General features: G+C 42.6%; 1 protein-coding gene across 1 annotated transcript; it reads right to left on the reverse strand.

The window, feature by feature from the left end:
- Nucleotides 1–2,387: 2,387 nt before the first annotated feature.
- Nucleotides 2,388–30,092, reverse strand: LOC308307245 (palmdelphin-like; the record flags this gene model as incomplete). The annotated part of the gene is made up of 9 exons (XM_080752419.1): nucleotides 2,388–2,934; nucleotides 5,093–5,417; nucleotides 6,093–6,217; nucleotides 6,965–7,274; nucleotides 8,265–8,346; nucleotides 17,492–17,606; nucleotides 20,119–20,249; nucleotides 22,577–22,657; nucleotides 30,048–30,092. 9 exons carry the CDS (start codon nucleotides 30,090–30,092, stop codon nucleotides 2,388–2,390), a joined length of 1,761 nt encoding a protein of 586 aa, XP_080608545.1.
- Between the last annotated feature and the right edge of the window lie 41,997 nt (nucleotides 30,093–72,089).

A 72,089-nucleotide genomic window follows, 5' to 3' on the forward strand; every position in this document is an offset into this window, starting at 1 on the left:
CATCAATTAAGCTGGGTCTCAGAAAGGGTTATCATACGAAAATGTAAACTAGAGACATGTAGGAAGACAAAAATGTAAAAAAACATACGGTCACCTTGGGTGGTACCAATTTGTGAAGATATCAGAATTGGCCCCTGGCCTATAAGAACGAGGGGCTCCGCTCGTTGGGGAGATCTAGGGCCCTATTTTCGTCGATGCCTTACCCCTAATCCCTAAACTCTTTTGCAATTTTTTACTATTTTGAACAACGTTTTTGAATATTACAAATAGCTGATCTACAAGCTCACAATGTGTGGATCTAGATGGCTATTTTAAAATGATTTTCAAAATTGTAAAAAAAAAAAAAAAAAAAAAGCTAAGAAGTTTAGGGAAGTAAGCCACAGTCGAAAATGTTAGTGCCATGGAGTTTTTCCAGTAGTTTAAACGGCAGTACTGCTTTTCTTACATGGCCGTGAAGCCGAACAAAAAGGCAATCTCGTTCGGTCTACAATTATAAAAAAGACCTTGAAGTCCTGAGCTCAAAAGCGCTTCAATTTGGCCTTGCGTAACGTAAGAAATGACAATTATATAAGGTTGCTGTCAGGCAGAAACCTCTTATCTCCATGTTTTAACTCTGTGTTTAAATTAATTCCCTATACTTATACTACAGTCTACGGTGTCACAAAAAAAGTATAAAACATAGCAGATAGAAGCTCAAAACGTGTCACATCGCAGCCCGTTCTCACCCCCGACATTGTGATGTTGAGCTTATATTATGTTATTTTTTGCTTCTTTTTTTTAAGATTTGTTTTTGGGCTTTTTATGCCTTTATTTTATAGGATAGTAGATTGACAGGAAATGGGGAGAGAGATGGGGAATGACATGTGGCAAAGGTCGTCCAGATCGGGAATCGAACCAGCGACGCCAGCAGGCATCATAGCCTAATATGTGGTATTCGCCTTGACCACTAGGCCAGCAGGCGCCCAATTCTTTTGCTATTTTTGAATATATATTTCTTTTTTTAATCCTGAAAAGCACACACAGTTTTGAACATTTGCAGTTTCCAAGGCAATGATAAACACATCTCAAAAGCATTACATCTGTGTCACTCTTCTGCAGGCTTTTCAGCGAGGTGTGGAGAGAACAATGGAGGAGAAACACTTCAGGACGACTGAGAGCTGGAGTGCAGACGGGATAAACACCACTGAGGCTCAGAATGTACTCGGAGGTTTAACCCATTATTAAAAGCCTCTGTGTATTGACCGGCCCACCACAACCGGCGAGAACCGAACATAGAAGATCTACAAGCCCGCGGGGCAGCGACGCGTTGTGGGCTTGTATAGAGCATCGCAGTGGAAGTGGATTCCTGGTGCCACTTAATATTCCCCATTCATTTTCGCCATAGACTTTTACAAAAATATTTATAACAATTATGTTAAGCCTCGAACCAAGCCATCCAGGATGGCAGTGAATCACGACCATACAACCTTTGTTTCTATGAAAAGAACATTTTGAAAATCGCTAAACAAAGGGTAGTTATTAAATGTAGTATATCATACTTGGATACTTTTTAGCACTATGTTTAGTACCACTTTCACACCACTCTAACCAGGTCCTTGTAGTGGAAAACCTGGCACAAGTGGGCGGTGTGGAGTGGAGTGGTGTGGTGTTGGGCCATGTCAGTGGAAAAGGGGCTTTACTCAACCAAAAATGGAAATACAGCAGTTTTACGGGAGTATGTCTACATTATTGTAATGCTAGTTTTAATGAACACATCTGTGTACTTCTTCAACCACTGCTTATGCTAAACCAATAGTCACTCTTTTTACCCCCCCCCCCAAAAAAAAAAAAAAACAACAACAACAAAAAAACAACAACAACAACAACAAATAACAAACAAACAAACAAACAAAACACATCAGACATTGTCCATTGCCAACAATGCTTTTAATTAGAACATACATGCAAAGTTAGTTCACACACACACACACACACACACACACACACACACACACACACACACACACACACACACACACACACACACACACACACGCACACACACACAGGAAGGTCTCCGGCAAATGCATCTGGTTAGACAAACAAAGCCATTTCCAACACAGTCAGGGTTTAGGAAACTACAACAACAGGTGACATTAAATGAAACCAAGGCACTTGTACCAAACAACACACAGTCTGACACATAAAGCCACAGCAGCTTGTGAGTCACTGCATTATTATTATTATTATTATTATTACAAATCTGGTTAACAGCAGGTAAGACACATGCAGCATGTTTCTTGAGGCATCAATATCGGGGGAAAAAATAAGAGAGAGAGGGAAAGAAAGAAAGAAAGAAAGAAAGAAAGAAAGAAAGAAAGAAAGAAAGAAAGAAGGACAGACAGACATCAATTAGTTCCCGCAGCTGAACGGTGCATGGACATCTCCTCCAGGCTGTCGCTACCTGTGAGTGGGGGCTCGTCCGGCACCTGTCCGCGGCGGGGACAGAGGGCGTGGCCGCGTTGGCCGGGCCTGTGAGAGAACGTGGGCTTCACGGGCGGCAAGTCGTCACCGCGAGGGTACGTCTGGCCGGCGGCGGCGCCTCTGCCACCGCCCACTTTGGCCACGCCCACTCTGGGCCTGAACACCCTGCTGGTGCAGCCCTCCGGGTGGAAGGAGAGGAGCCGGTCACCTTCGTCGTCCTCCTCGCCGATGACCACCAGTTCGGCCTGGAGGTCTTCCTCCTCTTCCTCGTCCTCGGCGGTCTGGTAGCCCATGAAGATCATGGTGACGGGTTCCGACTCCAGGTCCTCCGAGTCCGGCAGGCTGTTGACGAAGTTGAGCGACGCCTCGCTCTCCGGGTAGAGCGGCGAACGTCTGTCGAAGTCGATGGTCTCGATCAGAGGAGCGGGGCTGAGCCCGTCGCCGCCGGGTGCTGTCCACGCCTCTGCGATCCTGCATGTGCGAGGCCAAAGACGATGGCGGAGGTTACCTTTTACAACATTCTATACATGCTGACAGTTATGTGTGGAGCCATGTTGTGCCATACTGGCTGCTATTGCATACATATTGTATAGACCTTTGCTTGTTTTACAGACCACGTTTTTTGTTTTCTTTATCACTGTTACTATGCTGCTATAATGTCCAAGGCAAATCCTCACCCTCAAATAATCAACATTTTGTCAATTCTAATTGTGATGCCGTGCATGGGATTTCTATAGAACTGGACTGGGGCAGCGCTAGCCTGGAGGAGCCGGGGGATGCCACGGGCAAAAATGGCTCCAAGGTCGAGGTGCCAAGATTTTGTATGTTTTTATTTACTGTTTCATGAAAAAATATTTTTTTGGGGGGGCCCACTGATCGATCACAGAAACAGACACAGTCGTTGTGATTCAGTGTTGAAAATAATTGTGTCAATCGGACAAATGATTCCAGAGATAGAGCTGAATCAATCAGCTCTGCATCCTCATCCACTAGAATGAACACGCAATTTCTCCAACAGCCACACAAGGGAGCCAACACACAAACAGAGAAAAGCATCTCTCTGATCTCAGGTCATTTTGACATCTTTTCAATATATACATATTTTTTTTCTTTGATCTAAAGACGTCAAAGACGTCATTGGCACACTGGGCCCTTTGTATGAGAAGGACTAGAGGGGCGGTTACAATTTAGCGCTGGCTCCCTATTGGTTTACCATTCTGTGTGCCCGCCCCTGCTCCCCATAGCACATAGCTCAGAGCATAGACATAAAAAGGTGGACGCCTCCTTCGGCTCTGGGGCGCCCGTTTTGGTTGATAGGCAACTTTTCCAAGACTGAATGGCTGCAGGCGTGGACGCTTCCGCGTGTGTCAACGAAGGGGACGTTCAGTTGAATTGAAGTCCCGGAAAACATGCGCTGCGATTGGGCCAGTAGTCACTTTGAGTGGCAGCGTGCTTTTGGCACTTCCGCACTTCTGCCTATCAAGTTTGATGGGTCGCTCCAATGAACTGCAGCGGCGGAAGAGGCTTTTTATATCTGTGGCTCAGAGCCCTGACGAAGAGACGCCCCCTGCACTCTGGTTGGTTGGGGAAATGGAAGGTTGACTCCCAATTCCTTGTGGAGTGAAATATTTTATATTAATACTACATGTTTGACAAACCAATGGGCTCTCCAGCCGTGCTGAAATTAGCATGAGGGCAAAACTATCGTTAATAGAAGATTTGAGAGTGGAATAATCACATTAGAAATACCATCAGTTTGAACGGGACGTTTACAAATAGTAGCAATATGACCTGGTCATTAAATTATTCACTTAGAAATGCAACAAAAACTAAAAAATCTCCATGAATTCAAGGAAGTGGCCTCCTGTGCTAACTGTTCCTAGCTGAATAGGATAGGGGCTACGCACCTGTATTTTAACATTATTTATACGTTATTATGGTGGTACTTGGAGAGAGAGAGAGATATTTTCTGAGGTGGTACTTGGTGTAAAAAGGTTGAGAACCACTGCTGTAGCACATCGGTAATGTTGTAAAGGTAGGGTGGTTAATGTGGCCATGCATATTTGATGAGTTGGGAGTGAGAATGTGTTGGGGGAGAAAAGACTAATACATTATTTTTAACTCTTACAGCAGGGGTCTTCAACGTTTTCAGCCCAAGGACCCCTTAGCTCTGAGAGAGATGAAGCAGGGACCCCCACTACATATTGTATAAAATTGCGTTGCAGATTAAGAATGTACATTATTTCTTATACAGTTTAGACTTGACAGCACCATCATCTGTGAAGGTTGAATTAATGTGTATTTACATTTTTAACAACTTTAACTGTCAATTCCTACTAGTTTGCACTTCTTTTTCCCTCTACACAAATTTTTTTTTTGCAGATTTACAAGCTCACAACGCCTCGCAGCGCGAGGCGTTGTGAGCTTGTAGATCGGCTATTTTTTTGGCTAATGTTCCACTTAGAATAGGGATGCTAGGGTTCAAGTGATGTAAAAAACACGACCACACAAAGATTTGGCGGACCCCCTGTAGTAACTCTGAGGACCCCCTAGGGGTCCCGGACCCCCTGTTGAAGGCCCCTGTCTTACAGTATATGCCTGTACACATGGACTTAACACTAAAGATCACCTTGAGCCTTGAACCTTGTAGACAGGCTGCATGGGGGCCGGCATCCCGTCAGACCTGGTGACGGAGACCAAAGCCACGGGGGCGGGACTGGTCGCGTAGCCGCTGTGTCCGTTGGTCAGGATTGGAGGGGTCTCGGCACAGGGGCGGGGCGACGGAGGCTGGGGCGGCCCATGCTTGTCGTTGTAGGCGTCAATGGGGGCGTGGCTTGGAATGTGCGACAGGATTTGTTTGGTTTCTTCTTCTCCTCTTGTTTGGGTTTTGTGGGTCAACGTGGAGGCTTGCTGGAGAGGAGCGGGGCTGTGGGTTTCATGGTCTTCAGGTAAGGCTGTAACCATCATAAACATTTTAGTTGACGATTAATTGCCACACAAATAACCGTGATTAATGATTTAATTGTGTTTTTGCCATTGAATATTCAAACAGGTGAACCCCAGGGGGGGTCCTCAAATTATTGTGGGGGGTCTCCAGATGTTTTATTTTTTTATTTTTATCCCACCATTTTGTAACCCATTTTTTCACCCAGTGCCAATTTGCCTATTGTAATCCTGGGCTCTGCTCTCCCTCTGCCGCGCCTGGGGAGACAACGGACTGACCTCATGCTTCCTTCTATGCATGAGGAGTTCAAGTTGCTTCTTTACACCTGACAGGGGGGGATTTCCCCGGTTTGGACGTAGCGCGTGGAAGGAACACGTTATTCCACCCAGTTCCTTTCCCCTCCATCAGGCGCCCCGTAGTTCCTCAACTCTTAGTGCTCGTCAGGGTGGGGGTCCCCAGTTAAAATATGATTTTTTGGGGGGGTCGCGGCCTGAGAAGGTTGAGAACCACTTCACTAGAATACTGTTCCTGAAGAAACAGGGTGGGTTCGAGTAGCACACTAAGTACCCACTAAGCACCATTATTACTGGGGTTGGTGGGGGCCAGACAGTAGCCCCCCGCGGGCTGCAAATGGTCCGCGGGCCGCCTATTGGGGAACCCTGCTTTACTCCATTGGCTACTGTACCTCCAGGATGTGGCCTGAGCTCTGGTTGGTCGGCAGAGCTTTGAGCTCCATTTCCCATCAAGCTGTTGGCCTGAGCGGGCGTCTGTTGTGGCGACTTGGCACCAGGTGTTCTTGGCGTCGCAGGCCTGATGTTTTGTAAAAAAAAGTAATAGAAATAGAAACATGATAAATGAAGAAAACCCTTGGTATCGATTTTTTATGTGGATATCGATATCGATATTGATTCTTCAAATGAAATTACACGTTGTTCTGATCTATCAGCATTTTATATACCAAATCAACTCCAATCACTGCCAAGAAAATATAGCCAACTTTTCTTACGTTTTTAAAGTTGTCACAGATTATTTATCTAAAGTACGTTCCAGTACGATCTCGAAAACGGACAAAAACTTTGCAGATTTCATGTTTACATGGCAGCTCGGAGTGTAAAACAGGACACAGAGATATGGGTATTTTCCTGCAAAACTTTACATGAGCGTTTATGGAAACCCCTTTTTTAAATTATTATTATTATTTTACGCCTAAATCCTGTTTCCGGTTGGTAACTGGGTCTGATTTTTATGTTTGGTTGCTCTCAGGTGTTGCGTGCTAAAAATAGCAGATGTACAAGCTCACAACGCGTCACAACCAAGTGTAAAATCAGTCATTACGATGCCATCAAGGCCTGCCAAAATACATTTTAGTCGACTAAATCAACTTGTAGATTTAGTCGCCTAAAATCTTATGACATTTAGTCGACTAAAATTAGACTAAAACTAATACTTTTCAGGTGACTAAATTACATTTTATTCAAAAAAATATGACTAAAACTAAATAAAAATTTGCTGTCAAAAACAACACTGCTTCAGAGTATTTCTTCCACCACTGCCTACCTGCTGTTTCCAGTGTATGGCGAGGAGTACACGGGGTGGTGGTACTGCACCTCACTGGGTACTTTGGTATCGGTGGCCTGACGTAGAAGCTCCTCCACCTCTACGGGGGTCATCATCTCCGCTAGCGCTCCGTCGCCCCGCGGCGAGCCGCCGCCGTCCTGCCTCAGTGCGTACACCGACTTCCTGCCGTCCTCGTACACCTTCACGCCGCGCTGCCTCGCCGCCTCCGGGGTGACGGTGGCCGTGGCGACCACCTGGCTCTCGCCGGTGCGCATGTCGCGCTCCACGCTTATCTCCATGGCGAACATGGCTGCCCGCCCGGACAATGGGAAATAAGAGTTATAGTTCTCTCCAAGGATGGGACTGTATTCTTTTAATGAGGTAAACAATTTAATTCCCGGAGATCTGGTGGGGATAGACTAAAACACCTCTTCTTACAAAGGAAAACCTTTTGGATTTTTAAACTTAAAGCTATGGAGTTTCCAGGCCTCAATGAGGAAATAGATTATTCACCTTTGTTATAATTGTTTGGTCTGTTCCAAAGGATTTTGAGTTATTGTAAAGTGATTCTTTCTTGAGTACCTACAAACTGTTTCTTTGTGTATTTCTTGTGTTTCTTTTTTTGTGTTTTTGGGAAGGTTTTCATGTGTATGGGTCTACATTTTGTCCTGGCATGGTTTTAGCCTCCCAGTCAACCTGTATATGAGCTAGTGATGTCATATCCTGTTTCCTAAAAAAGCCATGTTTGTTCAACTGTTTTGCTTAGTCACCCTGAAGAAGATATTGTGCCGCAACGCGTAGGTGCTTTTTTAAATATTTCTTGCCATGCATTAGCCCCAAAATAAAGGCTTTTTAACTGTCCCTCAAGAGTGCCTTGGTCTAACTTTCTTTGCATAAATGTTGTCACCTGGCTACCAAAGATCGAGCACCTTGCATGGGAGATTTTTACTCTACAGCCAATCAGATGCACTCCTTGCCCTCTGTTTTCTAATTCCTTACATGTTTTTGCTGTCAGTAAGAAACCTTGTATCTCAATATTTCATGTTTTTATTTAAATTTTTTATAATGTCCTACTTTGTCAAACTAATATAGCTATAGGCTATACTGTTACACAAAAATAGCAATCTAGATCGCCCGTTTTTGCTATTTGCATGCACTTGCTTTACATTGTTTAAACTAAAGTGAAAGTGTATGTCTATGGGTTTTGAACCGATCAAAAGTATCAACAATTTCTGAAATTATTTTGGGAATGTTAAATTTCCCCAGAAAGGTTTATAATAATAATAAATAAATAAACTACCCTTCTTTGGTTCTTCTTCATTGGTCTGCAGTTTTGGACTGGGGCTCTTCTTCGGTGGTGCTGGTTGGAATGTCAGTGGAGTCTGTGAGACTGGCGAGGGGTGTGCGGGACCTGAGGCGTAAGCGTGGTTTAGTCACACACAGTCAGTCAGCAGTGCGTACTTAATAACACAATAACAACGTAATAACTTAATAACAACAGTATACTTAATAACTCAATGTAGAAATAAAAGGGAAATTCTATTAAAGGTATATTCAGTGATTGTATTTCATTCAAATAAAAATATAATTGGTACATTTTCCATTCATTCTCCTCACTAGAATGTGTGCTGACCATATAAGGACTTCCACCATGGCCTGTGTTACGAGCATAGCTAGATTCGGGTTTCAGAGGTGGCCAGACAGTCCTCGACGACCAATCAGGGTAGAGTATGGCCATAGTTATGTTATGATGTTTAGTTATGATGGTCAAAATAAAAGTTTTGAGAACCACAGTCGCTCTGAATTAAGAACGTCTGCTAAATGCCCAGATTGTAAACTACTGAAACATAAAATGCCACAGTCTCGTAGTAAATCAGTATCATACATATCCTGAAGCTGGAGACGTAGTCCTACCGATATTCAGTGATTGGGTCTAATGATCAAAACGAGAACATTATAATGGTGTAAAAAAATCTATAAAAAACTAAACATTTCCATGCTGTAATGCCAGTAAGGAACAAGATGACCCCCGGCCACTTTCATTATCACTGAATACACCTTTAAATGTCTATTTTGCAGGAAGAAAGAAAGAAAGAAAGAAAGAAAGAAAGAAAGAAAGAAAGAAAGAAAGAAAGAAAGAAAGAAAATAATTAAAATAATTGGAATCAAACGTATAATATCTGGTTATGCAGATATAGGCTAGTGGAGTACAATGATAACGTTAAAAGTATTTCAAAAGTAAAATACATATACAAGAATATGTGCTTTGTTACTTTTCATCACTGCAATACATACACACTTAATTAGCGTATTAGTCATTGTTAGAGAGTGGCACACCCTGGAAATAGCCGATCTATACAAGGTCAGAGCTTGTAGATAGATAGGCTATGTTTTGTTCTGCGTGTGAATATAAATCAGGCATTAGCTGGCATTACCCTCAGTAGCAGTTGGTATGTATTAAGGTCAATTCATGCTTAGCGCGACAAGTGTTGAACTGCATGTCAAAACAACAGAGAACCTTGGCAGAGGGTGTCGCGTAGCTCTGGAAAACGAGCGCTCGCAGACCCCTTCATTGGTTCTCAAACAGGGCTTGCTAAATGCTCATAGTCGGGGATCCACATGCCCAAAAGCTCAAGGAATAGGGTTGAACCTGTGATGTTCTGCCGCACTTTTTATTTCTGTTTTATCTATTAGTTTGGTCATTAAGGTCCACAGAATGAGAGGCCTGCTCTGCCGGAAATATCGCGAAAAAAAGCTATGGCCATTTGTATTCCACTAGAAATATAAAAAAAATAAATGAAAAATCTGCATGTGAGGGGTCAAACTAGGGGTTCTTCATCATTCTGAATCCATTGCAAGCATTTGTTTTGCATGAAAAACATTCCTTGGGCAAAATATTGGCCCCCAAAAACTTTTTTCCACTTTTCACAGTTTTGGGTGGCCAAAATATTGCACAAGGAATGTTTTTCATGCAAAACAAATGCTTGCAATGGATTCAGAATGATGAAGAACCCCTAGTTTGACCCCTGACATACTACTTAAAGCAGATTTATTTTCTTTTTTTAAATATTTCTAGTGGGGTCAATGGGACAGTGAATACAAATGGCCATAGCTTTTTTTCGCGATGTTTCCGGCAGAGCAGGCCTCTCAGTCTGTGGACCTTAATGACCAAACTAATAGATAAAACAGAAATAAAAAGTGCGGCAGAACATCACAGGTCCTCTCCCATTTTGAGAGACTGGATCCCCGGCTAATATTACTCATAATGTTTTGAGAAACGTAGTGCAGACACTTGTTGTATAAATCATCATTTACTTTTATATGATAGTATTAAAGACATGCCAAAGACATCGAGCCATGCACAAGATGGTTTAGGACATGTAATCGTTGTGGTTAAAACAAAATGTTATTATTTTTAAATAGAGTTAAAGCTCCATATTGTGATTGCAGTCATTGTTACACAGTGTTCATCTCTCCAATTTATTTATTCGTTAATTTGTTTTCTTTAATTACTTCCAATTTCCCTTCTTAGTGTCAAATCCTGGAATAAATTCCTTTCCAAAATATTTCTTCACCAATGTGTTTGTAAAGGTGTCTAGTAACACATCTCACAAAGACTGAAATTCAGTTCCCCTAGGATAATCCGTTACAGCTGATTGAAGTTAGAGTCCCATTAAATGAACTTAATAAATATGCTTTAAGTAGCATGTGAGGGGTCAAAAAGGGGATCTTTAATGATTCTGAATCCATTGCAAGCATATGTTTTGCACAAAAAACATTCCTTGGGCTAAAAACAGCCCCGATACAATTATGGTTTAGTGATGAGTCATCACTTTTCACAGTTTTGTGGGAGCCGCCTTTACCCCAAGGAATGTTTTCCGTGCAAAACAAATGCTTGCAATGGATTCAGAATCATTAAACACCCCTAGTTTGATCCCTCACATGCTACTTAAAGCATATTTATTTTGGTGTGTTTTATCCTGTATAGTTAATTATTGGGACTCCAACTTTCATCAGCTGTTACGGATTCTCCTAGGGAAACTGAATTTCAGTCTTTGTGAGATGTGTTACTAGACATCTTTACAAACACATTGGTGAAGACATGTTTTGGTAAGGAATTTATTCCAGGACTTTTTAAGATATCCCCTATTTAGTATCCGTTTTCTCTCTTGAAAGTATGGAATTGGTATCCTGACTTGAAATATATTTTCTGTTTATTAAAGAGCTGCCAGGAGAGACAGGGAGACCCCTGTAACTGAACAAATGATCACAATACAGAGCCATATATTCAACACTTATTTTAACAAAAACATGTTTTAACAACTTTATGTCAAAAGAACATGTTGAAAATATGCATTGTTTGCTGTCGGGCAGTAACCTCATACAGAATGTTCATATTTAAACTTTATGTTTTTTTTTTTTTTTTCGTAAAAACTTTATCATACAAGTCTTGGGGGACATGTCTCCATTACGACATGTCGCCACTCCGACACTGACTTCTTATTGTCGGAGTGGCGACACTTCCATAGAGGTTATGTTTAGGGTTAGGGTTAGAGATAGGGTTAGTGTCGGAAAGGAGACTGCATGTCGGAAAGGGGACATGTCGGAATGGAGGCGTGTAACCCAAGTCTTGGACGAAAGTAGTAAAAAATAGCCGATCTACAAGCTCTCTGCACGACGCGATGCACCACGTTGTGTGAGCTTTTTTTCTACATTTACAAGGTTTCCACCATGACAGCATTGATATGTATTACATACTGTAGTTATTGTACCTTTATACCGTCCTATGTTAATGTTAATGACACACATGCTAGTACTTACCGGCCCGGTGTTCAGCGTTCAACTCCTGTGTGTGAATAAAGTTGTTCAAGTTCAAACGAACCAAGATATCACAAAGACGTCAATAACGATACTCAGTGGTAGAAGAAGTACTGCAAAATTGTTCATTTAAGTAAAAGTAGAAACACCACAATGAACAAATAATTTGTTGCAAGTAAAGCTCCTGTATTCAGTAGTTTTACTTGAGTCAAAGTTCAAAGGTATTGGCGTCAAAATATACTAAGTAAATCATTACTCATTATGCATAATGGTCCATTTCATTGGTTTATCCCTTTAATGTTTGAGCTACCGTATGTAGCTAAACATAATCACAGTATTAGTAACTAATACTATAGTCAACTAATAATGAGTTGATTGTATAAATGTAATTCATGATATAAATCTTCAAAGTCACTAGTAACGGAAGTCAAGTGAGTTGTAGTGGGGTAAAAAAAATAATATCTTCCTATGAAGTACAGTAGATGTACAGATAGTCCGGAGGATTGAGACCAGATTTTAATAGTGCAAATAAACAAAACAGACATAAATGGCTTCTCAGAATGGTTTGAACAGATGTTTTTACTTGGAAATGTTTTGAAATTTGAAAATGTTAAATAAAGCATTAAAAACACGGCATAATTAATTTGTCCCAGTATGAATACTTTGTCTAGCTTACATATCTCAATAGTTTGGCTGTCGGAATTGCTTTCAAGTAGTTAGTTTAGCTATACGGTTTTCACTTGGGCAGGGTAGGGTAGCTTGAGAAAAATTGCATTGCTACATTTTCAGTGACACATCAACAGGGAGCACAACATGAGTCATGCCATCTCCCTCCTTTTGTATTCTGAGTTTTGGTCCATTATACCAAAAAAAGTATTCTCCATCTCATCCATTAGTTTTTAACACCGTAATGTGTTTCACCCAATAACTCAATGTCATGATGCACTCACACAGTGGCTTTATTGCATCTTAGGATGAGAAACAGACATTTTGGCTATCCAGCCTTCTTCAGTGTATTCCCAATAGTCAGGGAAAGTTAGCTCTCAAACTGTCAAATCTGGGAATAAATTCCTTACCAAACAATTTCTCCACCAATGTGTTCGTAAAGGTGTCTAACATCCCTAGCAAAATGTTTGACAGCAAGGGTAATTCTGGGTCTCATTCACTGTACACTGTACTATAAGGGAAAAAAATCACTCCCAAAAATATGCTTTAAGTGGGGTGTGAGGGGTCTAACTAGGTGTTTTTAATTATTCTGAATCCATTGCAAGCATTTGTTTGGCACGAAAAACATTCTTTGGGCTAAAAACAGACCCAAAAGAACTATGGTTTAGTGATGAGTCATCACTTTTCACAAGGTGTATGGGGTCCATTTTTGGCCCAAAGAATGTTTTTCGTGCAAAACAAATGCTTGCAATGGATTCAGAATAATTAAAAACACCTAGTTAGACCCCTCACACCCGACTTAAAGCAGATTTTTGGGAGTCATTTTTCCCCTTATAGTACAGAGTATAGTAAGTGAATGAGACCCAGAATTACGTACCTAGCTGTCAAACATTTTGCTAGGGATGTTGAATTTCAATCTTTGTTAGATATGTTACTAGACACCTTTACGAACACATTGGTGAAGAAATTGTTTGGTAAGGAATTTATTCCCAGGGTTTTATTAAAATTCCCTGACTACAACTAATGGTTCATGAAACACATAAGAGCCTGTGCCCGTCATGGCACTCAAATACAAACCAAAAGCCTTTCATGCATACAAACATAGAAGCACTTCAGAACCATGTCATCCTGCCCCACTACTCTTCTCACAAAGACACTTCCGTCCCAGGCAGGAACCCGCACACAGAACACACTGAAATGCATACCTCCTATTTTCTCAATAATCAGGGGATATCTTAAAAAGTCCTGGAATAAATTCCTTACCAAAACATTTCTTCACCAATGTGTTTGTAAAGGTGTCTAGTAACACATCTCACAAAGACTGAAATTCAGTTTCCCTAGGAACATCTTTGACAGCTAGGGTAATTCTGGGTCTCATTCACTCACTATACACTATACTATAGGGGAAAAAAATCACTCCCAAAAAATATGCTTTAAGTGGGATGTGAGGGGTCTAACTAACTAGGTGTTTTTAATTATTCTGAATCCATTGCAAGCATTTGTTTTGCACAAAAAAAAACATTCATTGGGCTAAAAACAGCCCATAAAATGATGGTTTAGTGATGAGTCATCACTTTTCACAGTGGTATGGGGGTCCATTTCTAGCCCAAGGAATGTTTTTGGTGCAAAACAAATGCTTGCAATGGATTCAGAATAATTAAAAACACCTAGTTAGACCCCTCACATCCCACTTAAAGCATATTATTTGGGAGTGATTTTTTTCCCCTATAGTATAGTGTATAGTGAGTGAATGAGACCCAGAATTACCCTAGCTGTCAAAGATTTTCCTAGGGAAACTGAATTTCAGTCTTTGTGAGATGTGTTACTAGACACCTTTACAAACACATTGGTGAAGAATTTCTTTGGTAAGGAATTTATTCCAGGATTTGACACTATTTCTAAAGATATCCCCTGACTACAAAGCCTGTGCACTAATAAAGGCCTGGCACAGACATTATCCTCTCAAACATCAAAATGTATGAAGCAGTCAGTATGGTCTTCTGGTCTACCTATAGCACATATAGGCCTACTGTGCAATGGACATACTTTTGTACTATATGGGACAAACCCCTGGACAGCAGGCAACTTGCTGATGTAAAGAGTTTTGGTCAACGGTTATGGAAAGCATAAAAAGGTTTCATCCTGTACAACCAGCCATCCAAAATATAGATTTTTGGAATATGGAATGTGGCGTAAGCTGCGATTAGTTCCCTGCAACTGTAGCTTAGGCAACTGCAAGCTTGTAGATCTGCTATTTTAGGTTAATCCCCCTCCTGAATATGGATACTTGGGTTCAAGTAGTTAAAAGCACCAGAAGACAGTGAGCACCATAGGCAGAGTGATAGTGATTTTGACAGAAGAGTACCAGCAAGAGGTAGAGGATAGTTTTAAGACAGATTTCTGGAAGCCTGAGACCTTGCACACATGGAAATAGGCTTCTAGCTAAATCCGGCAATTGATTGAATTCTTGTTCTTGAGCTGAATGTTCATGTGCAATGTACCGTAAATAAACAAAATAAAGTCAAGTCAAGTAAAGTACAACACACACGCACACGCACGCATGCACGCACACACACACACGCACGCACGCACGCACACCTAGTCTTACACACGCACGCACAACCACCCACACAGGAAGGTCTCCAGCAAATGCATAAGGTTAGACAAACAAAGCCATTTCCAACACAGTCAGGGTTTAGGATACTACAACAGGTGACACGTTGTTAGCACAGGAACATTTATAATTAATACGCCATGTCCTCGGCAGCAATCTAATGAAAAACAATAATCTATTCCAGCAACCTTGCAGGTGTCTCGTTACACTCTTTCTCACGATTATTTGACATTTGCATGCCAAAACAACAAGACTGTCAACATGTCAGTCCCCAAGGGGAGCTGAATCAGATACAGTTCAGTGGTGAACAAAAGCAGTCAACGTCAGTAGGCCATCTATTCGACAAGATCACAACATGTTGTGATGCGCCACATTGTCTGCTATTTTTGAAATAGGTATAACCAGTAAGACTCCCTAATCGGGAGATAAGCGACCGTCAGGCCGCAGCGTGATTTTAGGGAAAAATGTGTAGGAGCAGTGTCCAAAAATGTATTTCAAGAAATCGGCCTGATAGTGGCGCTATATGGGACAGATCCATGTTGATGAAATGAGTGTAGACATACTGTGTACCGATTTGCGTGATTGTAGGGCAAAATTTGTAGGAGCAGTGTCCAAAAATGTGTTTGAAAAAATCGGCCTAATGGTGGCGCTATATGGGAGAGATCCATGTTGATGACATAGAACGTAGAATAAAGGTGGTTGAAATTAGTTTTTGTGCGAGCATTGAATATTTGCATTATAAATGAAGAGTTAGAGTTCCCTGCTTTAGTAGGTGATCTTTGTGTCTTCTGTTTGTGAATCTAACAATTATAAGATGGGTGGGCAGGAGTGTGCATTTTCATAGTATGTTTATTGTAACGATCAATCAATCGATTGACGATGAAAACACACATTTCTAACTAGGAAAAAGACCATGTCCTTGTGGACCACCAGTTTCTCGTGCAGTTACTTGGAAAAGATGCAAGCAGCAGATACATACAATCACAGTTTCACAGTGTACTGTGCATTAATTAATTAATTAATTAATTCATTCATTCATTCATTCATTCATTCACACACACATTAATGTGTTCACTCACTCATTCATTAATTTGTTCACTCACTGCACATTCATTTATCACTTGTGCACGGTATGCAGTGGGCGAGTTTAGAAACGCTAGGCTTGCTAAGGGAAGGAGCGCTCGTTTTCAACATCGTCGGCAGGTTAGCTACTCACCAGCGTCGGCAGGTTAGCATTTCACAAGGTTAGCATTCACCAGCATTAGTTTTACTGTGGTTAAGGTTAGGGTTAGGGTTAGGTTAGAGTTAGGGTTAGGGTTAAGGTTAAGGTTAAGGTTAAGGTTAGGGTTAGGGTTAGAGGATAGGTTTAGGTTTTGGTGCACCTCTGCCGCGGTCCAAGTGACTACAATGGAGCACTCCCTACCTCCGGTTCAGCCAATCACAAGCTTCAAAAATGAGTGCGGGGCGTGGTTTTCCCTTAGCAAGCCTAGAGTTTCTAAACTCGCATCCAGCGTATTAGCGTATTACTCGGATTATGTTATTTTTTTACTTGGGTAAAAGTGGCATTACAACAAAGAAAAAAACTCATCATGCAGAACATCCAATTTGCCTTGTTTCTTTTTCAAAATGTGTCATTTTTTGGGGGAAGAATTCAGACCTGCAAACCCAGAACGCGTCATGACGCATTGTGAGCTTGTAGATCTGCTATTTTATAGCTGAAGTAGGGCTTAAATGGTTAATGTGTGTTTTGTAGGGCTGGGATGCGATTAAAAAAAATAATCGAATTAATTACAGGCTTTGTAATTAATTCATCGCAATTAATCACATTTTAATCGCATATTAATCTTTGACCCGAGAAGCATTTTTTTCAAGTAAAACACATTTTGTAGTACGAGTGAATCAATGAGTGAGTTTTTTTAATCTAAAATTCACATCCACTGGGCCAACCAAAGCGCTCTGATCGGCTACTTCTCCCTTTGCGTTTGTTGTCTCTTCTTGGTTGGTGCATCGCTATGATCGGTATGCCCGAAACTGAAGGTTCTGTGGTGCAAAAACTAAGTGAGATTAAAATGCGTACATTTTTTGAATTGTGTTAATTTTCTGTAATTAATTAATCGCAATTAATCAGTTAAAGTCCCAGCCCTTGTGTTTTGTAATAACAATCCATCTAAATCTGCAAAGTTACAGTGGCTAGAGCTGTCAAATACTTTCAGTGGAGTTAAACAGTACAATATTTGCCTCTGAGATGTAGTGGAATAGGAGTGTAAAGTATGGAATACGGACTACTCCAGTAAAGCTAAATAGTAGCCTACATAAAAAAAAGTACTTTCCACCACAGTGTATGACATGGGGGACGGGGCGACGGTTTCCATGGTGAAACCAAAACAAAGCAGACCAGGAAGTGGCACGGCTTCACAAAGCCCGCCTACCTTGATGATGTCATCTGGCGTTCGCTCCACCTCCTTGAGGCGTCGTAGGATGTCCTTCTCGTTGTCGGAGATGTCCAGCTCCTGCGTTTCCAAGGCAACGATCTCCTTGTCTATTCTGTGGACAACATTCAACAGGGAAAGGTCTTCAATTCTCAGACCAAGGACCCTTTAGCTGAGAGAGAGAGATGAAGCAGCCTTTATTGATTGGACCGTAGACTGAGAGGAAGTGGTGAGAGAGATGGGGAGTGACACGTAGCAAAGGTAGTCAAGCTTGGGAATCGAACCAGCGACACGTTGACATGCTACACTGGGTCTATGTCAGGGGTGGGCAACTTTGTTGATGGTGAGCGCCACTATATCTCCACCTTCACTCCAGAGGGCCACATTTGTCATTCTAGTATCTCATACAATAGAAGCAAAAATAGCCGATCTACAATCTCAAAACTTGTAGCTTGTATATCTGCAATTTTTGCTATTTTCTGAGCTTGTAGATCTGCTATATTCTTCTTTTGAATTGGAATCCTGAATTATTTTTTGTTATTTCTTAATTGGAATCCTGAAATGTAACATTTTGATTTAATTTCAAACGCATTTAGTTATATACTCATGTTAACTTTATGAACCTAAATACAAATACATTGGACATAAAAACATAAATGTTAATACGACTACTAGTCATTGAGCTACTAATATAGACTGACGGAATTAAAGCAGGTCATGTTTGGAATTGTAACAGCTGAAATCAATAATATATCACTATTCCGGTATTAACCTGCATCAAGTGAAGGTGATGTGGCCCCCGGGCCGCCAGTTGCCCATGTATGGTCTATAATGTGGTATGTGCCTGGACCGGTAGGTCCAGGTTCAACCTTTGTAGATACCGGTAGTTTCATAGATGTTGACAGCACTTTTGTCAATTTTGTAAATGTATGTTACTTCTTTTGACATTTGTTTGTTTGTTGATTTTCTAGTATGTTTAGGTGAAGTAAATGGTCTAACACATTGGTAACATATCCGTCCCCTGGACTGTCTCAATCTTTTCACTGTGACCTCAGAGCACTTCTGTATGTATGTGTTTCTAGTTTCGGCCCGTCACTCACTTTATGGAAGTCAGTGTACTGTATAATGTTTCCCACCCTTATTAACAATACCGTGGAGGAGGACAACTGTGGCCTTGGTTATGGGGAATATTGTTTTGACTCTACAAAATTTATAGGAAGGAAAACACATTATGAATCAACCACTTAAGCCCTATATTTCAAATGGTGAAAATAGCAGACCTGTGGCCTTGGTTACAGGGAATAACGTTTCCAGGGACAAACATTTCTCACAAGTGTTCAATGTCAGGCCCCAACCCAGAAAATAAGGGCGAAAGAGCTTGCCATGGCTTTGGACCCAACTTGTTTCATTCAGCTCAGAGTTACAGTTTATTTTCAATTAACTTCTCCTGTGGATTGCTCTATAACTGGGCACTGTGTTTAATAACTTGACATGACTCAATCGTGACTCAGGGAAACAGGAATCTTTAGGCCTCAGAGGTATGGAAATGTGCAGTGGAGAGCGACATCTAGTGGATGAATATTGTGTTGCATTACCTCTTACAACTGACAAAAGCTGACACTGAACTTCTCCTTTATTCGGTAACTGTTTGAATTCTGTGACCCAATTCCATGTCAATATGGCTGCAAGGTGCAGTATATAGCCCATTGAACCTTCAATAAATCAATGTTATACTCTGTATGTTCTGTATGTTCTGCTTAATGATGTTACCTGTCCATACAGTATTTGGTTCTGTAGCTGCGTGTGTGCTAGCCCTAGAATGGCTGTGATCTTTCAGATCACAGCCATAGAACAGTCCCTATCTGCGGCGGTTAGCACTAAAGTGCTGCGCGTTACTTGTGTACTCACCCAATACTTTATTCCTCAGCCTGGGAGAAAGATATTGTCCTGTAGTGTCATATCCATTTGAAAGTTCTGGCTGAAAACGTGTACTTTGTAAAATATCTCCACGTATCCACGAGACAACACGGATGACTTTCCAACCTGGCGAGGGGCCCGGAATGACTGCTGGACTGAATATATCATAACATCCTTTGGGAAGCACAAACATACGGGGCACACAATCACGCAGGTGGTGTTATCTATCACCGTGCGTCAGTCACAAGCAACTGTCAATTGTGTGCCCCGTGCGTTTGTGCTTCCCAAAGGAAGTTTTGATTATATTCAGTCCAGCAGTCATTCCGGGCCCCTCGCCGGTCGTTAAGTCGTCCGTGTTGGTTTGTGGATAAGTGGAGATATTTTACAAAGTACACGTTTTCAGCCAGAACTTTCAAATGGACACTACAGAACAATATCTTTCTCCCAGGCTGAGGAATAGATTATTGGGTGAGTATACAAGTAACGCGCAGCACTTTAGTGCCGCGCAGATTAGCTGCTAACCACCGCGGATAGGGACCGTTCTATGGCTGTGATCTGAAAGATCACAGACATTCTAGGGCTAGGTGTGTGCCTCGGAATTTTTTTCTGATCGTCAAAATAAAAGCATGGGTTTCTGAGGCTACTGGGTGTGTAATAATGTTACCTGTCTATGTTGTTCTGTAGCTGGGTGTTATGCTACATAATGTTACCTGTCGATGTTGTGCTGTAGCAGGACACTCTGTTCCCTTTCATCTTGGACCTGAAGTCTCAAAGCCTCCTGCTCCTCCTCTGTCTGCTGGCTCAGTCCATCCATCAACCACTGTTCTCTCAGAGCCTTCTTCTGTTAGGAACACACAATTCAATTACATTTTTAATTCAATTCAATTCAATTCAATTCAATTCAATTCAATTCAATTCAATTCCAAGGGCTTTATTGGCATGAGAAAACATACGTTTACATTGCCAAAGCAGAAGTGTACACAATACAATACAATACAATCGGAACAAAATATGTACAGGTCAGGTGAAAAGAGTGTAACCGGTTTCATGCATCAAGGTTACGTGTAGGCAATGCAGGGATATACAATGTGTGTGTGTGTGTGTGTTTTTGAGCGGTGGTCACGCCGCTCCTATACGTGGCCGTGTGTGTAGAGGTACGTGTGTGTGTGTATGTGGGTGGGTGCGTCCGTATGTAGCCTCAAGCCTGTGGTGTAGTACCTTTTCTAACCACACATGTTAAGGGAGGGGCGCTGTTTTCAGGCCAGGCCAGGCCAGGCACACACACACACACACACACACACACACACACACACACACACACACACACACACACACACACACACACAGGGGGGAAGGGGGGAGGGAGGGGGGGGGGGGGGGGGGGGGTAAACCACCGCTCAGTTCACACGGGTGTGATTTTTTTTAAGGTGGTTGGATTCCATTTGATATCCTTCTGCTATCGCAGCAGCTCACAAATCTTGCTGCTGTGTTTGCATATTGTTTTACACACACACACACACACACACACACACACACACACACACACACACACACACACACACACACACACACACACACACACACACCAAGGTGCCAAGGTTCTTTCGTTGACAATTATAAAATGTTTAACTATCAAGATTTTAGGACAGCATTGATAATAGTCGGCAGGAAAATATCCCACAAATAGCAGATCCACAAGCTCAAATGTGTTGCAGCGTGCTTTGGTGCACGACACAGGCTAGAATAAATCAGGCATGGCTCCAATCCTAACCCTTTACCCTAACTTCTAAATGTGTAATCTCTATTATACCACAGGGGTCTTCAAAAGGGGGTCCGGGGTCCTCAGAGTTACTACAGGGGGTCCTCCAAATTTTTGTGTGCTAGAAACATTGTTCTCCTTTTTTTATATTAACCACTTGAGTGTCCCTAGTGTCCTTATTCTGAGAACTTTAGCCAAAAACAGCAGATCTGCTGCGAGGCGTTGTGAGCTTGTAGATCGGCTATTTTTGGAAAAGAGGTTTGGTATAGAGGGGAACAAGAGCAGACTAAGTATATAGTGAAAGGTCAACTGAATTGACAGTTCAGGTTAAATATCTGAAAACACAAATTGACATGAATCCAAAATACACTGATAATTGTGCTGTCAAACAATGAAACTATAAGGAATCTATGAACAGATTGTGGGGGTCCCTGCTTCATCTCTCTCTCTCAGCTAAGGGGTCCTTGGCCTGAAAACGTTGAAGACCCCTGCTCTATACAGTATTTTTTTTTATATTTTCCTAAGCCTAATTTGTTTTCATCCCTAAAACAACCATCTCTTGTGAGGATCCCCATTTCCCTCCCCTGAAGACGCCCGACAAAGCACGGCTGCACTACGATGGATTTGAACCCGCAACCGCCGTGCTGGTGGGCAGGGACTTTATCACTGCACCACCGCACCACCTATTTCTACTATACTTACAGTATAGTCGGGGGATATCTTAAAAAGTCCTGGAATAAATTCCTTACCAAAACATTTCTTCACCAATGTGTTTGTAAAGGTGTCTAGTAACACATCTCACAAAGACTGAAATTCAGTTTCCCTAGGAGAATCCGTTAGCTGATTAAAGTTGGTGTCCCATTAAATTAACTATACAGGATAAAACACACCAAAATAAATATGCTTTAAGTAGCATGTGAGTGGTCAAACTAGGGGTTTTTGAATCCATTGCAAGCATTTGTTATGCACGAAAAACATTCCTTGGGCTAAAAATGCCCCCACAAAAATATGGTTTAGTGATGAGTCATCACTTTTCAAAGTTTCGGGGGAGCCGCCTTGACCCCAAGGAATGTTTTTTGTGCAAAACAAATGGTTGCAATGGATTCAGAATAATGAAAAACCCCTAGTTTGTCCCCTCACATGCTACTTAAAGCATATTTATTTTGGTGTGTTTTATCCTGTATAGTTAATTTAATGGGATCCCAACTTTCAGCAGCTGTCACGGAATCTCCTAGGGAAACTGAATTTCAGTCTTTGTGAGATGTGTTACTAGACACCTTTACAAACACATTGGTGAAGAATTTTTTTGGTAAGGAATTTATTCCAGGGTATGACACTATTTCTGAAGATATCCCCCCAACTATTACTGTATGTGGACGTTTGGTCCTCACAAGTACAGTATGTTGTACCTTTATGTATTGAAGCTTGAGTTTCTCTTCATCGATCTCTGTCCGTTTCTTGGCGATATCCTCCTGGATCCTCCTCTTGTCCTGGGGGACCAATCACAACACACCACACGGTCAGGCACGTGCACACATTCAGTAGACATCAAAGGGGGCTTGAGCCCCTGCCCCTTTCCCCGTCCGTAAAAAGTGCCCTCTCCAGAATGCAGTTTACTATGGTGAGTCAGGGGTCCAGGGGTGCCGCGAGATCATTTGATAATATTTGGAATTTATTTGGACACTTTAAACTAGACCAGGTCACCTGGTTGTGCCAGACCCGCAATGAAAACTAGTATGGCACTGAACTAACACATGAACACACAGGATTTTATAGTCTCAGCAACAAAGCGTAGTGAGCTTGTAGATCGGCTGTTTTCACTAGTATGGCACTGAACTAACACATGAACACACAGGATTTTATAGTCTCAGCAACAAAGCGTAGTGAGCTTGTAGATCGGCTGTTTTGACTAGTATGGCACTGAACTAACACATGAACACACAGGATTTTATAGGCTGAGCAGCTGGAAATGTTTGTGAGCTTGTAGATGGGCTGTTTTCACTAGTATGGCTGTGGGGCAAATGTTTTGCAGCACTGAACTCAGGGTTCGAGTTATGCGGGGGCCAGTGGGAGCTTAGCTCCCATAGTTAAAGTCTGGGACCCCATAGTCAACAACCCCCTTTGGGGTCTCTTTTTTTCTAAGTGTGTTTTTTTTTTTTTTTTTCTCGTTTTTTTTTTTTTTTTTATGTTCCATTGGAAGAATTTATATTATTTATGTTAACTAGATATACTAAATAAACATGTTAGACAGTAAGACTGAACAATGACATCACACCGTTTAATCCTACTATTAATTTTATTATTATAAATCAGGCGCATTTAATGTGGGGTGTGAGTCTTCCTTTACCGTCCGGGTTATAACACACTCGCTGCAATGGTTCCTACCTTTCCCCCAGCTGGATGCAGACCTACCCAGCTGCGTGGTCTCGCCATGGCCTGGGCATAGGCTAAGCTAGGAACCACTGCATCGAGTCTTTGCACTTCTAGCCACGGCCCGGACGGCAAAGGAAGGCGGACACGCCGGAGAGCAACAAAACAACCAAACAAAACAACGCTGTCTTAGCAAGACCATACCCGAGGGAAGTAGGGGTGCTGGGGGTGCGGCCGCACCCCCTCCCCCACGTCCCACCGCACCCCCTAAAGGGGGGTTGGGGGGAAAATATTGCCGATCGGCAAGTAGAGGCTCTGACATCAGTGGCGTGAAGTAGGAGCTATTGGCTACTTCTATTTCCAGTACAATTTCAAAATAAACATGTGTTGAATGATCGATTGTATAGACAAAAAAAAAAAAGAAAGGCTCTTGTTTTGAAATGTGCTTCTGGGCACTGTTCAGAGAGGAAATGGCTTTCAAAGGACTTCCCTTTTAACTTGTCTGAACGTCTGTCTCTCCGTGCGTAACTGATGCGTCATGGACTCGGTGGATTATAACAATACGGCCATAAAGGAACAGAACACCAAGACAACACAACCTAGGCTATGAAGACATTAAACATCGCCCTCTGCTAGCCCTGGCGTCCTCACTGGTGAGTCGTGGGCTCGTGGCTATAGACTTGTAATGATGAATGAATGCTATGTTATGCTGCTGTGCTGCCTGGCTAGGCTAACGTTTGGGCTAGCTAGTGGCTAATGGCTATGGTGTACCAGAACCATCGCCAATGAAGCCTGGGTTTCCGAGGCTAGCTGTTTCCTAACACTGGGGTCTGGACCGATGTGGCAGACACGTTGTATGGGTCACAACGCACTGAACACAGTGCGAAGCAACTCGTTGTGAGCTTGTACATCTGCTATTTTCACTACTTGTTTGGTACAAGGTAGTAATGTCTCTTGGTTCACGGGCTAAAAAGTTTGGGAACCATCATACTTGCTGTTGTAGACAGGTTCACGGGCTAAAATGTTTGCTTGCTGTTGTAGACAGTGGTGTAAAGTAACTAAGTAGAATCTACTTAGTAGATTAACTGAAAAGCTCTGGGAACTGAATGATTTTATGAAACTGGCACTTGTTGTCTGACTGTTGGTACCAAGAAATCCAGACTATATACCGAAAAGTACCTGATTTAATATGATTTAATATAGGAAAATACTCGTTTTAGCCGACTTTATACCCGAAAAATAGGGCCCCCATAACTATGGGGGCCACCCCCATAACTATGGGGGCCCTAGAGGAAACCCCTAGCTCTCGGAGTATAACTCGAACTCTGACTGAACTAACACATGAACACACAGGAATTTATAGTCTCAGCAGCTCGTCAGCCAACTCAACTCAGCTGGTCCCGTACAGGTGACGGCACTCAAGGCAATCAGCCGAGCAAGGGAAGGGAGGGGCAGATGAGCAGTCAGAGGCAAACACAGGCACACTGAGGAAAAGAGGGACACTGAGGAAAAGAGGGACCGACCGACCGCCCGACAGACCGACAGACCGACAGACCGACAGACCGACAAAGCCTTATGTAGGCCAACCCCCTGGGTCTGGCAAAAATATTTAGTATCATTTTAAACTTGAAATGCTACGTTATTTTCAGTCAGTTCTAACCAAAAGGGCTATTATCTCAACGTTTTCCTCGCAACATAATCACTAAAATATCGTCACTGTCGGGTAGAAACCTTGTAACCAAGTTTCAAATGTGTACGTCTTTTGGTAAAGCAAAGCCCTGCTTCATCATACAAGACTGTCACACAAAACTAGTGAAAACAGCCGATCTACAAGCACACATTGTGTACAGGCGTTAGTACATTTTATAGATGATAAATAGAAAACGAACGGTTTTGGAATACAAGGTTTCCACCCAACAACGACGATATGCTATAAATATAAGGTGCTGGGAGTGAAAATTATAATGTAGGGGTGTCTCGGATTAAAAAAATATTTATGGGGTGTGAGTTGAATTTTGTTGCTATTGGGCAGAAACCTCATATCTCATATTTCAGATTACACACATTAAACGATAGTTAATGTGTAGCTATATGGAATGTAAAAGTAATTAGACCCCTCTTTTTAATTTTCCCTCTTAAAATTGCTAAATACAAGGCACAAACACTTAGTTTCCATACAACCGTTTATTTGCATTGCAAAACCATTCGATACAGATTATTTGCATTGTAAAACGATATGATATACAGAGCCAAACTGTACGATATTTGCTTATGCATATCGATACAGTAGATCATTGAAAATTTAAAAACGATGTTTCGATTCAGTTACTATATCGTTACACACACAGTGAGGACCAATCATACGAAGACATGTTGAAAATGGGCGAAACTGTCCCCTGAATAGGCTAGGCTACTTCTCTGACCACTGCATAACAAAGGTACAGACAAATGTTACCACATGGAAACTATTTGTCATGCTGTCATTCCTGGCTGTGGCTTTGGCCTTGAGCCCACAGCTGCTCTGTGCCATAAAGCGTTGATGTCGAGTGGAAACCTTGTACGGTAGCCTATGTCAAAAACTGTTGCTTTTCAGAAGATTTAAAGGAAAAATGTTCCAATGGATCCAATGTAGATAATATTTAGTCGCTAGCTCATACTACTTGAACACGACCCCGTTAGCTAAACCCCACATTCTCTGGGCCTACCTAAGCCAGGGACGCGCTGGGCCCCTGATTCAGCCCGGGAAAGTTGTAGAGGCCCTCATTGCATGCTATAGAGCATACATGGGCAACAGGCGGCCCGGGGGCCACATGCGGCCCCCACCTTCACTTATTGCGGCCCGCAGGTTAATATCAGAATACTGATATATTATTGATTTCAGTTGTTACAATTCCAAACATGTCCAGTCTATATTAGTAGATAATGACTAGTACTAGTCTTTTTTATGTCCACTGTATGTATTATGTATGTACCGGTAAGTTCATGAAGTTAACATATAACATATAAATGCATTTGAAATTAAATACAAATTTTACTTTTCGCGATTCCAATTCAAAAATAGCTCAAAATAATTCAGGATTCCTATTCAAACATAGCAAAAAGAGACTATCTACGCTTGTTTTTGCTATTTTTGACTGTGTATGCATTGTGGCCCTCTGGAGTGAGTGTGAACATATAGTGGCCCTCTCCATCATCAAAGTTGCCCACCCCTGCTATAGAGAGAGATCTCTCTCTATAGGGCTGCTGCTACTCAAAGATTTGCCATTTCAGATCATGACAAGTGACAAGCCAGTGGGCCAATTACATGAGTTATATTTCGTCGTTGTCTGGTGGAAACCTTGTATGTCCAAAACCGTTTGTTTTGTATTTATAATTTTAAAAATGATTTAAACGAGTGAAAACAGCAGATCTACAAGCACACAACGCCTCGCACCGTGAGGCGTTGTGTGCTTGTAGATCTGCTGTTTTCACTACTTTTGTGCAACGGCCTTGTATGATGAACAGGGCTTTGCTTTGCGAAAAATTTACAAATTTGAAACTTAAAGATACAAGGTTTCTGCCCGACAGTGACGATTTACTTTGTTGGCCGCCCAGCCCCCAAAATGGAACGAAGGCAGACATTTTATTTGTATTTTTTTCCTAATGGCCGTCCTGGACCGGCCGGGAATGAACCGGCCGTTTGGGAGTTGTCCAGCTTTTCCCAATGGCCAGCACGTCCCTTAACCAATGGCACTTACAGGCCTAATTGTGTATACATGTGACCTGACAGTCGCTTATCTCCCGATTAGGGAGTCTTACTGGTGAAAAAAGAAATAATCATAACGTAAAAAAATAATGAAATATGAGATATGAGGTTCTGCCCAATAGCAAACAACATGCAACTCACACTGTCAAACCCACGGTAACAATTTAACCCTGTCTGTCTGTCTGTCTGATTGATTGATTGTTTGATTGAAGAATTTATTAGAAGTTTGCAATAGAAAAAAGTACAGGCTTATTTCCACAGGAACTACACTTTAAGTGTCATAACATTGAAAGACAGACGGATAGAACATAGTACTTTATCTAGGATAATATCAGTTTCAAAAGCATAACATCATATACAAAGGCAGAAAAAAAGGGTGGTGGGAGCATGGGGGCTTAGTCTATTTACAAGTCACGGGTAGCAGCCGCCTGAAGGTGACTTTTCATACCAATGTTGAAGGAGGCTAGGGATTTGCTCTCCTTTAAGGCTTGAGGAAGGGCGTTCCACATGTTGATGGTATATCAGGAGAACGAGTTAGAGCCTTGTTTAGTGTTAAATCTACGTTGATGATGATTAGTGGAGCTGCCTCTGGTGTTGTGATCATGAACATCCTGGACCTTGACCTTTAAGAAGTAGTTTGTTAGGTACATGGGTATCTTGGAGGTGTAGTGTATATTGTACACCAGGCCCATTGCAGGATGCTGTACTCTGTCTGACAGTATAAAAATGGGCGTGCATGTGCGTGTGTGCGCCCGCGTGACCACCTGTCCACCATAACACTTAGCCAGTTGTCATGTTATATATAGCATCACAGCGGCCTGGTGTGGAACATTATATTGTCTAATTCCCTGTCTCACATCAAGAATCAAGAATCAAAAAGTTACTTTGAAGATTTAGATTATTGCAAAACATACATTAACCAATTAAACCTTATTTTGTAGTTGGTCTATAGCCTAGTCGAAAATAGCTAATCTATGGTATTAGCTCGCAGATTGGCAATTCTTTATATTTGTCATACAAAGAATACAATTTGTGGTTTAGTGGTTCAGAGAAAAACATTTCCTCTCTTTTTCCCCCACAAAGGGAAGCATGCTTTCAAACCAATATCACCAGCCTTGAGAGCTTCTTCACGCCCACACACACACTCACAGCCAGCCAGCGTGGAAAGGGCTTGTCATTAAACCCACCCACACTCACCAGTAACCACTACTACACACATCTACAGTACCATCTGACAACATTCTCTTCAGCTCACCACACTAATATCAATGTGTGGGATAGATGGATTATCATTAGAAAGAAAGAATATAGATACATAGATAGATAGATAGATAGATAGATAGATAGATAGATAGATAGATATAAGATAGATAGATAGATAGTATTTTGTACTGTATTTTATATTCATTCAATGTGCTATATATTTCTCTAAAAAATGTAAAAAAACAGGTTCACTACCAATTCATGTTGTTAAAAATAATCTGTTTAAAACTATACGATCACACTTTGAATATTGTAGCCCCTTTGTATTGCTGCTTTGTTTATGGGGCAGGAGCTGTGTTGCCTTTCCACACCACCAACCACATGTGTGTGTTGTTATTGTCTTGACAGAACTGACAATAGATACAGCTGGGAGTGAGCCAGAATAGAGGGGTTACAGATAGATAGATAGATAGATAGATAGATAGATAGATAGATAGATAGATAGATAGATAGATAGATAGATAGATAGATAGATCGACAGATAGATCGACAGATAGATCGATAGATAGATCGATAGATAGATAGATGATATTGTGTGTATATTACTAATAAGTATACAGTATAAGATATAACACTCTGAATCATGGCAGATAATGACTTACTAATAATTATTATGCAATATAAGATATCATGTGTATTGCTAATAATTTGATATAGGCCTAATATATAAAATATCATGTATATTACTAATAACGATATGATATATAAGATATCGTCGTTGTCGGGTGGAAACCTCGTATATCTCCAAGTTTCAATCGCCCTGCTTCATCATACAAGGCCGTCACACAAAAGTAGTGAAAACAGCAGATCTACAAGCACACACCGCCTCGCGGTGCGAGGTGTTGTGTGCTTGTAGATCGGCTGTTTTCACTAGTTTAAATCATTTTTTAAATGATAAATGCAAAATGAACGGTTTTGGACATACAAGATTTTCATCGGACAACAACGATATGTATGAGATATCATGTGTAACACTTCTACTGCCTCTTATTTTGAAGGGATGCTTGGTGCCTTGGTGCCGCGCCGCTTCCTCCGTAGGCCGCCGCTATTATTTTCCGGGCGGGGTTGTTTTAGTTTTTTTGGATTATCACTTGACTGCAACGTTTACGTCATCTAGTCACATGACAGTGTGGGTCCCGAAAGGAAACATGGCTTTGCCCAGCCGAGTGCAGTTTGGACTGTAAGCAGGCCACCCTTTGGATCAAAATGTCTCTTTTTGAGTAAATGAAGTCTCTTTATGGGCCTCTCAATGGATTTACTATGGAGCTTCACTTCGCGTGCACGCCCAACGTGCGTTGTAAACAAGTCGCGGGATTTACCGATGCACAGTGGACCACGGAGCCGTATAGTAAGTCATAATATATTTACTGTATTTACAGTAAGATTGACGGTGAGCGTCGTCAACGGCACCATGATTTTAACCCTTTAAATGCCGGTGAGGATCGTCAACGGCAGCAGAACTGTTAAATGATTTATAAGATATCATGTATGTTACTTCTTACCGTGATGGCCTGCAGTCTCTCCTTCAACAGGTCTGCCTCCTCCATGCTGACCCTACAACACACAGAGGTCAGAGGTCAGAGGTCAGCACATCCCAGAAATCAATAGACATAACAAGCACTGTTACTGTATGTCTCTGCACTGTACACACCTTGAATGGACTATGATTTTAACTAGTCCAAACCTCTCTCAATCTCAGATCAAATGCTTGGCTCCGCTATGTTGTGTGATATGACCAAACAGACCAGACTCAAATTGGCTTTTGTGATCCTTCTAGTGAGTTTTAAAAGGATTGCATGCAACACACTTCCCAGACATTGCTCCTCCTGCTTGGATGTGCAGCAAATGTTGTTGCTCTCTCTAATTCTTCCCACAAAGGGAGGAACCCTCCTTTCAAACCAGTATCGTTCAGTATTGTTCACCAGCCTTGTTTGTGTGAGAACTTCTTCACGCCCAACACCCACCCACACACACACACGCACCCACACACACACACGTGCGCGCGGTGAAGACTGTTTTGCACCCTGTCAGTCCGTCAGTCCATCTGTGTGTCTGTCCTTCCATCTGTCCGTCTGTGGACAGCTAATCACTGGCATTGTTGTTGGCTTGATGGCAGCAAAACTGTGCACACACACTCCCTGGGTGCCAGAGCAGAACCTCTGCCCCATTTTTTCACCGATTTGCGCAAAACAATTTTTTTGGACAAAATCTGGCAAATCAGTAAATCAGTACACAGTATCTTTATAACCGTTTTTTCAGATTTTTCATATTCCATTCTGATTGGCTACAATTGGCTTCCAATTGACCAGTCGCTAAGCCCCTCCTAAAGCCGTCCTCGTCCAATGCCAAGTTAGCAACAGGTTACTAACGCAGCAGACTTGGCAAGCTGCCATGGCGGCGCGCATCGGTGTACCGCTAGTCTGGCTGCTAGATGGGATTTATGGTTCTTTGAAGTGAACCGGATCTCTGAGATCCGTTCCTTTCAAAGAGCCGTTCAAAAGACTGGCTCATTTTAGTTACTGGTTACTTTGTAGATTTTGATTATGATTGTAAATCACTTCCACCCAAATAGGCCTGTACATTTTGGCCATTGGATACATTTCTGGCATTTGAAAATAGGTGATCTACAAGCTCACAATGTGTCACGTTGCGATGCATTGTGAGCTTGTAGATCAGCTATTTGCAAATGATTTTTCTACATTTTACTCATTAGAAAACCTGTGAAACAGGACATTCTGCATAATGAGTACGTTCTAATATTGGTACTTTAAGTACATTTTGATACCAATACTATTTTACTTTTACTCAAGTACATTAATAACATTCCAAACTTGATTGCAGTATTGATGTTTACCTAAGTAAAGAAATGTAGTACTTTTCCCACCACTGTTCATAGAAAGGAACGGCTCCCTACTGTGAACCGAATCATATCGTTCATTTCAAAGAGCCGTTCAAAAGACTCGATTCGTTCGCGAACGTCCCACCCACTCGCTTCCGTGTCACAAACACTGAAACAAAAACAGAACGGATTGCACTGACCTACACAAACCCACGGGAATAATTTAGGAGCACTTCATGAGAAAATATAACTGGTAACACTTGTGTACTGTATGTTAATCTGACTTTAGTATACTATAGGCTATTGTTTTCTTCCTGGACGTTTGTGGCAGGTTAGTCTGCAGCTGGGTGCTATTGCTGCACGCCGCCATGGCAGCTTGCCAAGGCACCCGCCTAACGCCTTAGTAACCTGTCGCTAAACGTGGCATTGGGCAAGCACGGGTTTAGGAGGGGCATAGCGACTGGTCAATTGGCCTCCTCTTTGAACAAAATGCCTCATGAACACAGCATTAGATATCTGTGAAATTTTGCATGTACATTTCACTAGGCCGAGGAAGAAATGCCACTTGATTATGCATTATAACAGAAATGCCACTTGATGATGCATTATAACAGTCAGTAGAGCAGTCTGGAGACTCTCTGAAAACAATCCAGGAGTTAAGCAGATGTCATGCCTCCTCCTTGCTTCTGTTTTGTCTTTGCAGACAGGCACATGCAGACAGGCACATTGTCCTACAGTAAATCACCAAGCTTAGTCTTTTCTAGGATCTCCTTTTAGTAGACCTTGTACCAGTGAACTGTACCGTCATGAAACTGTAACCTTTTCCTATGCAAACTCCTAATAAAGTCTTCAATCAATCAATCAATCAATCAATCAATCAATCAATCAAAACCATAATTGAAGCATACAGCTTGCTGCCCATCAGAAATGGAAATTCAAAAATCTAATGTCATTTTAAAGTGAACAGGTAACAACTTCCTTTCTCTGCTTTTGGGCAGTGCAGTTCCGGCATCTACATAGCATTCGGAGATTGTGGAATAGTTGTCTGGCTACGCGTAGCCTCGGGATCCAGGCATTTAGGCTACGTGAGACTATAAGGGCATGCAGGTTCACTGGCGGTTGTCATTGGTGAGACTCCTATCGTCTCGGTGTTAGACAGCCATGCACGTTGGAGGACTGGGATATTGAGATTCACACAGAAGCTTTATTAATGCCACCACCGCCATTCCTGCAGTGCATGGTCAATGTGACACATACTTTAGCAAACATTGATATGAGAGAGAGAGAGAGAGAGAGAGAGAGAGAAAGAGAGAGAGAGAGAGAGAGAGAGAGAGAGAGAGAGAGAGAGCTGGATGGATGGATGGATGGATATAAATGGCGGTTAATGGTGACAAAATGGCACATGAAAAAAATATTCATTTTCATTTGATTAGACACACCCCCTTGATTAGACACGCCCCTTGCTATAAACCAGGGACCAGCAACCTTTTTTGAAATAAAGTGCCATGATTCATTCAGTGTGCCATGTTTAATTATGACACTACATAAAAATAAAATATTTATCTTTTTGTTATATATATATATATATATATATATATATATATATATATATATATATATATATATATATATATATATATATCGCTTCTCTAGTTCAGCCTCACGGCACAGTGGAAAGAAATAACGCACCTGGCTTTGATATAAACTGATTCAAAGTGTGGGTTATTGTCTCATATACCACGGCAACCAGCCAATCAGAATCAAGGAATGGAACTAGCCGTTTTAGAATAAAATTTATGTTGACGTGGCACCTCATTTCAAAGAGGTTGCTGACCCCTGTTCTAATGAATGTTAGATTGATTTAAAACACGTCCCTGCGTATGCCAGTGTGACACTAAAGAGATGAGAATGCCAAGCAGCTGGCACATGTTTGTGACGTGTCATGTTTTTCGATGATGGATTTATATGACAGGCCAGCTCTAAAGAGCTCACCGGTGACGGACACGCCAGCGCAGGCCACCAGGAATTTGTGACATCACCATGTGGTTACACCGACATTTAATGGACAGTGATTAATCTCTACTGGACAGCACTGTTTGAGGGGGAGAGGGGGGCAAACAGACACACAGACAGACATAGTTAGAAAGAAAGACAGGCCAGGGAGAGAGACAGACAGAATAGAGAGACAGACAGAGTAGCAGGGACGTGCTGGGCCCCTGATTCAGCCCGGGAAAAAGAGTTGCAGAGGCCCTCATTGCGCGTTATAGAGAGATCTCTCTCTATAGCGCTGCTGCTGCTGCTACTCAAAGATTTGCCATTTCAGATGACAAGTGACAAGCCAGTGGGCCAATTAGTTATATTTCATCGTTGTCGGGTGGAAACCTTGTACATCCAAAAACGTTTGTTTTGTATTAATCTTTTTAAAAATGATTTAAACTAGTGAAAACAGCCGATCTACAAGAACACAACGCCTCGCACCGCGAGGCGTTGTGTGCTTGTAGATCTGCTGTTTTCACTACTTTTGTGCGACGGCCTTGTATGATGAAGCAGGGCTTTGCTTTGCGAAAAAAATTACACATTTGAAACTTGGAGATACAAGGTTTCTGCCCGACAGTGACGATTTACTTTGTTGGCCGCCCAGCCCCCAAAATGGAACGAAGTCCGACATTTTATTTTTATTTTTTTCCTAATGGCCGGCCTGGACCGGCCAGGAATGAACCGGGCGTTCGGGAGTTGTCCCGCTTTTCCCAATGGCCAGCACGTCCCTGAGTGAGAGACAGACAGACAGATATAATTTAATTGAAAATTGAATAGACAGACCTCTGTCTGTCTATTCAATTTTCAATTAAATTATATAAATACAGATAGAGAGAGAGAGAGAGAGAGAGAGAGAGAGAGAGAGAGAGAGAGAGAGAGAGAGAGAGAGAGAGAGAGAGAGAGAGAGAGAGAGAGAGAAACATCTTTGACAGAACATGTAATGTAGGAATGTGACACCAAAGTGTGGTTACACAGTGATTTAATGGACAGTGGTAGATGTGTGCTGTACACTGTGTGTACCTGCCAGGATCGTGGTGCGCTGCCTCACAATTCATCTGCCTGTCACGCATGGAACAGCCACGTGTGCTGCACTGTCAGTGCTGGAAGACTTACCCATGTAGATTAGGGCATTAACGACTTGTTATTTTTGCAAGTCCACTCGACTCGGTAAAAAGTTGAGTTGAAATCGACTTTATCGTTTGATGACGTCGTCATCACATTGACCGGGAGGGGGGTGTGTGAATGGGGTACAAAACCCGAAACCCTGTGCTTAATTCCAATGAAAAAACACAGTTGGAAAAGGAGAGAATCATTCTGTCCTTGACAATAAGCATTCCTACTGTTTGAATCCTGTACACACGCACTCATGGAGCAAAAATAATGATGAAAACATTTTTTTTTTTAGTTTGTTTTTTGTTTTTTGTTTTTCGACTTTCGACTTTCCCTGGTGGGAGGCGACTTGTGTACTGAAGTCGACTTGTCGACTTTTTGGTTAATGCCCTAATGTAGATATACACGGATGCATGCAGCATGTTCTGCACAATACAGACTAGATATACAAATTGAATTTAAAAGATGGCAACACATGAGAGCGTGTGGCACCATGGCCTACACACTTTTGGATGCATTAGCAAATTACGTTGTGAGCATCTGAGCATCAGTAGAGCATCTGAGCATCAGTATTTTCGTCTTTTGAAATGACCGTTCCAAGTAGAAACATTATTATAACCTGTTTCTTTGCAGGTATGTGTTGAGTTTGAATACTCTTGAGGAGCAAGTAAGCAACAACCTGTAGTAGGAGGGCTCTCAGAGCAATTATTCAAAGCTATTTCCAAATTCCCCTTGGCACTGAATTTGAGGTACTTTAAAGTAGCACTATGTAACTTTTCAACAACTATATGGCATATTATAACAATAACAATATCAAAATCATCCTTCCATAAACGTATATACTATAGACTCAAGGGGGTCCCTGCTAGGGGCTTGACTGTATTACTATAGGGCAGGGGTTCCCAAACTTTTGTGTCTCAGGGCACCCCATGAATATTTTTTAAATCCAAGGCACCTTATATTTACAGCATAATTTGTCGTTGTTGGGTGGAAACCTTGTATGTCCAAAACCGTTCGTTTTGTATTTATCATCTATAAAATGTACTAAACTAGTGAAAACAGCAGATCTACAAGCACACAACACCTCCCATCGCGAGGCATTGTGTGCTTGTAGATCGGCTGTTTTCACTAGTTTTGTGCGACAGTCTTGTATGATGAAGCAGGGCTTTGCTTTACCAAAAGACGTACACATTTGAAACTTGGAGATACGAGGTTTCTGCCCAACAGTGACGATAGTTTAGTGATTATGTTGCGAGGAAAACGTTGAGATAATAGCCATTTTGGTTTGAACTGACTGAAAATAACTTTGTACTTCAAGTTTAAAATGATACTAAATATTCTTTCAAGTGTCCAAATAAATTCCAAATAGTATCAAATGATCTTGCGGCACCCCTGGACTGCCGTCGCGGCACCCCAGGGTGCCCCGTCACCCACTTTGAAAACCCCTGCTATAGGGATTCAATGAGTTTCATCCTTGCATTTGCCTTAATGGCACCAATGTGCAGAACTGCCAGTCAAAGCGAAGACATGCATGGCAATCAGAGTGCGTCTTCGCTGGACATGCTCGCAGAGACTCTTGCGTAATTGTGATGACCCGTGCCATTGTGCGTGGTGTTTTTTGGTATGATTCTAATGGTGTTGTTCTCTGTTCATGTGTAGGAGGAGGGGACCAGACATTTCTGTTTGGTTTTTAGTCTTGCAAACTCAAATGTGCACAGGACAGATTTTGACAATTGACTGAAAGATAAAGAAATTACTGATAATGATCGGTACCAATAAGCTAAATAAAAATAAGAAATGGTGAAAATAGCAGATCAACAAGCTCACAGTGTTTATGTCGGCAGGGAGAGTGGCAGTTGAGTAAATAGTTTACAGTTTACAGTTTAGGCATTTAGCAGACACTTTTAATCCAAAGCGACTTACAATAAGCAGATAATACATCACTATAATAAACTAGATAACATGTCAGAACATCATCAACAATATAGCAAATGCATATGAATATAAAAAAACAATATAATCAGCAAAGAAAAGGATTCTAAAAAAACTAAAAACAAATGCTAACTAGCTTCATGTATGGTCATTGAGTGTTTCAGAAGTGCTATGGGTTTAGGTGGAGTCTGAAAAGGTGAGTCTTCAGTCCACGATGAAAGCTAGCGTGAGTCCGTTGTTCTAAGTGCGACAGGGAATTTATTCCACAGCTTGGGGGCCAGGAGGGCAAACTGTCTTGGACGATGGTTCTGTCAGCATCCCTGTGTTGGCTGATCTAAGTGAACGGGTGGGGGTGTAGGGGTTGATCAGGTTTTGGAGGTATGGAGGAGCTAGTGTTGTTTCGAGTCCACCTAAAGCGAGTCCAAGTCAAGTCCAAGTCATATGAGGTTCGAGTCCGAGTCGAGTCCGAGTCATGACCCCCTGGGAGGGGGCCGAGTCCGAGTCGAGTCCGAGACCGACGGGAGTCGAGTCCGAGTCGAGTCCGAGTCTGACGGGAGGCGAGACTGAATCGAGTCCCCAAAACCCGTTTTTTTTTTTTTTTTTTTTTTTTTCTTTTTAGGTAGGCTACAGAAAACAACCTTTTTTTGTTGTTGTTTTTGTTTAGTTGTTTTGGGGGAATGAGGGTTCTTTGTTCTTTATTAAAACAATAATAGGTCTCCTCAAATTACCTTTGGTTGCTGTGGTTTAGACCAGATGGAGGGATTATATCTCCAAACTGGCTTGGGAACGCCTCGGTATACTCCCTGAGGGAGTGGAGGAAGTTGCTCGGGATAAGGAAATCTGGAGGTCTCAGTTGGAACTGTTACCCCCGCGACCCGATTCCGGCTAAGCGTTTGATGCCGGTTCACAGCCAAAATATCCAGCTCCATGTAGCCGGCACCTTAGGTTTGAGGGCATTTTACAGTAGGCTACTCCATTGCTGAATGTGATGTTGTGAGCCAAATGCAATTGTAAATGTCTGCTCGTTTTTACATAATGACATCAATCACATATGGTGAATGATGGATTCATTTATGTTCAGTCTCTCTCTAAATTAGTACCAGAGTTGGGAAGGTTACTTTTAAAAAGTATTCCTTGCTTAAGGTATTAACTAGTTACTGCCGCTACCATTTTTCCCAAACAGACATTAGAGTTGCTCCAATGAAAATGTTTCCCCAGGCAGAGAACAAGTAGGCCTACTTTTGAGTGCCAATATAATAGTACAAATACGACTTATACTGTAGTACAATATCCCAAATCACAGGCGATGATTATCCAGTCTAATGTCATGATATTAAAAAAATAATATTAATTACAAAATAATTATACTAATGTAGTCTAGGCTATAACATTTTAAACATTGCTGTTTTAGCTCTGTCGTTGTAATAGAGCTGCATGATTATGGCAAAACGTATTAAACAAAATGTTATCTTGAAAAACTATTTTATTTTGACCAAAAATAAATTATTAGTTTCCCCATTCAAACACATTACATGCCTGTTTGCATTTCATTATTTAAGGTGATAAATACCTTATGTCATTTTAGTCTGATGCCTGTCAAACAATGCAAAAAAATACCCCATGTCACTGTTGATTTGTCTCAACCTCTCTAGGGGGACTTAAAACGTTACACTTCTCTCTGTTAATCAGTGTAGCCTACTTTGTTAAACTTTCGGACGAGACTTGCTTAACGAGTATTAATAGTTTACAGCTGGAAAGAAAACAAGACGTTGCATCTTAATCCAGCAGTGCGCGTGGATGATTTAAACTACACACAACGTCGTGTTTGGAAGCTGTTTACTACACTATGGAATTATTTATTTGGAACACAACACGAGGATATACTGCAGGTAGGAGAAAAGAAAAGTAAAGTGGACTGTGTTCAGTGTTGTCTGCTGGCTGCCGCTGCAGGGGCTCAGTGTGTGTGTGTGCGTGTGTGTGTGTGTGTGCGTGCGTGCTACAGTAGTGCGTGTGCTTATCAGATGCGCGTCAGATAGCCTATGCTGCATTACTTAACGCTCTTAATGTTAACGTTAATGGGCTCCTCAACATATGGATATACATTTCTTCCTTTGCATTGTACTGACTTGACTTGACTCGAGTGGACTCGGCGGGGGGCGAGTCCCGAGTCAAATGGTCCGAGACCGAGACGAGTCCAAGTCAAATTGAGGGCGAGACCGAGACGAGACCGAGTCAATGAAAAATTGGACTCGAGTCCTGACTCGAGACGAGTCATTGACTCGAGTACTACAACACTAGGAGGAGCCATACCTTTGGCTGCTTTGAAGGTCAGCATCAGTGTTTTGTATTCAGAGCGGGCCGCAACCGGGAGCCAGTGGAGGGAGCGGAGAAGGGGGGAGACATGTGAGAACTTAGGCTGGTTGAAGACCAGTCGTGCCGCGGCATTTTGGATAGGATACGACAGCAGTGTTGTATCCTTGGAAAAACATGTGACATGCACAAAACAAGTTTTGCACCATTGAGTGAGACAAAAGAGGGGTAAAAACATATAATAATATACATGAATGAATGACATGCTAATAATGAATGATAATGACATTTATTTTACTTTCATCCAGACGTTTTTATTTTATCAAGATATTATGTTGTAATTGTGACAGACCTATGTGATCCGAGTATTTAGTCCCCCACACGTGTTGTGCAGTGGTGGTGGGTAGTGTTTATTTCACAGTTATGAATTAATGTTTACAAGTTTTAAATAATAATATGTCAGCAGCCAGGATGGATGTTTGGTCAGATGGACCCATGCAGCCAAACTGGCAAGGACACAACGCCAAGGTCACGGAGGTCATTTAAATAACATGCCCAGTGCCCACACAGGCTCACATGGCATGCTTTCAGACCGTGCGTGAGTGTGTGTGTGTGTGTGTGTGTGTGTGTGTGTGTGTGTGTGTGTGTGCGTGTGTGTGTGTGTGTGTGTGTGTGTGTGTGTGTGTGTGTGTGTGTGTGTGTGTGTGTGTGCTTGTATTGCTGTACTTGTGAGGTCCCAATGTCCCCTCAATGTCCTAGCACACAAAGACTTTACAGCCCACCTGTAGCCAGGGGCGTCAATTGGGTATGACAGGGGTATGCAGCTGCCATACCCTGGGTCCAGGGGGGGGGGGGGGGGGGGGATAAACGTTACTTTTAAATATAAATCCATGAATTTCTCTTTGTCTATCTGTGCTAGTTATTATGTTATTAAATTACAGTAAAAACTGCAAAATGTAACAAAATGGTCACTTTAACAAGGTATTATAATTATATTCTCCACACTGGTATTCTCCTCATCTTGACTAAATGGTATATTCCCAGGTTCCGCAGGTCAGCTGCACAGGTGCAATGCATTATTGTTAATTGTGGCACGTTTACTAACATGCTAAGTTTAGCTGCACTTGAAAAACCGTTCCAGACTGCAATATCCAACCCAGAGCCAGGAAACTGTAGAAACCTGTGTAAAAAACTAACAAAAGTAGTTTTCTTTTTTTTTCTTCTTTTTTTTTTAGACATTGTGAAAATAGCCGATCTACATGCTCACAACGCCTCGCAGCGCATGTGAGCATGTAGATCTGCTATTTTCACAATAGAACCGTGTTATCCAAAATGTAATGCCTATTTTCCATGAGGACTCCCATCTTTGCCATACCCTAGCTTTTGCTGAACTGATGCCACTGCCTGTAGCAATTCCTCTGACCCCCTGTTGAAAACCCCTGTGTTAGAGGTTACAGGTTAGGGAATCAATGTCCTGAAAGTAAATCAGTAGAAAGAATCGCAGTGCCAAGTTCATGTGCGTGTTTGTGTGTTGTTGACTTGCCCATGTGTGTGTGTTTGTAGACTCAGCCCTCCTCTGACCAAAGTAAGACCATGACCTCACAGACCCCCCCGCGCAAACAATGACACAGGAAAACAAAACCAGAGGACCACCCACACAAACAATGACATGCAAAAATGAAACGTCGCCAAGCCATCGAGTGACTACCCAGGGGGAGACGGAGGGGAAACTGGACACAATCCACTGTCAGACAGTCGCTGCAGCTCTACTGAAAGCTAGATAGAGACTAAAATGTTGCAGCTCACCCCAACCAACTTCAGTGGAGTAAAGTAACTATTATTATACAACAAGTAGTCGGGCTCTCAATGGAAAACAGGCTCTCCAACCGTGCATATAACGAGCACAGATGCACTGTCTCTCATCAAGTAATCAGCTGCGTTGGTCACGAAAGACAGCAAGCGCGCCTCTCTCCCCACACTATGCTAGGCGGCTGGCTTGCGGTTTTCATGTGGCGTTCAGGGACATAGTAGCTAAATGTGGCTTTAAAAAATTACAAATTCCTATCGAATATCTTAATTACAATGAAATTAAGTTGACGTGTTTTTTTTAAGGGCAACAGTTGTATACACCCTCTCGTGTAATATTGCTTAACTCAAGTACTGTACATACAACCTCACCCCCAGTATGAAGTGCTGATGTGAGCTCTCTGCTGGAATTGTTGCCTCCATGAACCCACCCTGGATAAGCGGTTGAAGATGAATGGATGGATGAATGAATGAATGTGTTGTAAAGTTTAGCAGACCGAGTGAGGCAGTTCGCTCCCAAACCGGGAGACGAACCCCAGCCCCCCACTCAGCAGACAAGGCAAGCAACCCGCAACGCCAAGAGAGCCAGCTCGCTTGGCATAGCGAGTTACGCCCCCCGTCGCTTGCAGGGTCATTACAGTATATATGGATGGAGGGATGAATGGATGGATGGTAGGGCATTCACCAAATATTCGAATATTCGAATATCAAAGTCACTATTCGACGTTGTTCACCGAAGTCGAATATTCGCTTTTTTTGTTATTGTTTTCTCTTTTAAAAAGATATACTTTATAAAGCTTGGCTAGATAGGAAGTCATAAGAATGAGCTGTCAATGCCCCTGGTGGATGAATTTGTTAATGCTCTATACCAGGGGTTCTCAAACCTTTTTAGGCCGTGACCCCCAAAATAAACATATTTGAACTGGGGACCCCCACCCTGACAAGCACTTGGGATTGTAGGTATTACATTTAATGTGACTTGGTTCCGCAGATAAATATTGTGAAAATAGCCGATCTACATGTGAGCATGTAGATCGGCTATTTTCACAATGTTTGCCTCTTGCTTACTTAATATTTTACGGTTTGGCCAGTCCTGTCGAATATTCGACTATTCGAATACTTTGAGGTTGAATAATTCGAATACTAAAAATCACTATTCGTGAATGCCCTAATGGATGGATGGACGTTAGCGGTGCACTTCAGAACTTTGTTCTGTAAAAAAAAAAGTGCTGACCTAACATTGCGTATGATTTAGGACACACACGATGTACAGTTTATCATTTCTGCAGTTCGGTCTGTCAGCAGGACTGTTTGATGTGCAGCTACAAATGCAATATATTGTTGCTCTTCACTTTCTGTATTGAACCTCCTTACACTGCTCCCGCTACATGTCTTCAACACTGGCACCGGTCAGAAAACTAAATTTGGATCAATGTCACGTGTCACGATGGCTTTACAACACCACGAGGAGTTAACTTCACAACCCCAACCTCAACTTAAGTGTCTTTGTGCTTTAGGGCAGGGACATGCTGGGCCCCTGATTCAGCCCGGGAAAAAAGAGTTGGAGAGGCCCTCATTGCGCGCTATAGAGAGAGAGAGATCTCTCTATAGCGCTGCTACTACTCAAAGATTGTGACAAGTGACAAGCCAGTGGGCCAATTACATGAGTTATATTTCGTTGTTGTCGGGAGGAAACATGTCCAAAACCGTTTGTTTTGTATTTATCATTTTAAAAATGATTTAAACTAGTGAAAACAGCCGATCTGCTGTTTTCACTACTTTTGTGCGACGGCCTTGTATGATGAAGCAGGGCTTTGCTTTGCGAAAAAACTTTACAAATTTGAAACTTGGAGATACAAGGTTTCTGCCCGACAGTGACGATTTACTTTTTTGGCCGCCCAGCCCCCAAAATGGAACGAAGGCCGACATTTTATTTTTATTTTTTTCCTAATGGCCGGCCTGGACCGGCCGGGAATGAACCGGCCGTTTGGGAGTTGTCCCGCTTTTCCCAATGGCCAGCACGTCCCTGCTTTAGGAGAACTATAGGGCCGAGGGAACAGAGACACACTAGCGTAGCAGCTTGCTGCTCAAAATACCTAGGATATAACATGATCCACCATGACACAGGAGCAGGGAGGATGTGTATTTATGTGTGGCTGGTGTTCACATTGCTGTCATCACGTGCACGGACCACTGAAATGTCCAGCTGTCCTGTGTGTGTGTGTGTGTGTGTGTGTGTGTGTGTGTGTGCGTGCGTGCGTGCGTGCGTGCGTGCGTGCGTGCGTGCGTGCGTGCGTGCATGCGTGTGTGTGGGTGTGTGTGTTTGTGTGCGCTGCCTGGTGACGTAATGTAAGGTGGCAAAGAAGCTCATACCCATTGCATCAGCAGTGAAAAGTAACTAAGTATGCTACGTTTATTCAACTACCATACTTACACATGCGATCCTCGCTTCTCCCCGTTTTAAAACATGTTCTCAATAAAAGATTGCCTATTCTTTGTCTTTTTTGACCGCAGAACGGACCCTGACACCGCGGTATTGCGGTTACCGTCCCCAGCCCTACTTGTGAGACAGTGAAATAAATTGTTCAGTAAGGGTCTCCCCTTCTCTCCAGTTAAGTAAACAAAATAAATGTTCAGACTCAAGATACTAGATAATACAATCAGAAGGGAGAACTCATATATGGGGTTCAGAGTCAACAAGTACAATTGAAAGTATTGACACAAAGAAGTGAGCACAGCCAAATTTGGGATGGCAAACTGAAAATGTTGAATGGGCCCTCTCTTCTAATGAGGAGGAACAGTGATATTCTTTGTGTCAAAACAAAACCAGTAATTTATAAATATGATATACAGAGTGTACAATGAATCGATTGTAACGTCTTTTCAACACATGCATGCTTAACCTTCAAAAAACGCCTACACACATGCACACACACACACATACACACACACACACACACACACACACACACACACACACACACACACACACACACACACACACACACACACACACACACACACACACAAACACACACACACACACACACACACACACACACACACACACACACACACACACACACACACACACACACACAGCTCTGGAACCATTTTCTCACCCACACACATCTAAATAAAGAGTGAATTGAAGCATCAGGGACCTCGCTGCGCGAGTGTTACAATGTCCATTACATTCACACACCGAGAGGAACCGGCATGCTCTCGTTGGGAGCAGTTAAGGGTTCAAGTGTCTTCATGCTCAAGGACACTTCCACACTGAACCAGGATCGAACTGGGAACGTTCCGATTGCCAAGCAGCCGCAGCCGCTCAACCTCTTGAGCCGCTGTTGCCGTCATAACCTCGCCCACCATCGTTAACAACGGGCGGTTTGATCCGGTCTAGGCGGAAACCACAAGCCAAAGAAGTGGTGTCGCTTTGTTTTGGTTCCCTCCGTTTGTTTCCCCAATCCCTATTAACATGCTCGAGTAGCCTAGTGTAGTCTTGCCAGTTGCTACGAGTTGGAATAAAAGATGCATATCCCAAACGAATTTTTCAAAAGCAAAACTACGCCGCATCAAGGAGTTTATTATGTAGGTCCTTGAGCGCAGGGGAATTATTTTGGGTTAAAACTGAATCCGGTTTGATAGTTCCGGCAAATTGTAGTCCTTTGAGTACTACAACATGACGTAAAGTGGTTTCCTCTCCCGACCGGATCAAACCTTGAAAAGTGAAGTGATCCCAGACTATTGCCGTCATACAGTATGTGCCACAGTACGCTTTATACTTGTATGAGATGTAACAACATTTAGCGTTGATCTTGACAACATGTATATTTAGACCTTCCAATCAACACCAATCACATTCATGGATTAAAAGTTCTCATTTGGATTCCATAGAGGTCTTTCTCCAGAGTGTTATGCTTCATCTTTTGGCGGTGTTGCACACCGAAAATAGCCAGTTTGATTCTGTAAAACGCAGGTTAGCTGGGGAGCACACATGCAGGGAAGGCTCCCTACTGAAGGAACAAATAAAGAGTGGGTTGAACGCAAAGGCAGAGGGATGCTCAGTTGCTTAACGCTGGTTTTTGACATTACCGAAACGAAGTGCATAAAAGCGCCAAACTTTTTTTGAGGCTTCTTTAGGACCTAACGATGGATTTTAGCCTTGGGTACCAAACTTTATTTTGATGTTTACCCATATAATATCCATATCAAGTTGGGCTCCCATCGACTTTCTATACAGGAGGAAAATACCCATAAGAAAATCTGCTCTAAGTAGGATGTGAGGGGTCTAACTAGGGGTTTGTCATGATTCTGAATCCATTGCAAGCATTTGTTTTGCACAGAAATCTTTCCTTGGGCTAGAAATGGCCCCCCAAAACACCCAAAAAACTGTGAAAAATGATGACTCATCACTAAACCATCGTTTTGTGGGGCCATTTCTAGCCCAATGAACGTTTTTGTGTGCAAAACAAATGCTTGCAATGGATTCAGAATCATGACTAACCCCTAGTTAGACCCCTCACATCCTACTTAAAGCAGATTTTTTATGGGTATTTTCCTCCTGTATAGAAAGTCGATGGGAGCCCAACTTGATATGGATATTATATGGGTAAACATCAAAATAAAGTTTGGTACCCAAGGCTAAAATCCATCGTTAGGTCCTAAAGAAGCCTCAAAAAAGGTTCTGCGCTTTTATCCGCTCCGTAGCGGTAATGTCACTAAGCCACTGAGCTATAATGGACGTCATGTCAACCGTGTTTCAAAGCTAAGGTGTTTGGAAAGGGAGCTGCACAGGGCAGATAAGCAGGCCAGGGTATTAACATCAAAAAAGGAAGGTGGATCGAGTTCAGACGGACCACATTTTTTGTACACAGGTTGATGACGTCAAATGAGAAAACATATCGTCGCTGTCGGGCAGAAACCTTATTGCATTCATATGTTTCGGGGGAAGGTGCAATGGTGGGCAAAGGACTGAACCTGCAGTAGCCTGGGACGGCTTCCAATTTCGGGCTTTTGATCCGGTCGGGAGCGGATGGTATCCTACGTCATTTTGTATTCAAAACGGACTACAGTTTGGCAGGAAACACCAAACCGGAAACACTTTTAACCCCTACTTGCGCATGCGCTAACTTGCGCATGCGCTAACTGGGTTGAAACTGTTTCCGGTTTGGTGTTTCCTGCCAAAGTGTAGTCCGTTTTCAATACAAAATGACGTAGGCTTTCTCCCAGCAGAAAGCCTGGTGAGGCGAGGTTAAACCTGCAGTACTTGAGTCAAAGTATAGATACTCCTAAGTACAGTACAATATCGTCGTTGTCGGGTGGAAACCTTGTATATCCAAAACCGTTCGTTTTTATCATTTAAAAAAAATAACTAAGCTAGTGAAAACAGACGATCTACAAGTGCGAGGCGTTGTGTGCTTGTAGATCTGCTGTTTTCACTACTTTTGTGCGACGGCCTTGTCTGATGAAGCAGGGCTTTACTTCACGAAAAAAACGTACAAATTTGAAACTTGGAGATACGAGGTTTCTGCCCGACAGTGACGATATGCTACTTGTGCAGGAAATGGATAGGCCTACTTTGTTACTGTATTGGAGTGATTTGTCATCTGGTACTGTGGGAGTATTTTGGTAGTCGACACATCTAAGTGTCAGTGAATATGATAAGGTCCCATCATTCACAGGTCACAATGTCAACAGCTTCATGTGACACCAGAGAAAGACACCCTTCAAATGCACACTACTGTACTGCCAACTCAATACAGAAGCCAGGGAAACCCTAGCTCTGGTGCATCGCGTCACCTCCAGTGACGGCAAATGAATAGACTGCGTTTTCTCAGCCCCTACCAGCGCTCAACTTGAGTCAAAATAAACAAAACTACTTCACTACTCACCAAACCAAAGGTAGTTTTGCATTGTTGAAAGTCTATTCAACAACGCAACGTGCTTGTAGATCGTCTGTTTTCACTAGTTTAAATCATTTTTAAAATGATAAATACAAAAACAAACGCTTTTGGACATACAAGGTTTCCACCCGACAACGGCGAAATATAACTCATGTAATTGGCCCACTGGCTTGTCACTTGTCATGATCTGAAATGGCAAAGTAGCAGCAGCGCTATAGAGAGAGATCTCTCTCTATAGCGCGCAATGAGGGCCTCTACAACTCTTTTTCCCGGGCTGAATCAGGGGCCCAACATGTCCCTGCTTCCAAGTAGAGGATGACACAGGAGTGGATTTTCACTCCTGTCCCGTCCCACTCCCGCAGAAAAAATCTTGTCCCATCCCAATCCTGGGCCAGAGTAAAAAAATAAATCCCATCCTGTCCCACTCCTGTACAATGACTCCTGGTCCCATCCCGCTCCCGAAAAAATTAAAAAAAATAAAATCGCGCAGATGTTTTTCCATTTTGATCCATATTATATTTGACATCATGTTTATTATTATATAATGTATAATTGTATAATGTTCGCAGTTCAAAGACCTCACTTTCCTGTGAAATTTATTTCTGCGATTTGATGAACTGATCTGGGATGATTCCCGCTCCTGCCCACTCCTGTTGATTTTCATTCCTGTCCCGTCCCGATCCTGGCATTAATACAAATTTGACTCCTGTCCTGCGGGAATCCCACAGGACCCACGGGAATTCCTGTCAAATGTCATCCTCTACTTCCAAGCACCCCTGCTGTCCCTGTCCTCTGTTAACCTGTCCTGTGTTCACTCAGTTCACTCCTCCTGACTCCTAATCCCTGCTCCTCCCTGCTTTAATCTGACCTCTGACGGATTAACAGCCTGCAGGATTACCTGTGCATTACAACATGGAAAAAGAGTTGGAGAGGCCCTCATTGCGCGCTATAGAGAGAGATCTCTCTCTATAGCGCTGCTGCTACTCAAAGATTTACCATTTCAGATCATGACAAGTGACAAGCCAGTGGGCCAATTACTGTACATGAGTTATATTTCATTGTTGTCGGGTGGAAACCTTGTATGTCCAAAACCGTTTGTTTTGTATTTATCATTTTAAAAATGATTTAAACTAGTGAAAACAGCCAATCTACATGCACACAACGCCTCGCACCGCGAGGCGTTGTGTGCTTGTAGATCTGCTGTTTTCACTACTTTTGTGCGACGGCCTTGTATGATGAAGCAGGGCTTTGCTTTGCGAAGAAATTTACACATTTGAAACTTAGAGATACGAGGTTTCTGCCCGACAGTGACGATTTACTTTGTTGGCCGCCCAGCCCCCATAATGGAACGAAGACCGACATTTTATTTTTAATTTCTTCCTAATGGCCGGCCTGGACCGTTCGGGAGTTGTCACGCTTTTCCCAATGGCCAGCACGTCCCTGATGCACCTCATTCAACATTTATGTTAACATATGCAACACTCACCTATACACAATCCACACTCATTCATACACATATATTACACTATACTATACAGTAAGTATAGCCTCGGAAACCCAGCCTTTATTTGGCGATGGGTAGAAAAATAAAGCCTGGGCGATAACTTTAAAATCACTGATGTAGGAAAATTTCCCTAACCAATCAGAGTGGAGGCGTCGCACGACTCGCACCGGATTTGTTGATGTCATGACGCAGCAGCGTTCTCTGCGCTGAGCAGAGGGGGTGGGACTCCCGGTGAGATTTGCCGGGGTCTTCAACAGGGGGTCCGGGACCCTCAGGGGGTCCTCAGAGTTACTACAGGGCGTCCTTCAAATCTCTGTGTAAAGAGTGAAAGGTCAAGTACCGGTATATTAATATTGACGGTTCAAGTGGTTAAATATCTGAAAACACAAATTGACATGAATCCAAAATACATCTGATGATTGTGCTGTCAAACAATGAAGCTATATGGAATCTAAAAGGTTGTGGGGGTCCCTGCTTCATCTCTCTCTCTCTCAGCCAAGGGGTCCTTGGCCTGGACATGTTGAAGACCCCTGATATAGCATAGTGTTACAGATGCTATAGGTCCATGCAGGGACGTGCTGGCCATTGGGAAAAGCGGGACAACTCCCGAACGGCCGGTCCAGGCCGGCCATTAGGAAAAAAATAAAAATAAAATGTCGTTCCATTTTGGGGGCTGGGCAGCCAACAAAGTAAATCGTCACTGTCGGGCAGAAACCTTGTATCTCCAAGTTTCAAATGTATACATTCTTTCGCAAAGCAAAGCCCTGCTTCATCATATAAGGCCGTTGCACAAAAGTAGTGAAAACAGCTGATCTACAAGCACACAACGCCTCATCTGAAATGGCAAATCTTTGAGTAGCAGCAGCGCTATAGAGAGAGATCTCTCTCTATAGCGTGTAATGAGGGCCTCCAACTCTTTTTCACAGGATGAATCAGGGGCCCAGCACGTCCCTGGGTCCATGTTTACCTGGTGTCCTGTTGTTACCATTAACATCATGATTCACTGGGCTGCCGGAGAGTGGTGGCACTCAGTTTGGTTGCTAGGCAACGTTAGTTAGATGCTGGGAAATGTCCTGAATATTTAACCAAAAACCCTATTTTATGATTTCATCTTTTCAGAAATGGCAAAAACATCGAGCATGAAGCCAATCTACAATATTAGTGAATTTATTGTAAATTATTGAAAAAAATTAAATAAATAAGTTTCCTAGGTTATGTTCATCATCATCATCATCATCAACTCTATTTGTGGACACTTCAAGGTCCATTAAAAACATACAAACACATAAAAACTCTAAAATACATACAAATACCGGTACATAAAACAACAGCTACAACAAGAGACACTCATACCAGTGTTTCCAGAACGGAGACTGATACCTTGTAGCACTGAGGTTGAAAGTTTCTTATTATTAATTGAGCTCATTAAAAATACCTCACAGATAAAATGGCTAGTGTACCAACATATTACTAGACAGACAGGCAGACTCATAGATAGATAGATAGATAGATAGATAGATAGATAGATAGATAGATAGATAGACAGTAATTAAGATGTGCCTGACAGAGATGAGTGGGTAGCAAAGACCACAGAGCTACTGGAGCTCCATGCATAACAGTCAGCATGTAGGCTGTGTGGAGGCGGTGTCTAGTGCGTGTGTGTGTGTGTGTGTGTGTGTGTGCGTAAGTGCGTGCGTGTGAGAGGAGAGAGAGAGAGAGAGAGAGAGAGAGAGAGAGAGAGAGAGAGACAGAGAGAGAGACAGAGAGAGAGACAGAGAGAGAGAGAGAGAGAGACAGAGAGAGAGAGCAGTGTGGCCTCACACCCACCCACACACTGTGGTTTGTTCTGTAGTTTTCATTTACTAGGTGCAATTTGGGGAAATTGCAAGTGTGGTTGCCTCGATCACATCATCCACACCTCCGGGGACCTGAGGAATACGCTGTGAGGCGTTGCGTTAGAGGCCGAGCAAAGTACGATTCAAATTTGGTGCTGGTCGGTGACATTATGGTGTTTCGTTGTTTCTTTTTCTTTTTATTATTATTATTAAGAAATGGGCTTCTCTCACTAATTTTGCAAGCCAATTACTTTGTCACATAGCCTACCCCCTGAGATCATGTGAAGTCATTTGGAGGGGATTGATCCTCCAAAAATATTGTTTATGCAATAGAGAATACATTGTTAACATTTGTGGTGCACCCTATGGATGAAAGTGGAATTTCCAATTGAATTGGAAACAAACCAACATAAAGTTTAAGTTCATAGAGGGTATCTGCACATTTCTAAAACGACTATTTAAGGAGTTTTTAATACCTAAAATGGCAAATTAAACATTGGCCAAATAGTCAAATATTAGAGGCAGAAATTGTGAAAATAGCCGATCTACATGCTTGCGAGGCGTTGTGAGCATGTAGATCGGCTATTTTCACAAACGAACGTGTTATACAAAACTAGCCCTTACCCGTTCAAAGATATGAGCTCTGAAATGATGTGCAGTGGGTGGGTTATGGGATGTGCACTGTGCACACAGTATATGAGGGATGGAAAGTAACTTTAACTGGTGCTTGCATGATAATATGTAGGAGCATCAATGTAAGAAATACCCGTTCCATTTAACGGCTACAGAGATACTGTGTACCGATCTGCATGATTTTTGGACAACATCTGTAACAGGGCCCGCCCGCCCGCACACACACACACACTCCCCCCCCCCCCCCCCCCCCCCCCCGTGTGTGTGTGTGGGTTTGTGTGTGATTGTGCATGGCCTGAACAACAGCGCCCCTCCCTTAACATGTGTGGTCACAAAAGGTACTGTCGGCTAAATAGATATAGATACACCATAAAAATGCGAATATACAGCATACGATTTGTGAAAGTGACAATCGGCCTTCACAGTTATGTCAGGTGTGTTCATATGCTGATGGTGATGCGATTTCAGATCAATTGGTCCAGCCACCGAGGAGAAACGCTGGGACAGACACTCAGACATTCGCTAAATTATATGTTAGATGTAATGTCTCGTCTCTTAGTGCTCGTCAGGGTGAGCGGTCCCCAGTTAAAATATGATTATTTTGGGGGTCGCGGCCTGAAAAGGTTGAGAACCACCGCTCTGACCTACGGTTCAAAGCCAAAACGTAAAGTGGCCTGTTGTAGTGCCACGCTGCCACCGACTGATGTATTTTTCTTTTCTTCTGTCAAGTAGTCTGGACTTTGAACCTCTCTACCAAGTGTGGTAGCTGTAGCCCTTACAGTTGCAGAGAAAATAATACTTCAATGGGAGTTCCAATTCAAGTCAATGGGACAAATTAATTAGCTAATAAATGTCTATAAATTAAACTGTATGACATATCCCAAGCCTTAAAGGAGAGCAAATCCCTAGCCTCCTTCAAAATCTTTATGAAAAGTCACCTATAGGCGGCTGCTACCCGTGACTTGTAAATAGACTAAGCCCCCATGCTCCCCCCCACCCTTTTTTCTGCCTTTGTATTTGATGTTATGCTTTTTCTGCTTTTGAAATTTATATTATCCTAGATAAAGTACTATGTTCTATCCGTCTGTCTTTCAATGTTATATGAGCTACTTAAAGTGTGGTTCCTGTGGAAATAAGCCTCGGCTTTCTAGGATCTCCTTTTAGTTGACCTTGAACCAGTGATTTGTACTGTCATGAACCTGTACTTGTTTCTATTGCAATCTTCTAATACATTCTTCAATCAATCAATCAATCCCTTAGCACATGATTCCCGATGACGCCAGCCGATATGACATTATGGCTTGTAATGGGTGTGTCGCCAAAGTAGCACTCCAAACTTTAGAGTTTATGCGTGACACTGACAATAAAGTCACACAATCATGTAATTTACCAATAAATTAATATAAATTAAACTGTATGGCATATGCCCTTTCTGGCAACCACTCTAATAAACAAGACATGATACATGGAAATATGTGTGTGTTTAGGTGTGTTGCGCATGCCATGCATGAGTGTGTGTGGTCAGTCTGTAAGTGAAAGTGGTCTTCAGTACAAAGCCGACACGTTTAAATCAGCCGACCAAACAAGTCACACACTACACATACATCCCCCTGCCCCCAACACACACACACACACACACACACACACACACACACACACACACACACACACACACACACACACACACACACACACACACACACACACACAGGGGACGTGGCGATTGTCCCGTACGGTGGGTCAAAACGGAGACAGCTTAAAGGAATTAAAAGATTATAGAATCAACTGATCCCCCCCCTCCCTCCCTCCCTCCGTGGAGCTCGATATAGCTCATTACCTCAGACACCATTATAACAGAACCACACTGATGTCATATACCTGTGCCTATCAGACTTTTTAATTTCAAGGACCACCACACAACTCATGAGTTACAGGGTCTATTTTGTTCCATTGTCTACACTCTCAGAGTTAAAGACGAAAGAAGATTTTTAAGGGAAACATGTATTATTATGGATATAAATAAGTAAACACAGTGAATATCTGCCAAATACATGGACATTGTATATTGACAAACCAGCACCTTGACATGAACCCAGAGATTACACACATTTATCGATAGACCAATATAGCTATATGGAAAGGGAAAGTAATTAAACCCCTCCTTTTAATTTTTTCTTCTTAAAAATGCTAAATTAGGTAACTTCGATACAATCGATTCTTTGCACTGCCGATTCGATACGATACAAAATAAAACAATACGATTCGATTTTAGCTGTTTTCATTTCGATATACTTAAAAAACGATATTTCGATACAGTTACTATATCGTTACACCCCTAACCATAACTCATGCGTTACAGGGTCTATGTTGTTCCATTTTCTACACTCTCAGAGTTAAAGACCCATGAGGGTCCATTTGGAGCCCCCTCAAGGACCCTTGAGGGTCCCTGCTGGACCCCACTTTGAGAACCCCTGTTATAGAGTGACTATAGTCACGCGTAGCCAGACAACTATTCCACAATCTCCGAATGCTATATAGAGTCTGGAACTACAGCTCCTGAACGGCGAGTATCGGAAGTAGCCAGTGCTGCACTGAACTGTAGTCCCATTGGAAACATAACAGAAACACAATAGCTCAGACAAAGTCATTCGAGCGGCCTATTCTTGTTATGGGTGTATAGTTTAAGAAAACGTTTGAAAACATCATGGAAGTAACACCAATAACACCAGAGAAAGACGTAATAACACCCCCAAAAATATTGAAAGGAAACTTAACGCTTCCAGTAGGACATGTTATTGTTACTGCACCAAGGGAGCGGTTGCGTCACATCCGCTTTATCTCACATTCATCGTTTCTATTTACGCTTGCCAGACTGTATGCCGGGAGCATTTGCCCAAATCGCAGAGGCAACAGTCTGGCCACGCGAGACTATAGAGTGACTGACATGTTAAAAAACAGAAGTGTCAAAATTACTTTCTAAAACGGCTAGTTCCATTCCTTGATTCTGATTGGCTGGTTGCCGTGGTACATGAGACTATAACCCACACCTTGAATCAGTTTATATCAAAATCGAGCGTTTGATTTTTCTCTCAAATCCTGCCGTGCGGGTGCTTCTAAGCACCGCCCGCACGCATAGGACAGTGACTGAATGGCTCCGGGCGGGGCTTGTAAAGGCGAAAAGCGCCTCTATTCTCCAGGCACATACTCGGCTGTTAGTGCTATGCTAGCGTTTTTGATGTGATGTTCACCCACATAGCAGCTAAATCTGGATGAAAATAAACATGTGTATGGATCGAATATGGTTCTTAACATGAGACTGATCTAACACATAAGTGTTGTTTCCCTATTTCTTGGCAAAAAGAATGACGTGACTTTATAGACAAAACAGGGTTCCGTAAGTTCAGTTCCTGGATGTGGCTGGTAAACAAGGAAATGTCTCTTCCTGTCGGCGGAGAAGTGTACTTTTTTCTTTAACTAATGGAATGCTATGATTTTCATGTTGCCATATTGTGACGGTATGTGACCGTTTTAGAAAAGCAATAAGCCACGCGAGGCTTGCGGTTACCGGGGTAGTATACACCGGCTGAGAGGGTCGGAAACACTCGGCTGACGCCTCGTGTTTCCCAACGCCTCTCTGCCGGTGTATACTACCCCGGTAACCACTCGCCTCGTGTTTCCCAGCACCTCTCAGCCGGTGTATACTACCCCGGTAACCACTCGCCTCTTGTGGCTTATTGCTTTAATAATATAGGCTTAATATAGGCTACTGTATACTGTATACACTTTGTGAACTTGCAGATCGGATATTTCCAAATAGCTGTTTCATAAAATAGGTCTCAAGTCTTTAATGTATGTTTTGTAATAATGATAATCTAATCAATTAAAAAGCAAAGTATTTGAGTCATACTTAGTTACTCTCCACTAGAGGTGGGACGTTCGCGAACAAATCGAGTCTTTTGAACGGCTCTTTGAAATGAATGATGGGATCCGGTTTGCTGTGGGGAGCCGTTCCTTTCTAAATGAACAGTGGTGGAAAAAGTAGCCTACTCAAATTATTTTACTTACAGTAAGTAAAAGTATCGATACTGCAATGTTGAAATACTGCCACAAGTCAAGCAGAAGTTCGGAATTCAAAATGTAAAGTAGCCTAGGCCTTTCGGTATCAAAATGTACTTAAAGTACCAATTGTAGAAAGTACTCATATACAGAATGTCCCATTTCACAAGTTTTCCAATAAATACAATTTAGAAAAATCTTTAGAAAATCTATATGGCAAAAATTTACATAGGGTTAAAGTAGCCTAATTTGTAATCATAAATTCATAATCAAAATCTACAAAGTAACTAATATGAGCCAGTCTTTTGAACGGCTCTTTGAAAGGAACGGATCCCAGAGATTTGGCTCACTTCAAAGAACCATAAATCCCATCTCTACTCTCCACCTATGGTTATAAACTGCCCAGAGTCACTGATCGAGGGATCGAACAAACCTGAGAAAAACTGCTTGAACTTTGAGAATGGGAACTAACTCTTCAAAATTGATTATTATTCTACAATACTGCCCAAAACTCTCAGATTATGTAACACTCTGAAATCCTGTGTTAAATGTAAATATACGTTTTTGTAAAAACAACACATATTTTGTTAAAAAGTTAAAGTTGTAGTGTGAAAGTATTGACCGATATAGAGTGAACTTTGTTCAGAACTTTGTTCGGTTAGATTATCCGACTTTGTTCAGTAATGGGGTCTCCCTGTCTCTTCATCTCTTTAGTAAAACAGAAAATAATTGTTCGGGTGGGTTGCCAATTTCACCCAATCAGGAGAGAGAACCCATTTATCAGCTTGTTGTTGGAAAATGTAAAACATATTTTCTGTTTTATTAAAGAACTGAACAAACACTCCATAGCAACGATTCCTATATCACAAGATAACGATGACACTTTTTTCAACCCCCCCGCACCCAAATATCACTGATGATTTCACAGTGTGTCTTTATTCATAGAATCATAGTTCATCGCTTGAACAAAATGACAAACATGATTAAACTATATGACAGACAGACGCAATGAACAGAGAATTAAAATGAGATAAAATGACTCACCGTTTTGAAGGTTGCTTCCGAGGAGTGTGAAGCGTTGTGTGTGTGTGTGTGTGTGTGTGTGTGTGTGTGTGTGTGTGTGTGTGTGTGTGTGTGTGTGTGTGTGTGTGTGTGTGTGTGTGTGTGTGTGTGTGTGTGTGTGTGTGTGTGTTTGTGTGTGCGCGTGCGTGTGCGTGTGTGTTAGTATGGATGGATGGATAGGCTATCACTGTGTCTTGCGCTGTGTAGATGGATCCAGCATTACTGAGACCAGAGAGAGAGAGTATACTGAGGAGAGCAGAGCAGGTTGGCTGAGAAAGGCTTAGTATCTCTCTCTCTCTCTCTCTCTCTCTCTCTCTCTCTCTCTCTCTCTCTCTCTCGCTCTCTCTCTCTCTACCTCCCTCTTCCTCTGTGTTTCCCTCTCTCTACCACTGTCTCTCTGACACACATTCTTTCTTGCTGCTGAGAATGGCTTACCGGTACTACCTCTCTCTCTCTCTCTCTATCTCTCTGTCTGTCTCTCTCTCTCTCTCTCTCTATCTATCTATCTATCTATCTATCTATCTATCTATCTATCTATCTATCTATCTATCTATGTATCTATGTATCTATCTATGTATCTATGTATCTATCTATGTATCTATGTATCTATCTATGCATCTATTTCTCTATCTCTCTCTCTCTCTCTCTCTCTCTCTCTCTCTCTCTCTCTCTCTCTCTCTCTCTCTCTCTCTCTCTCATATAGGAACATCCCCATGAGCCTGTCAGGTGGCTTGTAGAGCCATGTGCCTTCCAGCATACCACTGCCAGACAATGACGTTTGACACACGCACGCACGCACTTGTAAGAGTAAGTGTGCACACACAGAAACACAAGACCGTTTACAATAGTGCACTAAAATGAAGCTCAAACTGTGTGTGTGAGTGTGTGTGTGTGTGTGTGCGTGCGTGCGTGAGTGCGTGCGTGCGTGCGTGCGTGCGTGCGTGCGTGCGTGCGTGCGTGCGTGCGTGCGTGCGTACGTGCGTGCGTGTGTGTGTGTGTTTTCAGCTGTCTCTCCAGTGACAGACATGCAGACATTGATACTGGCGTACAATTAGCGGGTGTCTCCTGTTCCATATTTAGCATCAAAGAGACTCTGACAGTACATCTACAGCCTGTGTCTCTGTATCTTCATCAATGATATGACATCATACTTTATGATTATAGACAAACGTGCCCTACTGTAAATCTAATTATTTACATTATTTATAGCTTGCTTCTTAGCAGAAATGAAAATGAACAGTTATTTTTAAATGCATTTCGTCTGACGAACAATTGACAGCTTCCTTTCTCGGCTTTCGAGAGGTGTAGCCTATATTTCCAAATAGAATTTCGGAGATTGTAGTAATGATTTTGAACAATGAAAAATGTATACCGGTAGATATATTGTTATTCGATTACTTTGGTGGGAAAAGGCACAAAAAGAGAAATGAGATTTCTATTCCTTGAGGGACTGATTGTAAACAATCAGTCCCTCCTGTAGATGACATGCAGACAGGTGAGCTGCCCCCCTATTCCAAGACTACCTGGCTGCAGCCACTAGGGTCCTGTTGAGGTCCACGGGAGACAGGAACCTCAACAAGTGGCAGGAAGTGACCTCACACCTCTTTCTTGCTCTACCCCATGGAGGTTAAGTTTAGGGTTAGGGGTAGAGTTGGGTTGTCTAAAAGATAACATGTACACATATATGACAATGCGGCTCAAAGGGACTGTAGTGCCTTGGACTGCAAGGCAGAGACGTCACGTGACCTCCACAAGCGGCATGAAGTCACTTGCGCACTGTTTACAACAAGGGTTCATATTTTAGATTGTAATTAGAGAAAAGAAAAGATGGGTGTTAAAATGTTTTCATTTACTGCTTTCTGTCGTTTTAGCCATTTTAGTATTTTGATTTCAGTGTTTGGGGGCATGCGTACAAGTGACTAAATAGATAGTTTTAGACACAATAAGCTGTCAATTTCTTTGTTACAGTTTTTTTCGATTGCTAAAACACATTTTTCAAAACTGTACGTTTGTTTCAAAACTGCACACACAAAACTCCAAACATCAAACACAAATTGCTAAACCCTGGCATCCCTTTGCAAAACAACTCTTTGCCATCAAATCTCTTAACATGTTCACAAAATGGAACTCGTGTTTTCATTTGGTAAACACAGCCATATTTTCACATGACACACACATGCATTCATTGAATAAACACAACTAGCTTTTGGCTGAACACTACCAAGCATGAACAGAACACTGAGGAGCAAAATTGAAAACACAATTGTCGAAATGGAACACACTGAATGAATGTCAATTACTCTGGTAAATGAACCAATTCCCTTTTTGTAAAATGACCCAGTGTATGCCCACTAATCTCATAGACAAACATAAAACAGCACACAAATATGCAGACAAAACATTTTATTGACTGTAGGTCCAAACGTTTACCCCCAAACACTCCAAACACACAACGCCTCGCATCGCGAGGCGTTGTGTGCTTGTAGATCGTCTGTTTTCAATAGTTTTGTGCGACAGTCTTGTATGATGTAGCAGGGCTTTGCTTTACCAAAAGACGTACACATTTGAAACTTGGAGATACAAGTTTTCTGCCCGAGAGTGACAATATTTTAGTGATTACAGTATGTTGCGAGGAAAACGTTGAGATAATAGCCATTTTGGTTAGAACTGACTGAAAATAACTTTGTACTTCAAGTTTAAAATTATACTAAATAATATTTTTTCAAGTGTCCAAATAAATTCCAAATATTATCAAATGATCTCGCGTCACCCCTGGACTGCCGTCGTGGCACCCCAGGGTGCCCCATCACCCACTTTGAAAACCCCTGACAGGCCTCAAAGCCCACATCTCCACAAGCCTCCTCCATGGCCTGAAGCAGTGGGACCTGGCTCTGAATTGCTCGCCTGACCCGAAAGTTTCGAGATTTGAATATTTGTGTGTTGTGGATTGATGCTTTGAGATTTTATGTGAGAAGTGTGTGCAAACCTGAAAAGTGTGTCTTGTGTTTTGACAACAAGGTGATGTGAAATTTACATCAGAGTGTAAAGAAGGAAAGTCAGAGTCTAATATGATAAGGAAATCTAAAGTAGTAACAAATTGAGTCAAGCGATTGGGGACAGAAGTAAAGGTTGTGAAAATTGTGCCAAATTTTTGAAAAATGTGTTTTAGCAATCGAAAAAAAAACTGTAATTTACACCAGCCCCGATAAGTCACATCTGCCCATGAAAGATTGCGATGAATCTTGGGAATGGGCTATTTGTGTCTAGAATTACATATTTAGCATGCCCCAAACTGGGGGCATGCATGCAAATGCATTTTTTTTGGGGGGGGGGGGGGGGTGTATCTGGCCCTGTTACAGATGTTGTCAAAAAAATCATGCAGATCGGTACACAGTATCTCTATAGCCATTAAACGAAACGGGTATTTCTTATTGATGCTCCTACATATTATCATGTAAGCACCAGTTAAAGTTACTTTCCATCCCTCATATACTGTGTGCACAGTGCACACCCCATAACCCACACACTGCACATCATTTCAAAGCTCATATCTTTGAACGGGTAAGGGCTAGTTCTAATAATTTATTGATTATTCTTTAGGATGAAACAGGAGTTCAGCATGTTGTATCTGCAGTAGACTACTGTACCTTAGAGGAACCCCCTTGTGTTGCTATGGAAACCACTCTCTCTCAAAATTAAGTGTTTTCTAAAGATAGAAGGCATATAAAAACACTCATGTGCGCACGCACAACTTTTGCATTTTTTTATCCTTTAAAAAAAACGTCATTCTTATTTTGTGCTTTCCCCCACATCTACAGTATGTGCTCACAAACTATCATCACAATGCGATACATCGTGAGATAGAGATCGCCACTTTTGCGTGATGTATGATGAATTGCGGTATACAGTCAGGGACGTGCTGGCCATTGGGAAAAGCGGGACAACTCCCGAACGGCCGGTTCATTCCCGGCCGGTCCAGGCCGGCCATTAGGAAAAAAATACAAATAAAATGCAAAGCAAAGCCCTGCTTCATCATGCAAGGCCATTGCACAAAAGTAGTGAAAACAGCAGATCTAAAAGCACACAACGCCTCGCACCGCGAGGCGTTGTGTGCTTGTAGATCGGCTGTTTTCACTAGTTTAAATCACGGTTTTGGACATACAAGGTTTCCACTTATAGAGAGAGATCTCTCTCTATAGCGCGCAATGAGGGCCTCTCCAACTCTTTTTCCCGGGCTGAATCAGGGGCCCAGCACGTCCCTGTATACAGTATAAAAGGCAAAATTTTTTTTTTTTCCCGACAGGAACGATAGATAAATGGGAACAGATGAAGCCCCGGACCACTGGTTGAAAACTACAGGTCTATACTATTATGTGGAGACTAAAGAAATAATTGCGACCGTCAGGTCGCAGTTTAGTATCAAAACCTCCACCGGCCGTCCGTCCGTCCGTCGGTCACACGTCACACGTCACACCTTTGCCCTGCTCATATCTCCGCATCAGTATGACATCACACTGCTGACATCAGTATGACATCACACCGTACACAAATGACCCTTATATAAGACCGGCATTATCTACCGACAGATTAGTAACAAGATGTCGAAATCGTCTAGGAAGGATGGTGTGAGTCATGCTGGCACCCTTCGCGGCAGGAGGAAGCTGGTGCAATCGACCTCTTGGCTTGTCGGGACCAAGCCCCCAGAACCCAGGGCTAGATTTGAAGCAGCCCCGATGGTGGCCAAAGTTGGAACTGCAGCCTAAACGCGCATTTTGGCCCCGCCCCCTCCACTCCAGACAATCCTTCCTCTGAGCGGAGAGCAGCGTGTTCCCCAGAATGCACCTGGATTAGCAACATGCTAGCACGTAGCCGTTGCTTCAAAACGCCACTGAGCACTTGCATTGAAATGATAGTGGGGGCGGGGCTTGTCCGCTCTCTATTTTATATATACTCTATGGTCGGGACCCCTGCCTACTAACGGGGTGGCAGGCTATCACCTCAGACTAGAACCCGTACGGGGTGGCCGACACCAGCCCATTGACAAGAGAGAGGCCTTGATGTCTCTTTGATGGAGTGGCCAGTTGACTAAGAGTTTCCGTTCGGGCCTTCTCGATATTGTACAGATTTCCACGGGAAATCTGGGGGTGGCTGTTACAAAGACCCTCACTCACCTTCACGTCATGTGGCTAGTCGTTAGGTAGCCATAGTTACACGTTGAAGGTTGAATCTCCAACACATCCCTCCATATATGGAGATAACCGACGAATCTCACTAAGTCTGACCTCACAAGCCCCATATTTGGACACGAACAACATATAACTCCATATATAGAGACATAGCTGCTGACATCAGTATGACATCACACTGCTGACATCAGTATGACATCACACCGTACACAAATGACCCTTATATAAGACCGGCATTATCTACCGACAGATTGTGGAGATAAGCGACCAACGGTCGCTTATCTCCCGATTAGGGAGTCTTACTGGTTAATAAATATATATATATATATATAACTAATAGTTTAGCGAATGTCTTTCTAACCATCTGCATGCTGACATCACTGATATACTACACAGTTTCGCCACCATATTTAACTATTCATTTAACGAATGTCTGTCTGACCATCTTCTTGACACCTGCATTGAGGGCTGCGTGATTTCCCAATCCGATCAGTTGCTTGGCGGCCCTCTGTTTCCTGTTTACATTTTAGCGCCAGACATGAAGAATCTCCTCAGTTGTGGGTGAGCTGTCGTCAGGTTGTTTACCGGTAGTTTACAGCATGGCTGAGAAACTAATATCTGATTTCTTAACAGCACATTGGATGCCAACGACGTGCCCACACGTCAAACTCTTTGATGTCTCCCAGTGCCCATGACACGCTTGGCGCGTGGGTTATTGTTTTATATTAAACTGTAGCTAACTGTATGGGGCAGCCGCGGCTGAAGAGAAACACTCCAGTTCCCCCATCTGTAGATTATTCCAATATGTGACTTACCTACTTGCTGATTACACCAGTACCTTTTTTGTGCAACTCCTTCAATGCCATTGATGATTCACAACGAGTTTATTTTAGAAGCCCTCACTCCCATTGAGGAGTTTTTTGAGCGGTGGTAAACCGCTCCATAGAGTGGCTGTGCGTGTGTCTGTAGCCTTTTTCCTCAGCGTTTTGCCATAGCAAAACGTGTGTGTGTGTAGCATAGCCTGTACATCCTAGACTCAAATCCTAGTCTGAAGACGTTATGCAAGCACGACCACCGCTCACTTCACATTGGGTGTGATTTGTTTTTCACAAGTTAGCCACCAGGTCCCTAAAAACTTTAATCACAGCAGAAAACGAAACATGTAAAATGACGTCATGCAAAAAGCACCGCTCCATCTACTTCCTGTTTATCTTTTTTTTCCCCACAGAAACTTCTATTTCTCTGCTTCTGTAAGTCCAGTAACCATGGAGTTAAAGACTGGTTCACCTTCATGTTCACCTTCACTCTTCCATTGGAAATAATAAAACTGCTTCTGGTCTTCTAAGGTGGCCACGTGCTTCACACAGATACGGGAAGTAAAAGGGGAGATGGCATGTCTTGCTATTTCCGTCTTGGCTAATGTCTCCTGTCATGGAAATTATGAAGTATTTAGTAAAACATTGTAATGAACAAAAATGTTATTTGATCTATGACTGTCATACTGTCATACTGTGTGACTATTAGGTGTCACTCTTTCCCGTGGCACGATGCATGAGTGGATCTCCGGCAGCTGTTAACATATTCTTGATATAGCATAGTGATGTGAGTTCCTATATCCTGGTTCTTGTTATTTATTGTCACCTGTGCCTTGTTTAGGTAGGCTATTAGGACTAGCAGCTGCAACAGGCTGTCTGTCAAAGGGTGTTAAAACTAGGCCTGGCCTATCTATCTATATAGCTGATTGTTAGACTTGTATGGAGGGAGTACTATACCCAGGCCACTGCTGGGAGAAGTAGGTCTGTACCAAGGCACAAGGCTGAGGGCAGAGAAGGTTTTAGACTTGAGATTGCAGATGCTGTATTAATGGACTTGTTGCTATTATCTCTAAATAAACCAAACATCTACTGTACAACTCGTCACCTTGGATTGGACTCCATATTTCTCTTTGACACTCCCCCATTGGAATTCCCCTTCGGGCTATAGTGGCCAAGGTGTTTGGCTTTAGTATCCCTTCCTATGCGGTAGACCCCGGGTTCGAATCCCACTCAACACTTCTGAACAGACTGTCTGCTGTGCAGTGCTGCCTGGGCTGCCGTTGCCATGGTGATCAATTTACCATATTAGGGAGCACCTGGCTCCCTGATTGGCCGACCCGTCCCATCGGCTTTGTGGATTGGTCAAACTTTACATCATGTGTCGGCCACTGAACTATATAACTGGTGGAGTTTCGCATTAACACTATAAACAGCAGGACACAAAAGAGGGGGGTAAAGTCATTTAATCGGGGTTCCTTCCGTGAGAAATGTTTTGCTGGGTGGTGTGTCAGAGAAAAGGTGAACAGCATCATGCTTCTGTAGCGGTGGGACACCAGGTGTACTCCTTTGGAGGAGACAAGGGTGACAAGAAGATGGAGGTTCACGTCTTCAACACTGTGTCTTTAGGCCGGAAGAAGTTACCATCAGTAACCACTGGAGGAGAAGATCACCATGAGGTTCCTCCCATGCGCTGGGGACACACTGCTGTGCTGGTAGAAGACACTGTCTACCTCTGGGGCGGATGTAGATATTATGATCAATACCACAATTTGCTTGATCGATACTACTCCATATCACATGATCGATACTACGATGTTCTTCATGGATTTGATGTCGACACCCACAGATGGTTCAAGCCCAGGACTTCTGGAACCGTTCCAGAGGCAAGGGCCGGCCACTCAGCCTGTGTCTTGGGGGAGATCATGTATGTCTATGGAGGAATGAGGACAGAAGTTAGTGGACAGATTGACGATATCTATTTATTTAGAGGTATCTATAAGTTGGACATCACCACAATGGTCTGGTCTTTAATTAAAAGCAGACACATTACATCGCCCGTCCCATCAGGTCACTCTGCCACCATCGTCGGGAAAAAGATGTTTGTATTTGGGGGCTCGGTGAGGAGCTGTGACTACGATATCAGCGTGTTTGACACAGAGACCGACTGCTGGCTGGCGACGCCTTCTGCACAGGGTCGTCCAGAAGAACGCAAGTGTCATTCAGCCTTTACCCACCATGGACAGCTGTACATAGTTGGTGGCTACAGAGGTGAGCGGCACTTAAAGGGGTTATGCCACCTTAAGGGTTACTGTCACCTTAAGAAATTATATTAAAAACAAGTTAATATTTGTTTGATGTCATTGTGGGAATGCACGATAAGCCAATCAAATTAATTAATTGACTGTTACTTACTGTATGTCTGCACAATGTACATTTTCTTCCCATCGCCCGCAGGCTCGCTCTCACAGTCACAGCCCTCACAACTTCTCTGCTCCCACAGGGCTAGCTAGCTGGGCTAGCACTAAAGCTAACCAGCTAAAGACACACATTTATATATGAATCTGTGGCTATAAAAATTATATTTCCGGTGGTTACTGGTTGTTACTTCCCCATTGTTCATGGGAATATGCTTGTTTATGTTTATTCATTGAAATGGAAAACACGATGTTTTCACTGAGTTGGGCAGCTGCGCTCGAACTCATCGAACTGCGTGCGGCTGGCCAGGATAGATGTGACGTTCGCGAACGAATCAAGTCTTTTGAACGGCTCTTTGAAATGAACGATATGATTCGGTTCACAGTAGGGAGCCGTTCCTTTCTAATGAACAGTGGTGGGAAAAGTACTCAATTTCAGAGATCCAGCTCACTTCAAATAGCCATAAATCCCATATCTGCTGGCCAGGCTGTCTCCTGTCTGTCTCTCTACTCCTCCGAGTGGAGGGGGCTGCGCTACGGGGGATGGGATCATTTGATTCAGAGATTTCAGACCGTTTTAAAAAAGACCACGTGACCTACTGTATCCTACTGTATCATACTATTATAATTTCGGGGCGTGGCAGGACCCCTTTAAAAGATTTGTGGACATTCAATCCAGAGACCTTCTCATGGAAAGAGGTTTGGGCCAGGGTGAAAGGCACGTCTAGGATTATGGGCTGCAACATGGTGGGACATCGCATCACCATCGGAGGAAGCGAAGGACGTTTACTGTATTTGCGCGTCTTAGATTTAAGTCCTAGTCTGAAGACATTATGCAAGATACATTTTATTCGGTACCGTCTCAAGTTGTCGGTGCTTCCACACAACATCAGGTGGGAACTTTTAGCCATGACTGACATTAACACGGAAAATAAGCAACAATCAGTTGAAAAACTGCACAAAGAAAAGCTACACTACACATAATGTATTGAGAGCTTGTAGAGTCTGTTTGTGCTCCACATAAAGAAATACAAAACAGAACGGCAATGGAAGCCCAAATATCCCAGAACTTAAGCAAATTATGTGTCCCAAAACAGCTTCCCATAAACCCTCTCACTCCTCGAGGCACAAGTCCTCCGTAGAATGTCTCTCTCAGCATCTCTAGCGTCAGGAGACGCCAGGGCTCCTCCTCTGCAAGAGCCACAGACGGGGACTGGAGTTAGAGACGCAGCTCAGAGGCTCGTGGGTAGGGATGGGACGATATGAAAATGTCATGTCAACTGTGATTTACGATATTATTATCATCGCAATAATCAAACTAGAAAGGTCCAATTGGAAACCACACTAAATATCCCCGAAATCCATAATCCTGGGGCGGAACATTTCACCCAAAAATCACTGATCTACAAGCTCACAACGCATCGTGTTGTGACCGTGTAGATCGGCTATTTCTTGGCAGAGATGTGGTCGAGAGTAAAAAAAAAGAAGACTATTTTCAGGTCAGTTTGACCAATTATAGAGGGTTTAAATGGTACCAGATATGCAGCTCGGCAAATAAAAGGTGACTTGATCCCGGTGCATGACGGAGGACAATTTCACGATAAACGTAATTCTCCACGAGACGATTATTGTGAGTGTCTTTTATCACGATAAACGATAACGATATGGTCCCATCCCTACTCGTGGGTCATCTCTCAGGTCAGAGCAACTCCATGAACCTGAATCCGCCTGGACCTCCTCTGACACACTGCGCTCCAGAAGATCACACTCTTTTTTCTTTCTTTTTTTTATCCCACGATTTTGCAACCCATTTTCACCCAGTGCCAATTGCCTACGTAATCCTGGGCTCTGCTATCCCTCTGCCGCGCCTGGGGAGACAACGGACTGACCTCATGCTTCCTTCAATCTTTTCACCTGACAGGGGGGATTTCCCCGGGAGGGACGTAGCAGGTGGAAGGTTCACGTTAGTCCAACCAGTTCCTTTCCCCTCCATCAAGCGCCCCGGCTGGCCAGGGGGAGGCATTATTGGGACCAGGATTACTGCATGTTTTTTGTGAGGGTATCAACCCTAGGAGACATGGGGAGAACATGCAAACTCCACACAGAAAGGCCCTATCGCCGACCCCACCTAGGGTGTGGGCGCTGATAACGCGGAGGGAGAAACATGCCCCCAACACCCACAGCGTCCCCCGGCGGGAATCTAAACCCAGGACCCACGATCGAACCCACTGCGCCACCGTGCCCCAACCGTGGCACACTCTTAAAGGTGATACACCATGAAAATTCACTTTTCCTATTTTAAAACCTTTTTTTGGGGTCCCACTAGCACCTTCTATCCTCACAAAGTCCCATTTCAGACCGTTGTGTCTTTCTCTGGTTTTGGGAAGGTGGAGGTTAAAAGCATCCCACGGGTTCTCAAAACAGGCCGTCCAGATTTGCTGCCGTTTGTGACGTCATAAACGGACGTTTTTTTTTTTTTTTTTGTTTTTTTCCGAAAAGATTGACAGCTGAAAATGCTCTGAGAGCCATTCACAAATGAGAGGCTCTCTATTCAGGAGTGGTAATTTAGCCTCAGACCTTTTGAAAAACGTTTTTGGGACATAAACAATATGACATAAATACTTTTTAAATGCATTGTGTATCACCTTTAACTACACTCTGGTTAAGAGCTTCTGTGCAAGTTCTACTTGATTAGATAGCAAGCAGGTTCCATCAGCATAGTCCAGGTCTGTCAGGGTTTCCGCAGAGTGTCTTGTAGACCTTTTTGGAGTAATAGTGAAGCCAAGTTCTTGCTCCCGTTCCCCTAATAGCCTGTCTTAGGACCCCCCCATGAATGTTAACTATTGAAAAATAGCAGATATACAAGCTCACAGCACGGCACTTCTGCTATTTTTGAAAAATGTGTGCAAGAAACTTATGTTTCTAAGTCAGTGGTGCTCAAACGTTTTCATGTGAAGGACCCCCAAGATGATATGTATTTGGCCACAGCTAGACCCCCCATCTCAAAATATTTAGTTCCAGGGACCCCTCCGTGGAAGCCGAAATTTTAGTTACAAATGTTTGCTTAAAAAATACATATTCAAAGATTTGCACACATTTTTACGACTTTTCAAAAATAGCAGATCTACAAGCTCGCATAGAGCTTGTATATCTCTATCTGCTATTTTTCAATAGCTAAAGTTATACTATAGGGCCTAATAGCCTGTCTTAGGACCCCCAGTATATGAAAAGGACGGGGGTGAGCGTGTCTCTTGCAGCCCTCCAGTTTGGATTTGTTGATGTTTATCGGTAGGACAAACATCTTCACTCTGCATTGACTGGGGATGCAGCAGATATAGGGATTTACAGACCACAACTAGAAGGAGGTGGAACAGACAGACAGACAGACAGACAGACAGACAGACAGACAGACAGACAGACAGACAGATAGATAGATACCTTTAATATCCCAAGGGGGAAATTCAGTTGTCCAGTTGTAGCATAGCAGTATACAGTTATTTACAAAGTTACAGAGAAGTAAGACAAAAGATAGATAAGAGTAAAAGAAAAAAAAAGAGCAGTACAGTACCAATAAAGAAAAGGTGCATCAATAGAGGGGGCGAATAATATATAAGTATATAGTCTATACATAAATTGACTTACAAAAAGAGACCGTAACAGTCAATGCTAGTTAGTGCAACAAGTATCTCACTGACATTGTTAAACAAAGCAGAATACTCAGAAACTACCAACACAACCTAATAGTGCAAAGTAAAAAATCAGTGCGAAAAAACTAACAAAAAAAGCAGCTCAGAGAAGAAGAAAAGACTAGGGAGCGTGTCACCGCAAGACGCACATGAGCACTCTCCCTGGAAGGTCCTTAGGGGTCAAAGACAGATAGACATGTCCCAGTGTCCCACTAAGTTCCTCCAGTAGAACAAATGGACAGGTGGAATAAAGGATTAAATTAATAAATGAATGAATGAGTGATCCATTATGTCCTCCCACTCACGGTCCCATAACAGAACACTGTGCCATCCTCGATGGCATGCCACATTCACCACTCGTCCTCTAATGAATTCAAGTGTGTGTTGCTGCGTGTGCGCTGTGGTGCATGCGTGGGCCCCGCGCAAGCCTGTCTTGTGTTTTGTGGAGAGAGAGAGAGAGAGAGAGAGAGAGAGAGAGAGAGAGAGAGAGAGAGAGAGAGAGAGAGAGAGAGAGAGAGAGAGAGAGAAAGAGAGAGAGAGCAGTGGCGTCAGTTCAGAAAAAGCTAAGGTATGTCATGTTGCCATACCTTAGCAACAGGCATGATAAAGTACATTTATTTTAAGAAGTACATTACATTTTTACCCTGTTTCTACGGTTTCTTGGGCTGGATATGACTGCCTGGAATGGTTGTTCAAGTGCAGCTAGACTTGGCACGTGCCACAATTAACAATAATGCATTGCACCTGTGCAGCTGACCTGGGAATATACCATTTTGTCAAGTGACCATTTTGTAAAATTTCATTTTGCATTTGTAGTTATTTTACTGTAATTTAACAACACAATAACCAGAACAGATAGACAAAGAGACATTCATGGATTTATATTTAAAAGTAACTTTTATTTTCCCCCTGGACCCAGGGTATGGCAGCTGCATACCCTTGCCATATCCAATTGACGCCCCTGAGAGGGAGAGAGAGAGAGATTGAGAGAGAGAGAGAGAGAGAGAGAGAGAGACTGGACCTTTACAGCACGTTCAAGCCTCTCCCACCCACTCACATTCTGTTACAGAGGACCAGCGGACCAGCGGAATCAGGCCAGGCTTTGTCATTTGCCAGAGAGCACAGATGGAGGCTTGAGTTCAATATCTTTCGTTTTTTTTGTTGCATTCCTAAGACAATAATTTGATTATAGTCAATTTACCTTTGCAATTTATTTATGGTACATTTACTAAAGTCTCAAACATTTTGGGCGTGAACTACTCCTTTAAAGCCTTTTTACGCTTTTCATCGCCCACCATTTAGACAGACAGACAGACAGACAGACAGACAGACAGACAGACAGACAGACAGACAGTGATAGAGAGACAGAGAGAGATATGAACAACAAATGCATGAAAGTAAAACAGAATACAAGCCTGATATTTTGCAACGTAAGGTTGCTCCACTCAGCGTCCAGCCAACTAATAGTAGCCTAAGGGGATTTTATAAGATATTTGACCATCTTCTCCGTATCGTCTGAGAATGGCCACTGGGGGCGCAGTACTAATGCATTGTCAATGGAAGGTTGTTTGGTGTTTTGTCGTTGCCGTGTCTCTTGGCCAAAAGACAGGCTGTGGTTGAGCTAGAGACACGGCAACGACAAAAAACCAAACAACCTTCCATTGACAATGCATTAGTACGGCGCCCCCAGTGGCCATTCTCAGACGATACGGAGAAGATGTTTCACGCATATGTGTGAGTCCAGCCTAAGAGGCAAAATCTCATCAAATGGTGGTCCCTGGCTCAAATGCCAAATAAATAATGGGCCTTGATGTGAAAAAGGTTGAAAACCACTGAATGATATGAAGATTGATTATATATGGGTGAAGTTTGGGTAAAATATCTGAATAATACCCTTCCACAACTGGTTGCACTGTGGTTTGCAGTGCTGGTATCTTGGCTGTCAGCAGGGGCGTCACACCAAATTCTGGGCCCTGGGTACAAGGATTCACTGCGGGCCCCCCATGAATGTTAACTATTGAAAAATAGCAGATATACAAGCTCACAGCGCGGCACTTCTGCTATTTTTGAAAAATCGTGGAAATGTGTGCAAGAAACTTATGTTTCTATGTCAGTGGTGCTCAAACGTTTTCATGTGAAGGACCCCCAAGATGATATGTATTTGGCCACAGCTAGACCCCCATCTCAAAATATTTAGTTCCAGGGACCCCTCCCCGGAAGCCGAAATTTGAGTTGCAAATGTTCGCTTAAAAAATACATATTCAAAGTTTTGCACACATTTTTACGACTTTTCAAAAATAGCAGATCTACAAGCTCGCAGCGCGGCACTCGGTGCCGCGCTGTGAGCTTGTATATCTGCTATTTTTCAATAGCTAAAGTTACTATAGGGCCCCCCTCCACCTTGGGCCCTAGTAACTCAGTCCCACTTTCCTACCCCTTGTGACGTCCCTGGCTGTCAGAATGCAGGCATCCCGCCGCGGTGACATTGCTAGGCCGTTAGCATGCCCAGACAGAAATAGCTGTGGTGTCATACATTCTGTGTCGCTGTTGGGAGCACACATGTTCCGTACCCTGGGCTGTTGGGGTGTGTGGGTGGGTTGTACTCCTCCAATGCGGGAAAAGTCTGACACATATGCAGGGGCGTGCTGGGCCCCTGATTCAGCCCGGGAAAAAGAGTTGTAGAGGCCCTCATTGCGTGCTATAGAGAGAGATCGCTCTCCATAGCGCTGCTGCTACTCAAAGATTTGCCATTTCAGATCATGACAAGTGACAAGCCAGTGGGCCAATTACATGAGTTATATTTCGTTGTTTTCGGGTGGAAACCATGCATGTCCAAAACCGTTTGTTTTGTATTTATCATTTTTAAAATGATTTAAACTAGTGAAAACAGCCGATCTACAAGCACACAATGCCTCGGAGGTACATTTTATAGATGATAAATACAAAACGGTTTTGGACATACAAGATTTCCACCCGACAACGACTATATGCTATAAATATAAGGTGCTGGGAGTGAAAATTATAATGTAGGGGTGCCTCGGATTAAAAAAATATTCATGGGGTGCCCTGAGACAAAAAAGTTTGGGAACCCCTGACACAGGGCTTAAGTGGTTAAAGTACAACAACATCTACACTCAGAATATACACAGACACAGCCTATAGATACTGTGTATAGGTCATTACATTTTTCTCAAAATGATTTTTGTTTTTACATTGTGAAATGATTTAAAAAAATGATTTAAAAAATGTTGCCAAAAAGAGAGAGAGAGAAAAAAATGCTGACATTGACGTGACTCCTTTCTAAATAGTAGGACTTGTTATTGCATTGGGTTCCGCCCTCTGTTCAACTCAGTGAGTTGAGAATGGAAACACTGCCCTCATGTGGATTCTTTCATATCACACTGTAACACTGTTAGTGAACAAACACTCGGTGGGAAGGATTCCTGTCACAATATAGAGCCGTTTAACACTGTTACTGAACAAGCACTCTGACGCAATGATTACTGTGACAACGTGGAGCAGTTTAACCCTGTTATATTCCTACCTTGAGGCAGCAGCAGCAGTTAGTTGTTTCTCCAACACAGACTGGTTGGACTTCCTGGTCAGGCGAGCAGGCTGGGTGTGAATTCCTTGGCTACAGCGACATCTGTTGATGGGGACCTACTGATAGGTTTTATTTCACCAGACTCTACCTAGCTCCAGTGGGTTGGGGCGGCCGCGGCCGCTTCGCGGCCGCTGCCAGAGCACGCAGTCCGGCTTGGGTGCCCTCCGAGACCTCGGTGTCTGAGTCTGGAGCTCTGTGAAAAAAAAGAAAAAAAGAAAAAAAGCCAGCTGCTGAGCGGGCGTGCGTGCGTGCGTGCTTGCGTGCGTTCAGTGCAATGTGAATGCATGTGACCTATTGATAGGAAGATAGATAGATACGTAATAAACATGATTTGGTACAAGCTCAACTAAAAGGAGATCCCAGTAATGTTTTTGGCTTATTTCCACAGGGAAGTCATTCATGAATGAACGAATTATTGATATAGGACTGTCATAGGTACAGTGTCATTGCCAGTACAGTTCACTGGTACAAGGTCAACTAAAAGGTGATCCTAGAAAAGACTAAGTCAGGGGGAAACAATTTAAAAAATAAAACAATAAAAACAGCCGATCTACAAGGCTGCATGTGGGCTTGTGGATCAGCTGTTTTGGGTAAATGTGGGTTTGTATTGACCCCTTTATCGAGTGATTGATTGAAGACTTTACGACAAGTTTCATGACAGTACAGTTCACTGGTACAAGCTCAACTAAAAGGAGCTTTATTTATTGAATGAATTATTTCCCTGTCTCCACACCAGGCCCAACTGCGCCGCCACTGACTGATAAATTGCGACCGTCGGGTTGCAGTTACTATCGAAACCTCGACCG

The sequence above is a fragment of the Nannobrachium achirus genome (assembly GCF_963921795.1).
Source record: "Nannobrachium achirus genome assembly, chromosome: 21".
NCBI lineage: Eukaryota > Metazoa > Chordata > Actinopteri > Myctophiformes > Myctophidae > Nannobrachium > Nannobrachium achirus.